The following is a 72,089-nucleotide window of genomic DNA, read 5'->3' on the forward strand; positions in this document are numbered from 1 at the left end:
AAGTCTTCTTGGATAGAGCTGTGTTCCTGAGGCCAAGTGGGTGGACACTGCCTGTCTATCCATAGGCAAATATTTTCATATGGCATGGAATCAATCCACAGCAACCTGGATTTTAATGTGAATGAGGTTTACCTGGACCAATCTTATGCTTTTGGAAAGTGGGCAAGAAGCAGCTGGAGCTCAGGCCTTGACCCAGCGTGCCGTGATTGAAGAGACATCACATTTCATTGATATTAGTACTTGGCCAGGTAGGGCAAGAAATTCCTGTGGTCTCACATAGATGGAGCAAAGTGTAGGGACTGGTGTTCCTCAACGTCTGGCTTTCATTAGTGGTTCTTTTGCTATTTTGGTCTGATTTACAGAAGAGCACAGGTGGCAGATTTGGAAACCCTTTGCACTTTTTCATCATTTTATTGACAAGAGAGGCACTTGGCTTTCGTTTTTAAAGACATCCAGGAACAATGAATGGTGCCACAAGGCAACGAGTCGTAAAGTCACTCGGGTATCCCAACATCTTGATGCCCGTTTTGTTTTCAGAGGGGAATCAAAGGGATGAAGGATAGATGCAAGCCTTACCGAGGGGAAAATGATAATAAAAGTCCACAACTTCCTTTTTTGAAGCATGTTACATTTCTGTAATTCAGCTCTCCCAGCTCCAAATGCAAAGGTTTAAGAGATCTGGTCAACAACTGTAAGTGCTTTCAGCAGACAGATGCACTTTAATGCTGCAGACAGTAATTCACCGAGCTGTTTAAGTGTAAGGTGGTCATTGCTGCCGATAGAACTCATCAATCCTATCATATTGTCACGATTATAATAATGCTTTAATGTAGTAAAGGCTTTGTATTGTCTGAAATGCTAGGTGGATTTATTCACTGCCTAGAACTGATTTATGCTTCTAATAACCGCGCTGGCTTGAGTTTGGGAGTGGGGAATTTCTTGTCACTGAGCATGATGGAATATCTACGCTTAGCTGCCAAAGCAGGGAAGAGGATTTTCTTGCTGTCAGAAACTCTTTGTGCCATTCTCCTCCCTTGCTTATGTATATTATGTCTATTAGTGTATCCTCCAGGAGATCTTATCCTCGCTAGCCTTTTACATTCTACATCACGCTAGCAGTATGCAAAATGCATCTCATGCCTAAGCCACACAACTAAACTGATACTATGTAGATCTGGGCATGTGGCAAAGCGCTCATGGGATAGTTTCACCATCCGTTCACCTTGTGGTGTGAAGCTCCCAGCAGTAGGTCAGCCAGTCTGGACAGCGCAGCTCAGGGGCTGCATTCTGGACCTTTGAAAGTCCTACTTGGAGGGTCATTTCCAGAGGGTGATGTTTGGGGAGTGCTCTTCAACCTTGTGGAGACTTCATTATGGGGTTCCCCAGTGTTCAATATTAACGCCCGCCCCCTTGTTTAACATCTACATGAAACCACTGAGTGGGGTCATCCAGAGCCATTTCCCAACAATCCCACATACAGTTTTCTAAAAGAAAGATACTTAGTCTCCTCTAACCCAACCCATACGACTCTTTTGTGCACCCTCCATGTATGCAAATGAGGCTGAAGATGGACTGCATGCAATAACGTCACTTTCTCCCTAGATGGCGACTACACTGGAGAGCCTGTATAGTGGTTAGTGTTGAAGTAAGACCTGGGTGACTGGGCTTCCAATCCTCACTCAGCCGTCCAGCTCAGTAGGGGACCTTGGGCCAGTCACTGTCTCTCAGCCTAACCTGCCTCACAAGGTTGTTGTGAGAATAAAAGGGGGAGAGGAAGAACCATGGATGCCACTGTGAGCTCCCTGGAGGAAAGGAGGGATAGAAATGTAACCAGTATGAATAAATAAAATACTCAAACTGTTTCTTTCCTCAAAGGGCTTATTACAATAAAAAGAATCTCCATATTGTAGCATTTTGGATAATAAACATGATACAGTCAAAATCTCGGGTTACAGTCACTTCAGGTTGCGTTTTTTTGGGTTGCGGACCGCCGAAACCCAGAAGTACTGGAACAGGTTACTTCTGGATTTCGGTGGTCGCGCATGCGCAGAAGCGCCGAATCGCAACCCGCGTGTGTGCTGATGCGCAGACACGGGTTGCGAACGTGCATCCCACACAGATCACGTTCGCAACCCGAGTGTCCACTGTACTTCTAATATTTCACAGTGCACTAAGAGCCAAAGAGTAAGGCATGAGACTGGAATGTTAGGCCTGTGCACCACACTCAAATCCTAGTCTCTATGATGGTTCCCTTAAATGGAAGCCCAGCACAGCAACTTCCCTGGGAGTTGAGAAAACATTGCACCCTCCACCCAGGAGTTGGCCATGGGCAAGGAAGCTGTATGGTGTGAAAGGGCTTTGCCCACTAGAGAAATGGACCTGTTACAGCTGAACACCATTTGAAGCCTGCTCTGAGTAAAAAGCATTTCCTTGTTAACGCAATGGTGGCATTTCCTACGAACACGCACACTTCATATCCAGCTCAGCTCCGCGGCTCCCTTCCTTTACTCCAGTCAGTCACAACATTCCAAGCGAACTCGGTGGCAGCCAGGTCAGGCCTTAATACTCGAACACTCAAGAGCTCTGTTCTTCAGCACATACTTGTTAAATCATACTGACAGGAAACTGTCAATACATGTACCCTATACATTAAGCTGCAGGGCAAGTACCTAAATGCAGCACCCTCGAGCCACTAGTTCCTGCTCAAGGTTACATTAAAAATAAATAAAACTCCAGTTATAACAGAAGGGAATTAGAAGTGCTTCTGGTCCTGGGAGGCTTCTGATCTTTCTGTGAGCCTTGATAAATTTGCCCAAATCATTTCAAGGGCGCATATTTAAGCAACCTGGCAAATTTTGCCTTACACTTCCTAGTACCTAACTATTTATATGTCTCTCATTCTGGTAGGTGTAATACCACGGCATCTGTACATCTTCCTGACAATACAGGAAAGTGAATGGTTTCACACATGCACATACATATGCCCCCATTGCACGACTCTTTGCTTTCCCTTTTAGAAACTCTCACGCATCGGCCTTCTTAGGCAAAGAGGCATGATGCACACTGCCCAGTACTTCTAATAGAATCATAGACTAAGCAGGACTTAATGGACTAACTGCTTCAAAAGTGATTAAGCTAACAAGCAGCCAATCCTTCTCCTTAACAATGCCTGACAGAGTAAGGTTAAAAAGGTTTGTGGGGATTTTCCCATCCCCTGGCATGCTTTATTTCTACATTTATCTGATTTTGGCATTTCTCTGCGCTCTCAGCTGGGGAGATGGGCCATGAAGGCACACCAATATTTTGGGTGGAAAATTTGACTGACATTGTGCATCACAAAATAATAGTACGTTACCCATCAAAGGTACAAACCATTCCCATCTTTCTTTATTAGGAAAAAATGCCACTTCCATAAGTCATGGCATGAGCCTTGCTGCTATACTACTGATTCTTAATGCTGACCTTTCAATTCAGGACTTGTGATAGATATATATGAAACTAGAGAGACTTGCAGCAAAATGGTGCCATGTATCCTCATCTCCTAACTGGAGTGCAACTGTTCATGGTTCCAGGCAACCAGCCGTGACCTTCTCTGGGTTTCAAGATTTTCCTTTCCAACTAACACTCAACCTTCTGTAGCTACCCTGTTGTTGTTGCTGCTGCTGTTATGCAAAAATGACTATACAGCTAATGGCAAGAGGGGGGAAAGCATTGTTGCAATGAACAGCATAAAATCAACAATAAAATCACATTCCTGAAACAAATACAAAATTCACCATAAATCAGCATAATACATCAACATAGCTGGATCACTCCTCAGAAAACCTGAGTGAGTTTTTGAAGCAGGTGTCTGAATTCCAGTAGTGCAGATGTCTGCCTGATGTTCATTGGGAGTGCATTTCAAAATGCAGGAACCAGCACACTAAATGCCCTGAACTTGGTGGATGTAAGCCAACCCTTGGTTCTTATTGAGCTGTTTTGTGTGTGATGGGGGGATGTGCCGCTTAGATTCTGTTTTTAACGGGTTCTCCTGAGCATGCTTGCACCTTCCTCTTGCAAGGTATTGGCTGAAGGCACATGAGGCTGCCGCCTTGCTGAATTTGGGTCTGGTCTGTGCCTGAGTGGGTGACTCCTAAATCCACCTTTGTGCCTGCTTGGGTTCTATGACAGAAGAGAGATTGGGTATAAATGTAAGCAAAAAGATTTATAAATAAGTTATCAGTTTTGGTCCCAATCCTGTCAGCACTCACTACCTAAGTTCACTATTAGGGGGAGAGGCACATCATTACCATCACCATTAAATTTATCGTCCACCCTTCACCCAGCTGTTCCCAGGACTGGTTACAACAATAAGCACTCGGTTTATCTCTTATATGCATTAACAAGCTAAAGTTAGCTATGGCTCAAAAATAATAGCCTAGAGTTTTTTGTATTTTTTTGTCCAGGCTGCTTTCTGCTTCTACTAACCCTAAGGGGGAAATTACACCAAGTCTGGAAAATGGCATAAAATCCATACTGAAGAGCATTTTGACAAGAGATGCTCTGAACACATTTTAGTCTCCAGTGCATCGCATCTGAATGTTGTTAGCGCATGGCTGAAAGTGGGAAAGATCCATTTATGTTCTGGTCAATCCTGATATTTCAAATCCCAAAGCAAATGGGCCAAATTCGATATACTGGTCCCAGCAATACTTTTGAAAATGTGCCTAAAGAACATTTCAGAAGTTCAAAGATGACCTGGAGGCAAAGCATTTGGATCTGTTTCTAAGAGGATTGTTGCTTGCGCTCTGTTTCAGGAAAGCAGTTGTGCAGCAACAGGAACTCGATATGTGATATATTTTTGTGCATGGGGAAACCACTGCGAGATGACTCTACAGGTGTGGGGCAGGTTCTGCGAAAGTGCCCACAATCTATAAACTTTGAATGAGATGCATATGTCATCAGAGAGGAGGCAGCCTATGCGGAAATGTGTTCGAACACTTGCTAGGCTTGAGAGCCACTTCCATATGCTTTAACCTGGAATCAGTTTGAATGTCTTCCAGCACAAACAGAGCTACAAATTGAACGTACATCAGAACATTCCCAACCTTGTCATAATATAAAAAACAACAACAACAGTCACCTTCATTATTCACAGCTTCACAAAGTCACCAGCATAGAAAACTAGAATGGGAATATACCTTATCTTGAGTTTAGAAGAAGTGTGATAGCTGAATGACTCAATAGACAACTCACTTGTGTAAATGTACAAAGTTTCCTTAATGTGTCCCAAGAAGGGCCATTGTGCAGGTGTGCACATGCACACAGGGAGTAACCATTAGTGAAATGAATAAAAAGGCCATTTAGGAGTGGGACTGACATGCTTATGCCCTCATTGCAGATCATGCACACTGAATAACAAATAGATGACTCAAGGCCTGTGGGAAGTGTTCTATGTCATGCTATTTGGGTGCAGCATTCTAGGGTATTTCCCCCCTCCTTGTGAGTGAAAATGGCCCATCAGAATCCAATGCAGTGCAGCAAACAGGAGACACATGGGTTGAGTTTGGCTGCAAGTAGTCAATGAGTTGCTTGATCCACCTAAAACAGCTATGGTAGCAAAAATATGGGGATGCATGTAGATTTAATCTGCATTTTCTGATCAGTTGTTGCATGGGAAAACACATGCAGGTGAGAAACTTCTCCATGTACCAGTGTATATCTCCACAGCAGAAATAAGGAACCTTTTCACCTCAAGAACCACATTCCCTTTTAGGCAGCCTTTCCTGTGCCAGATGCCGGTGGTAGGCAGAAGGAAAAGTAGGAAGAACAATGAATGTGAATTTCAACTTTGCATAGGTGGCTTGATTCTACATGCACTCTCACAGCCCTCTCTATTCTCCAAACAGGCAAACAAAAGGCATTATCAGAGTTCATTAACAGCTCAGCAAAAACACTCAAGGGGGTTCAAGGGAAGGCTGGTGCATGGCTTGTGGAGAAAAGGTGTGTCCTGGGGAGAATCCTGAGGGCCAGATAGCGAGGCCTGGGGGGCCACATCTGGCCCCTGGTCCTGAGGTCCCCCATCCCTTCTTTATATCACAGGGGAAAGAGAATAAGCACGGTGCTGGAACAGAGCTGGGCAAATCAGCCAACTTTTGATGCATGTCAGTCTTTTCCAGTCCTACCTGGAGAGACCAGGGATTGGGGGGGGGGGCAGAATTGCATGCAGAAGCCTTGCTACACAGAAAAGCGTTTCAGTAGCCTTTCCATACAAAGTTGCAATGATCACTTGCAAAGTAACATGAACATGCTAAGAAGATTCCATTTCCTGGGATATGTGGTGCTAATGGGCCAGGCACCTAAGAAGAATGAGTTCATTTCCAAGTAATCTAATATTCCAGAGGCTGATCAATTCTCATTTATGAATACATGTATAATGCATATATCTCACTCATCAGTTGATGGCCTATTCTCTTGTGGGGGAAAAAATCTATGGGAACTTAAACAAGGACCTGCCATTCCATCAGCACAAAATTGCTGAGACAGCAGAGAGGCACTTTGCTAATGGAGCTCCCTTTCTCTTTCCTTCACCCAACAAATAATTCCCCCTCTGTTCTGCAGCTTCATCAGCGACTTCCTGATTTTAAGAAATGAGGCAGTGGAACAGAATATTGCATTTTATGCTTGCAAGATGCAGTTGAGAACATGATGGATTGACCTTTGTCAAATCCCCATCCCCACCTTAGAGGCTATTGCTTCAGAGGTTTGCCACTCATAACCTTTTCTTTCAATTATTCAACTAAATGAACAAAAGGCATTATTTCTTCTTTAACCCTGCACCTCACCCTTGCGACCAGCAGAGATGAAACAATTATTATTAAATTTCAGTGATGCATCACAAAGGTCACAAATATAGTGATCTGGTTACATCTCTTCCCTATGCAGTTATGTTCATACAACAAACACACACTCCCTTTTACATTGCTAACAATGGCTTGATCTTTGACTCCCTTAGTTCTAGGATATATTTTTAATTGCTGAGGAAACAGAGAGATCTCCTGTTTCCCTTATTTTCTCTTTAGGATAGGATTTCTGCTCCTGCAGAGGGCAACAAAGGGCTTTGCAGCTGGTCAAATGACTTGATTTGTTCCCTAATGAAATACTTGAGCCAATTATAGCATCTTCTTGCTATCAGACCTCAAGTTTTGCACTCTTGACAATGAACCTGAATCTTCTTAGTAACTCCAGCCTGAAGGAGTTCAGCACTGTTTAAACAACCAGCTATAAGCATTTCCATGGCACATTTTACCCCCAGTACATGAATTCATCTTTATGGAGACATGGATGTCTTCAACCCATTTCACATGTGCTAAAGCAGAGGACATAACTTCCTCTCCCCATGCATCTGGGTACATATATTTTCCTAATTCAGGGGCAGAAAGTGCCTTTCACCACAGGGGCCTTTTGACAACACCAGGAAGCCGTGTGAAAGGAAGTACAAATTGCTCACACTGCATTTACAGTATCAGCACTTCTTTGAAACATCTGGAGTGCTTGTGTCTCTTTTGCTGCATACATTATGCACATAAAATAATGTAGTCATACATGTATTAGTTACATCTTGATTAGACTACTGCAACATGCTCATTATTGTGTTTCCGTTGAAGACCACTAAGAAACTTCACCTGTTGTATGAACTGAGGCCCATAAGGACCCAGAAGAAGAAGAAGAAGAAGAAGAAGAAGAAGAAGAAGAAGAAGAGGAGTTTGGATTTGATATCCCGCCTTTCACTCCCTTTAAGGAGTCTCAAAGCGGCCAACATTCTCCTTTCCCTTCCTCGCCCACAGCAAACACTCTGTGAGGTGAGTGGGGCTGAGAGACTTCAAAGAAGTGTGACTAGCCCAAGGTCACCCAGCAGCTGCATGTGGAGGAGCGGAGACGCGAACCCGGTTCCCCAGATTACGAGTCCACCACTCTGAACCACTACACCACACTGGCTCTTAACCACTATACACACTATACCACACTATACAAGGGGATTTGGCTTCTGAAATAGTTATCAGAGTGCCTACCTCTTCAAAATCTACATCATCAGGTGTATACCGTGAGGCCATGCCACTTCCGGCCTGAGGGGGCAGCACTGTTAGCCCATTTTTCCAGCTCTGAATTAACATGTCAAAGTCCCTTCTGGAATGCCAAAGTGAAGAGGTCCTAAAGCAAGCAGGACATCATTAAGGATAGAGGTCTCACTCATTTATAGCCTAAAGAAAAACTTATTTAAGGATCAGTCAGAATTCAAATTCAGCTTGCCTGGCTTCCAGCCCAACTTGGAACTCTCCATGGTACTACCCATTTCCTTGCCTCTGCTTGTTTCATGCATAACCTACACTTGGACTGAACTTGTTTTTGAAACCTCCCCCCGTCGGCCATCTTGGAAGCTGATCTTTTGCAGCATCTGACCACACATATTAGACTCAAGCTCCTGTTTACTGACCTGCCTTTCTAGAATACAACTCCTGATTATTCGACCTGCTGGACATGGACTTGTTTGGTATATTTCTGCTGTGCCCACCCTTTCCCAGTAGAGACTGCTACCTGAAGCGGAACAAATTGGTTGCAGAATGTTGCTGCAAAAATATTGTACAAAAACATTGTACTGGCTGCTCACCTGTTTCTGAGTGCAATTCAAGGCACTGGTTATTAGTATTACCTTTAAAGGCTGGGACCAGGCTGTTTTAAGGCCTGCCTCCTCCCATGCAAACCCTGTTAAGATCTACTGATTGTACATGCCACTGCTTTCTGAGGTATGGTGGTGGCAACATACAAGAGAACTTTCTCTGTGGCAGCTCCCAGCCTGTGGAACTGCTTGTCCCTTGAGATCAAGCCACCTTCCTCTTTGTGTTCTGAAGACTTTTCTTTTCCAACAAGCTTTTGATTTAGTTGATTAGAGTCTTGAACTGTGGTTTATTTGATTTTTTTTATTAGCTCTGTTTTCCCTGATTTGTTTTTATGCTGCTTTTAGCTTTGGTGTGTTGATATTCTGTTGAATTTATTGGGTTGTATCCAGTACTTTTTTCTGGGGGGGGGGGGGGACACAGGGGGACGCATGACCTTAAACATTTTGGGAATCTAATGGAAGAAGAAACTCTTTTTTTATATTTTTTAGCTTCTTCTCTAGCATGGTGAATCATCAGTTCCGTTGCTACCCCCGATGGTGGCTTCATTTCTTGTCATGGTGTTTCCTGAGTCTCAGATGGAAGCGAGTGTTTAATGTGTGAAGTAGGAGTTGGAATCTAGCAAGGTGATTGGTCAGTTTTGTTGTTATCACCTCCAATGGCAGCTTCATTTCCTTTCCCAGTGATTTTCTTGAGTCAAAATGAAAATACCCCTAAACATTTTTTTAGGGGGGGAAAGGACTGGTGGTATCTAATGTTCAGAGTAGACCTATAGATACTAATGGACATAACTCACTTGGGTCCATTAATTTTAATCATTCTATCAGTATCCAATGCAGTGGGAGGTAGAATGTTTCATCAACACAATGCTGTATCACTGTATAATGGAATATTCTCTTCTCCATCCCCAGTGCACCTGCTAAATCTATTCTGGGGTTACCTCAACCCTCCAGAGCAGATTTCGGAACAGTGCACATGGCATGCAGGGGGATGTGGGAGGAAACCACAGTGCATTATCACTAATCCTTGCACTAGCATGAATATTTACTTGAATACCACTGGCCTGATCCTGCAAGCTGTTCTCACATTCTTATTTTTTGCTTTTTACTGTTTTCTTACCCATTTTGAAGTCTGCCATTAGAGAGGAAAACACAGGTTCTGAATGTTATTATCAATAAACAAATTATCATCTTTTACGTGAAAGATTTCCTACCTCTTCCATAATTTGCTACAGCAATCCCTTACTGCATGCTGACATCTTTCTCCTTTATATACAGCTTCCTTGTTGTGAACTCCTAACAGCACAAATAAAAGCTCAGGCAGCAGGAAACACCATAAGAGTTCTTACCCCAATTGCATAATCCATCCTTATTTTATCCACCAACATGCACTGAAAATCTGTACTTAGTGAACTCAAACATGATCTCTCAATTTATCAACTTTAATGCAGGAAGAATAACAATTACACCCTAATTCTAAGCATATTGTTTGGTCTCTGTGAAATGTATTCCCACATGCTATGCCCAGGATAGATTGTCCCCTTCCCTTTACAAATTGTCATGGATTTAGCATAATTGGAACTATTATTTTTGAATTACTTGGCTATATTATTTGTCTCGTCTGCTTCTTATTGATCCAGTATAAACCACTGATTATAAGCTGTTTTAGTGATGACTTTGTTCTAAAAGGGGATGGTGGTGGTCAAAATGATTTGAATAAATAATTGATAACGAAGAATGGAATTTGAGGCAAATAAAGATTCAATCCCAACCCCACCTACCTAGAAGAAAGCCACATTGAATTCAGTTTGGTTGAATTCTGAGTAGACATGTTTAGGATTGCCCTTTAGGTCTATTTAGTGTTCTGATGTGTGTTGCTTTGGATCCAGGCTTACAGTGCAACCCTAAACTCTCTCTGTTCATAAGTCAGTCCTACTGTATTGGACAGGTCCCAGGTCAGTTGGGTTAGTTATGCTTAGAGCAGACCCACTGACATCAATGGGGCTTAACTGTCTTGATCCCGCCAATAGTGTTGGGGGCAGGGGAGGTCCCTGCTGCACTGATCCCTCCCATGTCTACAACCTCAGAGCTGTCATTGGAACCAGCTTTGAACCCCCTTCATGGCTCCAATCACAACATTATTTCTGCATTATCCACAGAGATTGTGCTCCACATCTCTGCATTAATCTGGCAATACTTCCATGAGTGCAAATCTATGCATAAATTTATGGTATTGAAACCACTGTAAAGAGAGAGAGGAGAGGAGAGGTACAAAAAAACCTACTTTCAAATAACAACATAATCCTGGAATCAGGAGTCTTAGGTTAGCAGAGAGGCTAGAAGGCTATATATAGACTGTTGGGATACTGCCAGGGAGACAAAGTCCATCATGGCCCCACAAGTCGCCTCCGGATGGTCCATCGATCTCCCGTAGATACAGTATCAGCAATTAGCAACATGAGCTCCAGAAATAGCCTGCCACATTCCAGAACTCATGCACGCTCTATCAGCAGATAATGCACAGCAAAAGGTGCACGCAGGAGAGCATTATTTACAAGTTTTATTCAGCGTTGATCAGAACAAAGAAAACATGACTGCCAGCTTCAGTGTCTCCAGACACAGAGAGAATGAAACCATAGACACAACAGAAACATCCTGTGAAAACAGGAAATACGCAGGCTGTGTGATTCACAAAGCCTGCTCCCTTTTAAGGTGGAACGGAAATATCCTAACATAGACAACAGTATATTCCTGGGCCTCTCCTTGAAAGAGACAACAGGACAGCATATTGGAAGCCATACTTCTCAGCTCTTTTGATGTCCTATTTAGACATGTCCAAGCATTATTTATTTTATTTATTTGTAAAATATATATATATACCACAGTATCATAACAATATAAAAGTATTGACAACAATATAAAAACACAAAACCAAACAAAAACATCAAAGGAGGCAAATTATAATGTGTGAAAATACTAATACGAGAAAATAGTGCTATGGCTTTCTTGCACTGCAGTAGACCATGTTTCTACACAAGCTTTTTGTGCTGCTATTTAACTGCTAAGGAGCCTAGCCTGTCTTCAAGGAGTCTGGAGCAGCAGCAGTGCACCCACCTTCTCATTTTCCCTTTATGGCAAACTTAAGAGATAGGCTTGGTCAGCCTTTGCCAAACTAATGCTCTTCAGATATTTAGGCCTACAACTCCCATCATCCCCGACCACTGGCCATGCTTGCTGGGGCTGATGGGAATTGTTATCCAAAATATCTGGAGGCACCAGGTTGGGGGAGTCTAGGCTAAACTGAGAGGCCCCCACTGAGCAGGATTTGAGTGCAAATGTTTCCAGACTATGTTCATCACTCTGCACACTGCACTACAATGGCTCTCGGTCACCACCAGTGCTGCACTCAATTTTCAGTGTTGAAAACCTTCCAGGTGAAAGGAGAGCATTCGCAAGGCATGACACCTGTGTGAAATGTGCTGGCTACATGGCAATGTCACTAAGGTCAAAGAAAGCCAATGCTTTGTCCTCAATTGAAACTGATACACAGAGAGAACGTCCTCATTGCTGAGGTGATGCCGCAACACTGTTGAACTGCAGTGCAGCAAAACAGGGAGCACTGACTCAGTTGCCTTGGCAATGAGGTTTCCTTCCTTACCTCTCACCTCACAAGCACTTTCATGTTGTTTTTAAAAAGTATTCAAAAGAAGACTCTTTGGGGGGCATCCATGGGATGTTTGCAGAAGCAATACCCCCACCCACACTTTATTTCTGGCTCTGCTCATGATCTTGGTTTGATGATTAGTGCTAAACTGGAAGTATATAAAGCAGGATCGGGGGAATTGTACTGTTTTTTGGATGGGCAGGTTTTGTGGGCACTAACTACTTTTTGTGAATGACCCTAACCATTCACAGGTCACCGTTTTCAATGTCTGCTGTGAAGAGAAGGGAAAAGATTGGTGTGGCCTTTTGCATAGGTGATGCGTGGCATGCCAAATAACTAAGTGCCCTTAAGAGATATATTAAGATTCTATAAGGTCTGTCCTGGAATCTATGGTTGCATTTCCTTCTTTTAAATATGCAGCCCCTCTATTTTTCAAAAATAGCTTCTTCAAGGTCTTGAATCTGACATTAGTAGTTTCCAAGTAGGTAGGAATAACCTGTTATGAAGAAGCTGGACTTCTGTCAAGCCCTAACCACTTTGAGAAGCCACACCTTTAAATAGACCTGGAGCAATGAACCAGGCACACCCTAAACCCATGCCAAGGCAGTGCCCTCCGGAAATCCTGCAACAGTTTTGCAAGCACACCCTGGAAAATACTTAATGCTAAGAAAGCAGTCCCACCTTTCTTCACCTTTCAGGCTATTGGCTCATGTCGCCATCAGTTCATGTTGACTTCAAGTTTCCATCTCCTTGCTCTAAGCTTATTTTTTCCTGTAGGACAGAAGTAGGATAGAACTAAAGGACTGTGCTGTGTAAGTGGGGAGGTGTATTTGCAAATCATCATCTAAATTGTCAGTTGTACTGAATATATTATCAAATTCATTTCACGGCTATTATATTTTTACCCTGTTTGTTGCTATACCAAGAATTAACAGCTGTCTTTACTCCTTTGTAGATGCTAGCCTACCTTAAGCAGTGACTGGAATGGATTCATTAGAAGTAAGTCCAATGGGGGAAATCACAACCTACTCTACAGTAAAGCGGTACCAGTCATGGAGAGATCCTCCAGATATGTAACAGGCATATACCAAAGTTTAACCATTTGAATGTTCACACATTTCAATGGGAATGGGAAGGAAGGACTCAAATCTCACCCACTGAAATCAGCAAGGTATAAAAACACGTACGTTTGTCTGGATCATGTCCAATGCAATTGATTAAACAGTCAAATTAAATTGGAATGTATGATTTGAAATTTTTTGCTTCGGCATACTGGTAATTTTATTTGTGAATTATTGAGAGATGCAGAAGCCACCAACAAATGGAGCCAGATATAACTGGTATTAAAAATAGGTATTAAAGATTAATCCTTAGAGTTATTCACAGATGGTGAGTGGTCTAGAGGCCAAGTTCTATGGGGAAAGGTTGAAGGAAAGTGGTTGACTCTCCATTAGAGGTTTCTAAGTAGAGTCTGGACAGCTACCCATCAGGGATGCTGTAGAAGTTGGTTTCCTGCATAGACGGCAGGGTTGGACCAAATTATATTTGAGATCACAATTACTTGCCCTTCACTGGCACATTCCAAAGTGGGTTACAATAATTTAACATTCAGAATTAAAAACAGTTTATAAACAGATGACCGCCACAGGAATATATTCGAGTGGGCCCTGGAAACACTCATCTCAGGTGTCAAAGGGCTGGGTAAAGAGTTGCATCACACTTTCCTCTTTGGGAATATCTACACCACAGAAACAAATTTGACACTTACCGTCTCTTTCCACGGAACCCAGAGACCTGTAGGTTTATGAGAGGGGCTAGAGCTCTAACAAAGAACTGTCAACACCCTCAACAAATTACAGGTTCTAGAATTCTTTGTGGAAGCCATGACAGCCATACTGGTATAGGTTTGTGGTATAGATAAGACCTTTCATTTTCACATACACAGAAGGGAAAGTAAGTTTACACCCGAGATCTAGTAACCTCTCTTGTTGTTCCATAAAAATGCAAATCAGTTTAAATATTTTCTGAAGTAGGAGGTGATTCGGTCATCTACTGACTCCTCCCCACTGACTCTATTCTACGTACAGGAGTTTCCTGCTGCCAATGCAACCGTCCATCCCCCCACACCATTGGCAACCCTCCCATGAGTAATTATAGAGGGGGGGCATGTGCCTAATGGCTTGTGTAAGGGACAAAGTGGATCAGCCGCAAATATGCACAGCAAGCAATGTTCTTGCAGACTTGGGTAGCTGGAGTGTTTCTAATATACGCTACAGCCAAGATTTATTGATTACTTAGCATAATTTTGTCAAGATGGAAAAAGAAACACAAACAGACTTATGGAAACATACAAGAAGCCCCTTCCCTCAAAAGGTATCTGGCAGTGAGCTCTGCACGAGTGTATTTTGACAAGCACAGTTGGTACATTTCTATCTAATCTATAGGCTTTGTGAGCTCCCACTGCACTAAATCAAGCATACAGGCACATTTCTGTTCAGAGCAGAATGGTTCTGGTATATTCTATCTTCGGATAGTGAGGTGTTTTGACTACTCTGCCATTAAGTATGACTTTTGCAAGAAGGTTGTAAAACCAGTCTGAGGGTTACTAAAAAACAAAAGAAAACAACCAATTGGACAGATGCCTCAGACTTCCTGGAACTGTGCCATCTAATCTGATATTATCCAAGTGCATTATCCCTGTATGAAGAAGGGCAGAAGAATGTGCTGACTGAAAACAAAACACTGTAATGAAAAGCTTTGTTAGGGGAGCAGTGCTTAGGAACAGAGGAAACTGCCTTGTACTGTAGGTCCATCTGGCCCACCATTATCTGCCCTGATGAGCATAGTTGTTCTACTGGGCTACAAGGCAGGGAAGGGACACTACCAGTTCTACCAGGAGCTGCTGAGGATTCAACCCAGGACCTTCTGTATCCAAAACTCTAGCACTGAACAAGGTCCTTTGACATCCCATTAACGCTGGATAAGACTTTGGAAGCATGTTCCTGGTTCACTGGTGGGACATGGCATCAACCACTATGTCCAGTGCTCAGATGGAACTGGGGGGTGCTTGCCTAGTTACAACAAGATATCCAGATATCCATCCTGTTGGGCGCAGGTGGTTCCCAATTCTGAGCCTGCCCTTGGCTGTGTAGAAACACCCTCTGCTCGTCCTTTTCCAATCCCCTCCTGGTTGTGGGCAACAGTGGTGCAGAAGAGGGGGAGCACCTGGCCCTTCACCTGCCTGACCTACTTTTTCCTCCTCATCTTCTAACCTATCCTGCACTCTACTCTCTAGCTCTGAAGCTTCCCCTGCCGCTGACTCTTGCCGCCTGACCAGTGCAGTTCCCCACAAATTGTTGACCTCCTCTCCCGCTGGTGCACACTCATCAGAGTCCTGCTAGTCCCTTATATCTACTCTGGGTCACTAGAAATTGCTTATTGCCTGTGTCAGAGAAATCAATATAATTGCAGTTCAGTGATTTCTAGGACAAAATTGTCGACTTAAACTGAAGCACCACACAAGAGGCCTTTTATAGAATGAAGCTGAATTAGGGGACAAGCGTCCCAGAACACCTGGGTGGGACAAGGTGAGTCATACCAGTATCATCACCACCCATTCCCCCCCCCCCTTTAGGCCTCTAAATTTAAAATAAGAGAAGAGCCTGAGGAAGAGAGAAATGGGAACAAGGACAAAAAGTGAGGAAGGCAGCAAAAAAGGATATACTAATACATGCCAAAGGAGGTCAGGATCTGAAAAGGTCAAAAACTATCGACCTAGATTCGTGTATGCCCTGGAAACAATCTGAATTATCTGAAGCTTCTAAGGGTTGATAGCTTGATGTAGTTTGGTGGTGCCACAATCGTTTCTCAAGAATACCGTATGACAGTAACTGGCCTGGATTAGAAATCCTTATGTAGACTTCCCTGGTTTGTACAGAGACATGTAAAAGCACACCAAGAATCTGACAAAAAGATCCACTGCTCTGCTGAGATTTATGGTTGCTCTTGATTTAATATAGAGAAGAGGTGGTATCCCCCCATCTGCTGTCAGAAGTGGTTCAATCCATTCTGCCTCCACCTTGGCCATCTAGCACCTCTACACATGTGTAGAACCACCCTTACTCACTCATAACAATTCATGCTACAGAAACAACTGAAACTCATACCTGTTTGCTAGCCGAAGCCATAGAAAATTATTAGAAGCTCACACCAAGCATGATAGGGTTTCTATGTTTTGATGAACAGTGGTACAGTAAGAGATTAATAGCAACCACCATCTCCTTTTGGCACTGAAGCAGCCAACAGATGGTAGCAATTTTCAGCTACTATCAACTTAGGGAGCGTTGGCACAGGTAACTGAGTGAGAAAAGCTGTGTATCCCATTGCCAAATTTCAACATCTGAGATATTCGATTCCCCCTTGTACAGAAACCTCAAGTTGTCATGAAATATACAAAACAAATTCTTCTTGATTCTTCAACTGCATTTTATCAGGAGTGGGTTCTAAGTCTTCTGGCTTCCGTGGAATTTGTTCACACCAGTTCAAAACTGGATCTAGAACACTAGCTAGAACAGTAGTATGTTCGCAGTGTTGTGATCAGGCATTCAAGACCAGTGAGGAATCCTGTCATGTTGAATTGTGTGTTTGGTGGGGAGGGTATTGTAGCTGCTTGCTGCTCCATAATGTGACAGTTCACTCATGAACACTTGTACAGTTCTGACTGTGATGTATGAATGACAGGTGTTTACTTTAAAGTTGTTTGGTGAAACCATTTTCCTGAAAGAGAATCAAGGTGCAGTGTTTGAAGAGAAAAAGAAAACCAAATTATGATTTATATTTTTATTTTAAAAGCCCACAGTTGCTGTATTTGGCAAACTTTAAAAGTAGAGATGAAATGGTCTATGATATGACTTTTAAAAACTATTCACATTACCAAAACACCCACAAGCATCATATGGGCCCTATTTACTGTTAGAACACTAAATTCCCTGTGTCTGCTAACAGAATAAGCTCAGTTTTCTAATAGGGAATAGCCCTTTTATGCTTTATTTTCAGTCACAAACTGTCCCTGCTCCCCGACATTACTCTAGGCTACACTCTAATGAAAGGTCAGAGGTTAGCACTTTATTTTTCTCCAGATCATGAATGCTAAATAGTGTCAGTCCCAGCAGTTCAATGACCCCTGTGTGTTCTGCAGTTGCTGAAAAATGAAAACAAATGTTAATTTGGGTTTCAATGCAGACTCCTTTTTTTTCCCCTTCCTTTGGCTGATCTTTACTTACAGAACATATTAGACCACTTATACAATCAGGCTGAACCGTGGCCTCTGACCCCAGCTCCATTTTGAAATGGCTGCCTTCATTTAGTTGGGAGCTCAGGATTGCCTCTGGGCTTGCTGTCGAGAGATCCTCACATGTAATTCTCACTTGATGCCTACTACTGTTCATGTGCAAGTTACATAAACCAGAGCAATCTCCTGTGCACATCAAGGGCTCCTTTCCAATTCAAAAGTAGATGCCTGGTGTAGGTGTTATTTGTACCGTGTGTCAAGCTGTGATTGTTCACATCTGGTCACAAGCTGAATAGATCTTTTGATTCAAGGTGAAGAAAGAAAAATGGGGGGCAAAAAGAGAGAATGAAGATGGAACAGGCTCACGTGATAGCTTTCTGACTCAAAATGACTTTAAAGAGGCAAAGAAATCCATTTAACTGTGTGTAAGAATGTAGAGTTCTGGGGTAGCCAGAGCACCAGAGTTTAACACAGCCAATAGATTAAAACTTGCAGATTAAAGCGGTTGTCAGCTTCACACGAACAGAAGCCCAAATTCTGTAAGAGGAAAATGTTCTCCACTCTGTTAATGTTTTAGCTATGGAAAGGGGCTTCGTTTTAAGCACATCACACTGTGTTTTCTGCATTTTTTAACCTCTGGATTCTTCTTCCCTCCAAGTCATCATCACCATCAAAACTGCAAAGCCCAAGGCTTACTACCACTCTGCACTCATGTTGCATGTGAATACCAAGATCGAGTTTCTGAAGCATCACTGTCATCGCTTTTTCCTTAAAAAGAACTTCCTGAGGTGAAAAAGAACCTAGAGCATCAATTGCTCTTGAGGCATTTCATCCTGTGCTGTACTGCCAAGCTGCATATAAATATTAATTTTATGTATATGCAACACAGAAAAGAAGGTGAAGGAAGACACCACTGGAATGCTCAAAGGCTGCCATCCATAAATAACACTGCCGAGCAGTCCTGCTGGTGGTGTCTGTAACAAAATTAGACTCTGCAGTAAATAATACAGATCACATTGTATGCTGATTTCCCTTGTACAATCACAGCTTTTAGCAGTTCACCAAAAATCACAAATATGGGAGAGCAAGGGGGAAACCCTAGATATCTTGCAGGAGCCTGGGTGCAACCTCTGTCTGCTTTGCATCAGTAGGGAAAGGCAAGGCCCACTTAGAGCTGAATTTAGAAGGTAAGGAATGTCATACAGGGTTGCTCTTGGGGTATTTTTAAGTTGTGAACCACCCTGTGATCTTCAGGTGAAGGGCAGAAAACAAAGCTAATAAAAAAACCTTGTTCTTCGTTTACACAATTTTGCAGATGCGCATGATAGTCAGGAACGTACTCCAGCATAAGATGAGATTGTGGTGTTAGTTCTGTGAAGCGCGCCATCATAGCTTCAGGTTGTATATGTGTAAATAAACCATATACCATAAAGACACCACAGTCTCCATTGCCCCTCATTTCAAAGGAAACCAAACCCTGGGTAAGAGCTTGGAACCCCAAGAATCTCTCACCACTCGGAGATGGGGGTTGCATGCAATAATAATGTTGTTGTGACAACTGTTTTATACTTGTAAATCATTTTGAGAACCCAAAATGACTTACAAGTTCAAAATACTATTGTAGATCATAGGTAAAGGTAAAGGTACCCCTGACCATTAGGTCCAGTTGTGTCCGACTCTGGGGTTGCGGCACTCATCTCGTTTTATTGGCCGAGGGAGCCGGCGTACAGCTTCCGGGTCATGTGGCCAGCATGACTAAGCCACTTATGGCAAACCAGAGCAGCGCACGGAAATGCCGTTTACCTTCCCGCTGGAGCGGTACCTATTTATCTACTTGCACTTTGACATGCTTTCGAACTGCTAGGTTGGCAGGAGCAGGGACCAAGCAACGGGAGCTCACCCCGTTGCGGGGATTCAAACCGCCGACCTTCTGATCAGCAAGTCCTATGCTCTGTGGTTTAACGCACAGCACCACCCGCGTCCCTATTGTAGATCATAGCCTTCCAATAATGGTACCCTGAAGATCCTGAGCGAGGAATCTGCTCCACATCTGGTAACAATTCTGCAGAGCCTCAGAACTCACATTGGCACAGCAGCTGCTGCTGTCAGTGTTCATAATACTGAGCTAAACAAATCATTGGTCTTGACTCTGTATAAGATATGGTGCTCTCTCACCAGGTACTTTGGAATCACTGGCAGCGTACAGAGTGTACTTTGCAGAGAAGAAATGGAGATATGCAGTGCAATCCCTACACCTATTTACTTGAAGCTGGGGGCTTTATACAATGCTGCAAGTGCAGAGTTCCACTCGCAGGAGAGGACTTCCTCTTCTTCTCCTCTTCCTGCATGCCCTCATCATCTATTCAGGAGCTTGGGGCTGCAAGAAAGGGGAGAGGCAAGGAGGTGAGGGGAAAGTTCTGTTGCACAAGCAGAGGTCTGCTACACTCCAAAAACAGCAGTGTGGGATACTACCCCAAGTCCCACTTAGTTCAAAGAATGCAGCATGAGAATTTCTTACAACAAGCCAGTCTAAGTGAGGTCATGGCAGAATTTCTCACAGGTTTCTTTGTTTCAGGCTGGAAACTCAAAAAAGGGACTTTTTGCTAATACTACAAATCAAATAATTTGTGTGGGTGGGTGTACTAGGTATGGACAAATCTGTTAATTTTGGTTTCTCCCCTTTTCTCAATCTTAAATTCTGTTCTTAACATTTTCACATCAGTTTCTGATGTTTTAAGTCCTTATTAAAAATTGTCAGCATTTTAGTTAGTATATCTCCTAAACCACACATGTTTTATGCAATTTTGCCTAATATGAATATTTTTTACAAGCAATTCCCTAGTATAATAAATTTTCACTAATACACACTTTCCCCTAGTAGGTGCATTATTTGGCTGGAGAACTGCACCACAAAATCAGGAAAGTGTGGATTTCAAAAGATGGATGTGTATCAGTTTGTATATTTTTTTCCAGAAAGTGCAAATGAGGTAAACGTATACATAAATGCAGACTTAAATGAAATTCCTCCCTCATCCTTAGTGTATACAGATACACACACACATTTTGGCTGCTTCAGAAATTTCCTGTTGCTATAGAAGGTTACCAGACATCCCTGTTTCCCAGGGACAGTCCCCAGATTTACAAATCAGTCCCCTGAATTTACCTACCATTCTTCAGATATGAGGAATACTCATTGTCATGTTCACTGAGGAAATGTTTAGTATCTATGAAAAATAGTAGCCTATAGTCACATTTATTTACTGTGTATATGCTTTTCATTGAATTTGTTAAGTCACCCAGAGAACCCAAGTCATACAGAAACGATTCTGAAATTGATACAGGAATCCACTCTGATACGGCAGACTGCGGAGGAAGCTAGGGAAAAGGCTGCAGCTGCTGAATGTAAAGTAACACAATTGGAGAAAGACAGAGTCCCAGGCCTACAGAGGCAACTTGATGAACATAAGCTGACGCTTGCTATGATTGAACTTAAAGAAAAACAGACAAATAAAATTTACCATTTGCCTGAAAATAAATGTTGGAAATGTAATGAGACTGAAGGCACATTCTTTCACCTTTGGTGGACGTGCCCAAGGATTAAGACATTCTGGGAGACGATTTATAATGAAATGAAAAAGGTATTTAAATATACCTTCTTGAAGAAACCAGAGGCCTTTCTCCTGGGCATGGTCGGCCAATTGGTGCCAAAGAAGGATAGAACTTTTTTTATGTACGCAACAACAGCAGCAAGAATACTCATCGCGAAGTATTGGAAGACACAAGATTTGCCCACCCGAGAAGAATGGCAGATGACGTTGATGGACTACATGGAACTGGTGGAAATGACTGGCAGAATCCGAGACCAGGGAGAGGAGTTGGTGGAAGAAGATTGGAAAAAGTTTAAAGACTATCTACAGAAATATTGTAAAATTAATGAATGTTAGAAAAATGTTGAAATGAAGTTATATGGCTTTAGTAGAAATATTATAAGGAATTAAGTACAGATAGGTTAATAGAGTATTAAAGGAAAAAATAAGGTTAGAATGAGTTAAGATAATTATAGGATAGAAAACAGAGGAAGATGGAAAGGAATTGCTGAAATAATCAACAGAAGTGGAATACAAAAAGGGAGGTGTGAGGAGGTCGTGGAAATAAGTGAATGAAAGATGGGATAATGAAATTGTTTGATTTATTTTATTGTCTTTGTCTTGTTTTGTTAATTTGATGTGTTGTATTGTATTGTTCTTTTTTTCTTTTTCTTTTTTTCTTCTTCTTTATTTTAGTGTTTTTGGAAAAATAATAAATATTATTTTTTTTAAAAAGAGAACCCAAGTCATGACAGCTAAAAAGCTGTAACTTCAGTTATGTAACATGACAGAAGTGCTCAAACTTCAAATGAGATAAAACAAAAATACAAACCACTGTACAGTGGTGCCTCACAAGACGAAATTAATCCGTTCCACGAGTCTCTTCGTCTTGCGGTTTTTTCGTCTTGCGAAGCACGGCTATTAGCGGCTTAGCGGCTATTAGCGGCTTAGCGGCTATTAACAGCTTAGTGGCTTTAAGAAAAAGGAAACAAACTCGCAAGAACTCGCAAGACATTTCGTCTTGTGAAGCAATCCCATAGGGAAATTCGTCTTGCGGAACGACTCAAAAAACGGAAAACTATTTCGTCTAGCGAGTTTTTCGTCTTGCGAGGCATTCGTCTTGCGGGGCACCACTGTATAGAGTTTTACAGAATACCACAAAACCTTAGAATTGCCTCCCGCTGCCCACTTTATGTGGTGTGGAAGATGAGAACCTACTCCAGCAATACAAGCTTAACTTTTAATTACTGCAAAGGGTACCGCTTTCCATGAAAGTATGAAAAAATGCATCATAAAGATAGCTAACTGCGATCATCTGAAATAATTAATTCAGTTTTGTCAGGGAACTGCCATCGGAGCTGGAAGCGGAGGGAAGGCTCAAAAGGGATGGTGGAGAGGGTCCCAGTAGGGAGAGAGGGAGCCCGTCTGCTGGGGAAGGAAATCAGCGTAACACCAGTAGAGAAGGGAGGCAGATGGGGGAATCGGAGAGGAGGCTCCAAGACTCCTCACCGGAGACCAGCGGAGAGAGTACGGGTACTCCACTGCCCACACCCTCCCTGCGCAGAAGACTTCCGCGCAGGGAGAGTAGGAGGAGACTTGGCGTCAAGGAACTTTTGTGCTGGAAGAAGTTTAAGAAACGCCCACTGACGGATTCTGCCAGCGACTGAGAAAGTCACGATGCTGGAGGCTGTTCAGTCAGAAAGGGTTAACCAGGTAACCTAGCCAGGAGTGGCGGCAACTTACGCACAAGCAACCCCTAAACCCATTACAAGTTTTTTCTGGCTTGAGCCTTTGCAGGCTGGAAGTTCTTCGTTACCTCGCAGGAGCTGAATTAATAACCCATGATATTGTTCCATTTGCAAAAGGCCTAAAGTAGAACATTTTCTCAGGCAGAATGGAAAGGTTTTGGTTCTCTGTTGTATTCAAAGCAATGCCAGAGCTTATCTACCCATAAAAAAATAATCACATGGAATAGACCTGTTGGGACTACAGCACTTCAGAGTGTAGGCTGGGGACTGCATTTCAGTACCATAAGCGAGTCTTTCTTCAGTGCACATAGCTTGATAAACCATCATGTAAAGAGAGAAAACACAATAAAGATGTAGCTCTAGAGTGGTGCATGTGGGAATCTTGGGGGGGGGGGAGGATAGCATCCAACTTTTCTGGAGCCAAAACCAGGACAAGCATCTTCCAGGATGTGCTCCTGGGTGAGTCATATGACCCGCACTGCACTCTCAACCTGGAAAAGTGTTCTTTCAGGATGAGGTCTTGTGTTTTTGGGTGCCGTGCGAGAATATGGCCCCCAAAAATGTCCACGCAAGATCATGGCACCCAAAATGGCCACCACGATCTCTCACCAAAAAACAGGATGTCCTGTTTTTCCTGAGGTACTTGGGAGATATGGGAAGGCCTGAGAGAAGGTGTGATGGGATTTAGGGCAGACAAAAGGAAGCACTTCTTCACACAGTACATAGATAATCAATGGCATTTGCCCTCGCATGAAGCAGTGATGGCCACCAAGTTGGATGGCCTTTAAAGGGATTAGACAATTCATGGAGGATCAAGACATCAGTGACTTGATGGCTATGTTCCATCATTGGTGTTGAAGGCAGTTTGCTTTGGAATACCAGTTGTTCAGAATGGGCGCCAACCACCAGTATGAAAGACTTGAAGCAGGAACAGATTTTATGTTTTAATGTCGTACACCACCCTGATATTTTGTGATATGGCAGTATATTGATACGTTAATGAACAAGCAAACAAACCTCTCTTTGCCCATGTGTCGGGAGCTGACAGAAATGGGAGGCCAAGCCTGTGCTTATATCCTAGGGCCTAGTCCCTGATGTGGGATGGGAAAACGTCCAAAACACAACTGCTTTCTGGAAAATGTCCCAGTGCTTTATTTTTCTGAGGAAAATGTCCCATTTATTAAGTTTATTAGTAACAATGAATGGATTCCAACTGCAAATACAAATATTAGGCAAGCCTGGCAAAATCCTTAAGTTGCTAAGTTTGACTCGTTTGTTGCAGCGGGCTCAATCCTCCCGTTTCCCCTCCCCCCCCCAAAAAAAGCTGGGATATTTTTTCCCCTGTAGTCAAATGGCAACCATAATTGGAGCAGAAATCCTTTTCAAATTTTATTTATATATTTAAGAAGAGCCATGTGTAACTGAGAAAGGCATCTTAAGCTGCATGAAAAACAGTGGATTTAGTTCCAGTTAAATGTGCTTTGGATCAGGGTTTAAACATCTTTGCCCTCTTCCTGAAAAAGAAAAGAAAACATCATTTAATGGAGTCAGAATGAGAGGTGAAGACAGTGGGAAGGGTTCGTAGAGAAAATTGGCTACATGGCCTTATTACTGGCAAGGACAAATGCAGTGGAACCCATCATGCGATTTCTTTCAGTCAGCCAGATCTGTCCTGTTGAGCTCCAGCACGAGCTCTTAAAGAAATTTTAAACAAAATAAAATCGTATCTGCAAGGAAAGTTTCATTTTTTTCCTGACTTATCCATGGTTCACTAGAAGGAGCAAGTTCTTATAAACAGTATGAATCATCTTCCAGTGTCTTCTCTCTTTCCCTTCTCCAGCTCACAAAGCTGAGCCAAGGAAATTTAAACGAGAAGATTCCTTGTATTTTGTACATCATGTTGGTGTCATACTGTTTTGCTTGGAATTATGTCACAAAGCTCCAGAGAGGAATCAAAAAATACTACAGAAAATTTTATCCCGAGAAAACTTCCTAGTGAAGAACCAGCCTCTACAAGTGTTGCTGGGTTTGTGAGTTTCAGGTCTTTGGGAAAGCGATTGCTTCCTTAGCTATAAAACCTTAGGGCACTTACAGCCTGATCTAGAGATTTATCTGTCTACTCCCTCTCAGAGATTATGGGGGCCTCACTGCATTGAATACACTGATCAAAGATACAGCTCGAAACATGCGTAAGGGATGGCATGCTGCTCAGAAGACAACAGCTACTACTTGAAAAACTACCCTCTGGCTTTTGTGAAGCTGTGCTGAAACCCACCTGTGCTACATCGTCCCCTTGGATAAAGTTTTATAATTTCAGCTCATAATGTACAAACTATCTTACATTTTGATCAGTCAATCCTATTCAGTTTTATGGATGTTACTTCCAATGATAGTTGTTTAGGATGAGAGTGTTGGGCTCACTAAAATCATTAAGACTTTTCTACTTGCCTTGCCCCACCCTTCAGCCCTAGGGAACTTTCGTAAGGGAGCTGATTCCAGAGGAAGAACTGTAAGAGGAGAGAGACTTTGTGCTGACCATCAGGCAATAGTTTTTCCAATTGCTTTACCCCACCCTCAAGTCCTGGGAGCCTTCAGAATGAAATTGCTGCTATGGGCATTACGTGTATGTGTCTTTTGATGAGCTGGGTAGAAGATTAGTGGTCATATGGGTGAGGAGTGTGTGTGTGTGTGTGTGTGTGTGTGTGTGAATTCAACAGTGCCAAGTTTGTTTTTGGTTATTGGCTTTGTGGATTATGAGTGCTCTGTGCATCTTATAATATGACTTTTATGTGCTTGTGCTGTTCAGCTTTTTTTTAAGCTGTCTTGTTAATAGTGTTTTATAGAATGTGGTTGTTTTACTGAGGATTTGTTAATTATTCTATATGACTTATGTTGAATTTCTGAAGTTCTGTTATTGTAATTAATTGTGTTATTGTTATTTATTGTTTGTGAGCCGCTTTGTGATTTGTGTGCGTGGAAAGCAGCACAAAAATATAATAAATGGAATGAAATGAAAGATGGGGTAATCCTAAATGCATTGTTTCAAAGTATTTGCCCTCAGGTTCAACATATTCTACCCCAGAGAGGCTGAATATATTTGATAGCTGTTGCCAGTCAGAATAGGCAATGCTGGTTTAAATGGTCCGACTCAGCATAAAGCAACATCATAAATGGCTGTGTTTCAAATTGCATATTGTTTCAAATTTCTCCCCCACCCCTACTCATAAGTTGGTTTATTTTCACAGGAGCCGGGTATGACAAGGTATACTTAGTGCACTATATCCTGTGCTCCTGTGCTCTGCCTTAACTGATTTATGAACCACAGTGGTAGACTGTAAGGTATCATAGGATTAGTAGAAACATAACACAGAGACTGAGATGGTCTAGCCACTATGTAAACCTCACACATTTTTCACGGGCCAAGGACCAGTGTTGAGAACATCTGCCCAGCTGATTTACACAACGGAAGATCTTGCTTTGTTTTGTTTTGTTTTTTTAAAAATCAAATGATGAAAACAAATACACTTATCAACAGCCAGGGTCTGTGCCTGTACAATGTCTCTTCTTTTTGCCGAGAAACCGTGGAGCATAAACTCTTGGGAAATCTGGCTGCTGTCTGTGAGGAGAAAGTTATAAACTAAAACACCTGCATATGACATGGGCAGTGTTAGTTATATGTACAAGTGGTGTGTGTTCTGGAGTGCATATCACATACTATTTGCATACCCTCTAACATTTCTCTGATGAAAATAGGGATGTCCCATTCCATAATGATAATTTTACTATTTATACCCTACACATCTTAATGGGTTGTCCCAGCCACTCTGGGCAGCTTCCAACATATACAAAAACAAAATGAAACATTAAATATTTTTAAAAACTTCCCTATACAGGATTGCCTTCAGATGGCTCAGGGGTCAGATAACTCCATACATTTCTCCAACAAAAATAGGGACATCCTAAGGAAAAGTGTGACATTCCGGGATTAAATCAGAAACCGGGGCAGCTTCTCTGAATCAGGGACATCCTGGAAAATAGGGACACTTGGAGGGTCTGCATTTGTTTGACAACAGGTAGAAAGGGATTTGCATGTCCCTTCCCTAGTGGGAGGCCCACAACAGTTTTATAAGGTCTCAATTTCTCTCTGCAACTAGTTCTTGTTTTTACTCATGTTAAAGGTAAAGGTACCCCTGCCCGTACGGGCCAGTCGTGTCCAACTCTAGGGTTGTGCGCCCATCTCACTTAAGAGGCCGTGGGCCAGCGCTGTCCGGAGACACTACCAGGTCACGTGGCCAGCATGACGAAGCTGCTCTGGTGAGCCAGCACCAGCGCAGCACACGGAAACACCGTTTACCTTCCCGCTATAAAGCGGTACCTATTTATCTACTTGCACTTAGGGGTGCTTTTGAACTGCTAGGTGGGCAGGAGCTGGGACCGAAAGACGGGAGCTCACCCCACTGCGGGGATTCGAACCGCCGACCATACGATCGGCAAGTCCTAGGCACTGAGGTTTTACCCACAGTGCCACCCGCGTCCCTTACTCATGTTACTAAACCACAAAAAAATTATATCCCTTCCATCACTGGCTAAAGAGCTACATTCCCAAAACACCAAAATAAAGTACCCTGCTCAGGTGGCCGTACTGCCTGTGAACATCAAAGAGCACATAGCACATAATACCCAATTTATTATGATCAGCATAAATGTAATCCAGTGCATAGTTTCCTGGGTGTAAGCTCCGTTGAACTTGGTGGTGGCTACTTCTGACTACACAGATTCAACCTGAGCTTTCACAAAAGATTTTCAGCCAGCTGAAATGCAACATTTAACCAACCTTGCAAAGAAGTGATACCATTTTAATGGTATCATCAAAGAAGGGAAAAGAAGGATCCAGCCTTTGCTTCTTTTTCCCACTCTCTGACTTCCTCTATCCTATCATAATACGTCACAAGCAAACTTGGGAGCCTCACCATCACCTCATCTGCATGCATTGCAAAGAAGGCCTCTCAAGTACTGTGCTCTGGAAAAAGTTGCATTGTGATATGTTTCTTCTTTGCTACACCAGCTTGGTCACAAACAAGGAGGTAGCGGCAAAGTTGTAGGAAAGAATGGATTTAAAATAATCACCTATTGGGATTCTTCTTGCCCTTTCCCAAGAATTATCACTACAGGTGCTCCTCCTTTCATGTCAAACCTTTTCACAATTTCTATATTTAATTCATCTATGATTAGACTTCATTGTGGTGTGTCGAGTTCCCAGGTGATTGCCCAACCAAGCACTGAACAGACCCAGACCTTGTTAGGTTTAACCAGGTTACAGCACCATGTTGCCCTCAATGCTATCTCAGTTCCTACCTCCTTTAGGAAGCTTCACTTCCTCCAAATAGTGCATCAGGTACATCTCTATTTTACCCTTCTTGTCTCCTAGGTAGGATATGTACCTTTCTGTTTGATGCCCTTCGAGAAGACTGGATCTAAAAAGGGGATTTCTTCAAAGACTGGTGATTGCTGTGCACTATTTGGAAGCTGCAGCTGGAACAGAACCCTGCACCATAGCTCCTTACACATTTTGAGATGAGGGGTATCTTAGCAACACAGGAAGCTGTCTCGAACTGAGTTAGAACATTAGCCTCTCTAGCTCAGTATGTGTCTTCACTGGCAGGCAGAGGTTGCTTCTCAGCTCCAACTGGAGATGCTGGGGATTGAACCCAGGGCAAAAGGCCCAAACAAAGCAAATGCTCTGCCACTTAGCCATAGCTCTTTCCTCTTCAGCGTATGCTGCAGCAATGGCATCAACTATCTCTAAGCATATTTTAAGTCAAAATAAAAAAATCCTTCCAGTAGCACCTTTAAGACCAACTAAGTTAGTTCTTGGTATGAGCTTTCGTGTGCAAGCACACTTCTTCAGATACACTGAAACAGAAGTTGCCAGATCCTTCTATATAGTGAGAAGGTGGGGAGGGGTATTACTCAGAAGGGTGGTGGGAATGGGAGATTGGCAGATAGCTGAGATGAGCCTGCTGACGACTCTTAACGACTGTAATAGGTCTTACAGGAAAAGGCAAGGGGTGAGAAGGTGAGAAATGGCTTAGTCATGTATAATGGGATAAGAATCCAATGTCTTTGTTCAAACCAGGTCTCTCCATGGTTTTAAGTTTGGTAATGAGTTGCAATTCAGCAGCTTCTCTTTCCAGTCTATTTCTGAAATTCCTTTGTAGTAAAACAGCTACTTTGAGATCTTGTATAGAATGTCCTGGGAGATTGAAGTGTTCTCCTACTGGTTTCTCTGTTTTGTGATTCTTGATGTCAGATTTATGTCCATTTATTCTTTGGCGTAAGGTTTGGCCTGTTTGTCCAATATAGAGAGCTGAAGGACACTGTTGGCATTTGATGCCATACACAATGTTAGATGATGAGCAATTGAATAGTCCCGAGATGGTATGTGTGATGTTGTTGGGGCCAGTAATGGTGTTGTCCGGGTGTATGTGGCAGCAAAGTTGGCATCTGGGTTTATTGCAGGCTCTGGTGCCAGTGTCCGTGTTAAGTCTGGTTGTAGTATTATTGTGGGTTAGGAGTTGTTTAAGATTGGGTGGCTGTCTGTAGGCAATGAAAGGTCTTCCTCCCAGAGCTTGAGAAAGAGAACTGTCATTGTCCAGGAGAGGTTGTAGATCTCTGATGATGCGTTGTACTGTTTTAACTTGGGAGCTGTATGTGATGACTAGAGGTGTTCTGTTATTTTCTTTTTTGGGTCTGTCTTGCAGCAAGTTCTCTCTGGGTATACATATTTTAAGTGTTAGTTTTAATAAACACACCACGGGTCTTGCATAACCCAGAAAAACCTCTTCCCTGCTCCCTGCCCTATTTCTGAAAATATCTGTGAGTTGTCAGAGCATAGCCTTTTCAACACTGGCCCCAGTGCTTTAGATGGGCTCCCTGGCTATATTTATACTTAATAATGTTTGACCCTATGGACATCTTATAAAGCCTCACTAGTCCAACAGGCTTTTCCAGACTGAATTATTATTTTTTCATCTATCTATCTATCTATCTATCTATCTATCTATCTATCTATCATCTATCTCTATCTATCATCTATCTATATCTATCTATGTTATTTGAAAAGCTGAAGGGTCACAATAATCATGTTATTAATGTATAAAAATTGCTACACATAGCACCTAATATATTTCTCGGAGAAGCATAATGAATATGAAATGCAGTTGCTTTACTTATGGACTGCTAAAATGTCTAACAATTTGCTGGCATATATAAATAATAATAAGAAACAGTTAAATAAGTGTTTTCAGAGCGAAACCTGATTGCTTGTGGGGTTGGTTTGTTCATTTGGGAGACAATTTGCTGTACACTTAGAAGGTTTGTGAAGGAATGAAAATTGCATCAGTTGCTTTTTTAAAAAAAATATGAAATAGCTAGTGTATTACACTATTACATGTGTCTGAAGCGCCTCGGGTCATGACCACTTTCTGAACACTTAAAACAAGAACTTGAAATATTTAGTATCAGGAAAATAAATTTCATATTTTTATGCTTCTGTCGTGCAACAGCTTGAGCCACTCCAATTATGAACAGTGCTAAATTGTGTCGACTTGATGAGGAGCGTATAAAGGTTCTCTTCCTATGTGGGATCTAATCTGCTGAGAGCAGTTTCTGCAAAGGCTACTGTAATTAATATGACTTTCTGCCAGTCTAGTGCCTGAGGAATTGTGACCATGGACCCCTGAACAAGTGCTTTTATCTGTTTAGTGTGTAACAGAGATTCACATCAAAGCAGCAAGGATGGAAGATTGGCCGTGGATAGGGGAGTGTTCCTAAAATACAGAGAAGTCTCTATAGCAGTGAAGATGGAGGAAACAGAGGTGATTTGTACTCAGACTGCCCAGTGGGAAGAGCAATGATGAACAGCAGAAATGAAAACAGAAAAGGGAGCTTGAGCGTGAGAGATGAGTAAGCCAGGAGAAAAGACACTGCAATAGCTCAGATATTAAACAAGTGGTGAAACAACTGATCATTTCTGTTTCTTCTTGGTAGGCATTTCCAATGCTCAATCTTTATTCAGTATGCCTGTGAACACCAGTTGCTGTGGGAAGAGTACTCAGATCTTACTTGTGGGCTTCCCAAGAGCATCTGTGAGCAGTGGCATAGCATGGCTTGTCAGCGTCCAGGGCAAGTATCGTACCTCCTAAAGTAAGTATTGCACTCCCTAACTGCAGCCTCTGCTGCTGAACAAAGCTGCAGAGCAGTGGCAGGACATGCATGCGCCTCCTTGGGCTAGGGTGCCACGCCACCATGAGTCTTGCTGTCCGCCTGTCTTTCCCACCAGCACAGGATGCCACGCGACCAAGGGATGAAAGGGCCTGTCCTCCTCCTGTTCTCTCCCAGCTCCTGCTCAGCATGCTGCTGCTCAAGTTAGGTGGGCAGGAGGGGCAGGGAGTGCCTCCAGTCAGGGCAGCAACTGTAGAGGCGTACCCCTAAATAAAAATTGCACCCAGGGCAATTGCCCCAGGAGCCCCTGCCATGCTACGCCACTGTCTGTAAGAACAGGATGCTGGAATGGATAGGTCTTTGGCCTGATCCTGCAGCCTCTTCTTATGTTCATTTTCTACTGCCAGGAAAGAAGGTGCCCTGTGACAATATTTGTCAATGCCTATTCAAGTCACATTTTATACGGCAGTCCTGAGAAGTGACTGCATAACTATAAGGCGTGAGTGGCTGACAAATGTACTCCGGTGAACAGTAGTATAGCACTTCTTCATATTTTGCACCTGACTTATGACACCCTTGCAGAAAGAAAAAGGCTAGCAACTACTTCTAAAGGACATGTCTGATTCAGTGCATTTATCAGCTCCATCCAAAGAGCTATCGTAAGAATCTTATCACGGGCATGGGGTTTTTTTTTAGGAGGGGAGTTATGAATAAGGTGATTCTGCCACAATGCATCAACGCTGATGGAAGTGAAGATTCACTGGAGCATAGGCAGCGACTGGAGCAGCTGGAAGAAAGATGATGGAAACAAATCCAGAGCAAGGCAATTTATCATTGACCTTGTTACCATTGTTTTTATGATATGAGAAATAGAAGCTTGTGAGAACAAGCCCTTGGAAAATACGAGCAAACTAGAACCACATGTGCCCGCTAAGAAAAATCTGATCGCTTGACCTTTATAAATGGATCTCCATACCTCTTTCTCCCTGCTTTGTGTGTTCCTTGCTGCATCACATCTGACCTCCCATTACAAGAATTCCAAACAGACTGCTATGACTACAGAGTCTCCATTCAACCCCATCTTTAAATAACTCATAAACAACTTTATACATGTCTTCAGGCCATTGAAAACAAAATAAAGTATTCATTATTTTAATAAAATGATCAGCGGCAGACATACTAATTCTTGCTAGGGACTTTCCTCTTCCACCACTTAACCCTATTCACAGTTAACTCTCCTCTTCTGTTGCAGACATTCCCCACCCCCAATTTGCTGGGGTTTGAGACACATCAACCCCCTACCCCTAGAGTTGATGTGCTTAACCTGGGTTTTGTAAGCATAAGAGAAGCAGGTTTTTGCCACACCTACTCAGCTTTTTATCTCTGCTCTAGAGCCTCTGTCCTCTATTATCTAGTTAGGCAGAACATTCCAATCCTTGTACTTACTGAAGTCACATCTGATATAATATGCATCTCCATTCAAAGAGGAGGTTTCTTACTTGTGGCTTATTCTCATTTATTCTTTAGGCTGCTGTTCCAAAACACACACACACACACACACACACACAGAGAGAGAGAGAGAGAGAGAGAGAGAGAGAGAGAGTTGTGTTCAGTAAGTTTCACAGCTTCCTTTCCATTGCTGCTACTATTTTTGTGTTCTAAACAAAATATAGTCACCTTCTTCAACTCCCATTTACTTTTAAGGCTACGTCCAAACCATATATTTCAGGCACCCCTTAAACCTTCCTCCTCAGCCATCTCCACAGCCTACACTGCCAGTGCCAAAGCTCCATCATCCATGATGAAATCAGAAGACAACTCACATGCCCTCCAACATTTTTCTGATAAAAATAGGGACATCCTATTCTGTTGTTGGGACGCGGGTGGCACTGTGGGTTAAACCACAGAGCCTAAGACTTGCCGATCAGAAGGTCAGCAGTTCGAATCCCCACAACAGAGTGAGCTCCCGTTGCTCAGTCCCTGCTCCTGCCAACCTAGCAGTTCGAAAGCACATCAAAGTGCAAGTAGATAAATAGGTACCGCTCCGGCAGGAAGGTAAACGGCATTTCCGTGCGCTGCTCTGGTTCACCAGAAGCGGCTTAGTCATGCTGGCCACATGACCCGGAAGCTGTACGCTGGCTCCCTCGGCCAGTAAAGCGAAATGAGCGCCACAACCCCAGAGTTGGCCACGACTGGACCTAACGGTCAGGGGTCCCTTTACCTTTATTTTGTTGTTGTTGTTGTTGTTGTTGTTGTTGTTGTTGTTGTTGTTGTTCCCCGCCCATCTGACTGGGTTGCACCATCCACTCTGGGCAGCTTCCAGCATAAATAAAAACATAATAAAATATGAAACATTTAAAAAAAAACTTCCCTGCCTTCAGGTGTCTTCTAAAGGTTGTAACTTACTCATCTGCTTGGCTCAGGGGTGGCATAACTCCATATCCTCCAACATTTCTCCAATGAAAATAGGGACATCGTATCATACCCTTCAACATTACTCTGGTGAAAATACAGACGTCTTAAGGAAAAGCGGGACATTCTGGGATCAAATAAGAAACTGAGACGGCTTCTGTAAATCCAGGCCTGTACCTGGAAAACAGGGACACTTGGAGGGACTGAACTCAGACTTCCCTGGGTCTTGCATTCCCATCTTCCATCTTCATCAGGGTGTACACCTACATGGGCTCTGGATCTGGCAACCAATCATCATCACACGGGTCTTAAGGTGTGTGCCGGGGGGGGGGGGGCAACAGACAAGAAGCAATTTGCACTATTGTCCTGAAATATTCACTGAACCAAAATACACACAGAGCTATGTTCACATTAAATACCCCAGTATGTAGGATATAGTAAGCCTAAAGCCAATGCAATGGTAAGCATAGTCAGATCACTGCTCCCTACATAGGTAAAACTAAAAAAAATAATGATGATGTTGATTTAATGTTGGGAAAACACAAAACAGCTGGCAATGGGGTGCCCATGCCATCCTGTTTAGAGGACCACAAAATGCTCCTACCCCAAGCAACCCCCTGGTTAAGGTAGCATATCATATGGAAACAGCCTCAATTTTTAAGAAAGAGGCTTTTCAACATTTTAGTTGCTTGTAAGTAGAGACCCGCATTGATAGTGCCTCAGATGTCAGATTATGAGCACTAACATGTCCCAGATAAGCTTGCTTTAAAGAAAAGAAACAGCTATCACATTACTTGGGACTGAAGTTGCATTGTGCATCCATCTTTCGTCTCTTTTCCTGCTGGTTTAGAATGATGAATGTACCATTCTCTTTGCATTCAAACTTTGGGAGTAAAATGCGCAGCCCGGCCTTTCCACAGTTCTTGTTATTCTGTTTTTAAAAAACACTGACATTTTCTTAAACAGACATAATTTACAATGTTAAAGTCACACAACAGTGCCTTGGTGTGCGAAAGCCAGCAAGAAAACAAGACTCCTTTGAGACAGGCTTGGGTTTGAAAAGGGCCGGGCAGGAGGACTAGTCTTGTGCTCTCTGAGGTCACCCCAGCTTAAAACAGACGAAGGGTGCAAGACCAGGGCAGTCTTGTGATAGATCTCTTTTCTTTCAGTCTATTAAAAGCTCCCGCTGCAGAATGGCTCAATCCAATGGAGAAAGAAAGAAAACATCGCAGCATAGTACGTGAGGGATGTGCCAATGTACTTGCTCACACTTTCCAGTGCGGTTTGCAAGATCAGATGTTTGGGTTGCATTATGTGTACAGCCTGGGTGGTGTCATAGCAGGTCAAGTGAGGGGGGGTCAGACTGGTGCCTGGATAGCCATGTCTTGCAGCAGGTGGCTGGATTTCATTTCTTATTTCTTTCTACAAAGACCACTTGTGCAAAAGAATCTTGCCAGGCTTTCCCTCCCTTCTCCCTAATAACCCCTTTCAGGTTCTAATATTGGATTTCATCCATATTACAAGGTCACTGGGAATATCAGCTGCTGTACAAACTCCCCACATTGCTGCAACATCACACTGATATGTATTACTCATATGTTAATAAGTTTATGTTCTTTATCAGGGAAATATATTGACCCACCACTGTGGGCTGATTTCAGGAGAAAGAGCAGAACGCTCCATTCTGCTGAGCTAAAGACAGAGTTTGGTAACCAAAAGTGTGCATTTTAAAAATCATATTCGGTCACAAGAAAAGGAAATTTGCATCAGTAGATTGTTTAGATTTGGTGGTCATAATTTTGGTAAGGCATGTCCTTATGTAGGCAAGCAGTGCTTTGGGGCCTGATCTTCTGTTCACCTGTTTCACTGATGCTCACTAACTGCAAACTGTCCAATCAGCATGATTTCCTTTGAAATCTAAGAGGCTCACCATTTAGAACCAGTGTTTAAAAGTTTGTTAGAACCACTACCACCCTCTGATTGTAGGACAATTGTTCAGACTTAAAATTAGTTTTGTCGGTTCCCACTCCAACACCAGGGTTCATGTTAGACCATCAGCAAGATCAAGTGCTATCCAGCGTACTTCAACTTGCCATCAAAATATCTTCTCACTGCAGTCTTCTCACCACTCGCCCAAGCTACAAGGATAGCAGAGCTGTGCAGTTTAAATTCACATTCTGAATGATAAAACCTCTGACAAAGGTATGGAAAGGTAAGGAACCCATACCCACTATAGGCCAGTAAGTATTTACTTTGGAAAAGATTGCTAAATATATTGAATAGCACAGCCTTTGAGGAGGAACTGCTGTCCCAAATTAGAATATTTTAATTTTTTTCATTACCACCTTTCCTCCTAGGAGCTCAGGGCAATGTGCCTGTTTCTCCCCACAACAGTCCTGTAAGGTTGGTTCGGCTGAGAGATATCAACTGGCCCATGCTCAGTCGGTAAGGAGTTGAAGTCATGATGGGCAAGTTCTTCCAGCAAAGTGACCTTCTTTTTCTCACCATGGAGGAAAGGGGAGTGGGCATCCTCAGGAACCTTATTTATTTATTTATTTATTTAACCCAGGGGACTCAGGACGGTTCACAGAATAAAATCAAGATATAAAACCACAAAATACATAATAAAAATAAAAACAACAATCCAATGCCCCCGCCCCACAAAAAAAACCCACATTTTAAGAGGGCATAGGATGTAAATCAGATCAACCAAAGGCCTGATTAAAAAGGAATGTTTTGCCTGGCACCTAAAGGTGTATAATGAAGGCACCAGGTGAACTTCCCTGGGGAGATGCGGAGCCACTGCAGAGAAGGCCTGTTCTCGTGTTGTCACCCTCCGAACCTCTCGAGGAGGAGGGACACAAAGGAGAGCCTGAGAAGATGATCTCAGGGTCCGGTTAGGAACTACTATTGCTTATGGAGTACATGGGGAATTGAGGGTCAGGCTCTGACAACTACATGAATACCAGTGGTTTAACTATAACACTCACATTTTGGTGTTCTGATCTGAAATTAACAGACTGTGGGCGACAGCACAGTGCTCACATCGAGGGGGGGGAATGCTCTAACTTAAAACTAATTTACCTTTAGCCAGTAGTGGCTGGTGCCCATTGGCACAGGAAAGCAGGAAGGTCAAGCAGTAGGTGGATCCAGAACCAATGGCAGGCAGAGCCAAATGATTCTAGTTTGTCTCCATCTTCTTCCTAAGAAGGAGGAAGTTGGCAGACAGTGTTACCCCCTCTGAACTAGTTGTAAGTAAGAAGGAAGGCAGGTGGGAACTGGCTGAGGTTGGTGGGACACTGCCCCATTTGCCCAGGTAAGGTAGTCTCCACTCCATTTATCAGAGGGTTCATCCTACCCATCTGCAGCCCAAATTCCCATCTATCCTTTCATAAATTCAGTGGTTTGGGTGGAGGCTGAGAGCACCTTGTGCCTGAGAGTAATAATTAGAAACTTGAATGTGGATAGGAAATGAGTTGAGCATCATCCGAGGTAGGTGTAAGCCTCTGTGGTGAATATGCTTGAAGGATCAAAGTGGTTCTCTGTAGGCCACTGAAGCTTTTGAAGAATATTTAGAAGTAAAACAAGTGGGAAAAGTCCTCTGACTGCCAGATCCAAAGCTGTTCTTTAAACCCTCATCAAGGGAAGCGTCGAAAAGAAGCCAAGGCCATTTCTGCCAATATCAGCAGATTCTGTGCTGTCCCTTCCCCACGAATAAGGCTTAATCGAAAGAAGTGCTGCCACTCCCTTGAAGTGCTTCTTAAATAGGCAGAAATGACTTTTACAAGACGGAACTCTTTTTTTCCTCTTCCCAAGTCAACCACAGTCGCTCTTCTGAACCTGAACTCAAAACCTTTCCCATCTCAGCCGTTGAGTCCTTGGGTGGCCTTCCTGAAGTCACTGTTCTTGTACAAGAAGTAAGAGCAGACCCACAGCAATAGTGAACAGAGAGCAAATGAGTTATGGAATGTTTACCTTCCCTGAGGCTTGGGTGACCCATAAATCTAAAGAAATACATATTTGCAGGTATCTTCAAGTGGGAAAACAGCTCTATAATCATGGCCTTCATACAGATTAATGACCAATTCACTGAATCCACGAAGGAGGGGGAGGGCTGCACCCGCTTTTCACATTACAGTAATTGAAGATCTAAAAGGGACACAGGTGGCACTGTGGTCTAAACCACTGAGCCTCTTGGGCTTGCCAATCAGAAGGTCGGCAGTTCAAATACACATGACGAGGTGAGCTCCCGTTGCTCTGTCCCAGCTCCTGCCAACCTAGCAGTTTGAAAGCACACCAGTGCAAGTAGATAAATAGGTACCTCTGCGGCGGGAAGGTAAATAGCATTTCCATACTAGCTCTGGTACTCTTCATGCCAGAAGCAGTTTAGTCATGCTGGCCACATGACCCAGAAACTGCCTGTGGACAAACGCCAGCTCCCTTGACCTCAAAGTGAGATGAGCGCCACACCCCATGAGTGCCTTAGACTGGACTTAACCTTCCAGGGGTCCTTTACTTTTTACCTTTTAATTGAAGGTCTGGACACATACATGAAGACACATACTGTAGGCTTCATATGAATGAGTTGGGGAACTTCTTTTTGCAGGGTTGCCAACTGTGTGAACAGAAAACGCATAATAATACAGCGTACCTTGTGTTCCAATGTTCAGCTGAACATACTGAGGTCTGAAGCAAGGGCAGAGCTGGCATGTTCCTGCTCCTCACCACACTTACGTATGGATCCATCCAGTGAATGTGTGAAAAAAAGATAACAGTCACCGACAACGTATGGCGCAGGCAGTATTCCATTGTCTAATGACGGACTGATGGTGTCATATGGCAGGTCTTCAGAACTATGTAAGTTTGCAGAGGAGCAAGACACAAGAAACTGCCAAAACCTGGGGGGTGGAGAATGTCAGTCAGGAAGGTAAGGGCAGGGTGTTGGCAAAGCAACCATGTGGATGATACAGACTGGAGGGCATGCCCCACAGAGTCCCGCTGGTGACACAACTCAGCTGGTGCAGCTGCTTTGCACAGTAATTTATACTGAAATTAAGATTGGGAGGGAAATTAGAAACTGAAGAAAAACTTAAATTGACAGCTATACCCATCAGCCCCAGGCAGCATGATGCTGGGAGTTTAGACCCAAACATCTGGATGGCACCAGGCTGCTGAATGTTATCGTAAGGCTGCAGACTTTGGCAACAGAATTCTGAAGTCCTTCACTGTATCTTTTTAAACTTGGAAAGATGAGAGAAAGTAAGTATGAGGCGAAGCGAGGAGTGTTCTTACATGCGATTCATTCAGGAGGGAACTGATGATAAGTTGGAGTTTCAAGCTGATAGAAATGTTGATTCACATTCTCTATGTCCCACTGTTCCCAATCTTATCAAAATCTAGCTTTCCATTTTTCTGCTTCTTGGTAATATCACATTAAACCTCACTTGTGTTGTAATGTGTACAGGAATCCACTGCCTTGCATGTTTTCTTCCACTCCCTCATTTTATGCATCCCCTCTTGATGCATCAACTGTTGAAGTGTGATATACACACACACAGTGGTACCTCGGGTTACATACGCTTCAGGTTACACACTCCGCTAACCTAGAAATAGTGCTTTAGGTTAAGAACTTTGCTTCAGGATAAGAACAGAAATCGGGCTCCGGCGACACAGCAGCAGCAGGAGGCCCCATTAGCTAAAGTGGTGCTTCAGGTTAAGAACAGTTTCAGGTTAAGTATGGACCTCTGGAACGAATTAAGTACTTAACCCGAGGTACCACTGTATATATATAGAGAGAGAGAGAGAGAGAAAATTTGCCACAGGCTCAGAACTGTGGCACAAACAACATGTAACTCACCACAGGGTCTCAGTGTGTGCTGAAATGTTTAAGTAAACACTGATATCATGGGTTTGACTGAGGCAGAACAATGTGGCCTCAGTAGAATAACTAAGTAAGGCTCCAGCTGCAATCCTATAACCATTTACATGGGAGTAAGCCCCATTGAATTCAATGGGATTCATACCTGAGTAAACATGTATAGTACTGAGCTCTAATTTTCTTCTGCTGTCACAGGAATACTTCTGAATACTTGAGCAGGCTTAGGCCTTCGCTCATTTGCATTATCCCACAGCTTGGTCTTCGAGTCAGGAAAAAGCTATCTGTAAGGAAAATGCCCCGAAGCTGTTGCCACCAAGTAGCTTTCACTCTGCTCAAGGACTGACAACCTGGTTTATTCAAAACCAAGGGCACACAATGGATCCATTCACCAACTGAGCTACTTAAACCCAGCCAATTCCTGTAGGCTCCAGGCACAAAACAGCGTTTAGAGCCATAATATGGCATTTAAAAATATGCAAATTATAATAAAAACAAATATACTCTGCTGCATCTAAAAATAGGCATTTGTGCAATTAGAAAATATTTACAACACCCTCATATTTTCAGATCTCTAAGAACAGGCCAGAGCACTGGGCTGGTAGTCAGTAAAAATGATTCAGTTCTATAATAATAATAATTGGCTTAGAGTTGACTCAGGTGTGTGTGAGAGAGAAAGTAAGATTTAATCCTGGGATTCTCTTTATATCTGTTCTGAAAAATAACTTTTAGTTCATGCTTAACACCTACTGATCTCAATTGCACTGCATTCAACAGTATTTGCAGAACCAGTCTTTTGTTTCATTATTAAATTTTACAGTTCACTTACACTGAATCTTTGAGAAATGAAGAAAAGAGGCGGTTGCTCTTTTGCAGTAGGGAAAAAAAATCAAAGGGAGAAGAAAGTTATTTGGAAAGGTAGATATAAGACAAGATTCCCCAAGGCACTCGTAGTATAATTGTGATAATATACTGCCGTCTGCAGAATGCCAGGCAGCAGCAACTTACCTATCTTTAATTAGCTGCATTTAGTGGGGGTTTTATGGACACTGAACATGGTGGGCTAATCTGCATACATTAGCATGTCATTTGCATGTTTACCCCAAGGTACTCAGGGTTTTATTGCCATTACCTTTAGCAGCTCTGTTTTGCTAATGAAATAATACAAAAACAGACTTTTCAGGATGCTGGCTTTATCACATCTCTTTTGTAAAGATTTTTTATTTTATATTTAATGCACTTTGTTGAGATAGGAGTCTTTCCGTGCATAAATGGAAAGGGGGGGAAAGCAATTTCATCAGAACCATTTTTATGTGTATTCTCCCCTCCCAAGTTTCTGTTTTTCTTTCTGCGATTAGAAGTCTCAGGGGGGTGATTAAGTCAGGTAGGGTGTAAAAATGCTTCAGTGCCCGTTTTGGGAAGAGAAAGCTGGGCAGCAGAAGGAATGGATTTGACTCCATCCATCCCCTACCTCAAGGCATAAAGAGAAGACAAATCACAGCTGCAGCTGAAGAAAGCTGCGCAGGGTCAGAGGGCAGTGTCTGCATTTGCATTCAGTGAGAGACAGCAGGGAGGAAATAAAGGGGTCTCTCTCTCTTTGTTGCAATTCAGCACTATTTTAGAAAGTGCAGATACTAACTTAATTACCACAGTTCCCTTTTTGCACTGAAGCGCTGCAGCAGGTTCTAAATCAATACCTAAGGTCACATTGCTAAAAGCATTAAAAAACAGTCTTTTCTCTCACTCCGGCATGCAGCTCCCTCCTGCAACAGTGTCTCCGGAGGTCAGGATCAAATGAGAAATAGAAGGGGAGTTGGATAATGATCTTAGGAAGAACTTGGGGAGGGGAGGGGGAAGAAACTTGATTGCAGCCAAATCAAGTCAGAAAGGGCAACTATGCCAGAGAGCCAGTGCGGTGCAGTGGTTAGAGTGTAAGCCCAGTACTATTTTTCCAGAAAATGAGCTCCCTCATTTTAGTAGAATGGAAATGGCGCCCACCTAAGAGCTGCCAGAACTGAGTTCCAGCGAGTTCTGGCTGAAAAAAAGCCCTGTGTGAGACTATACATTCACACCATCTATTTAAAACACATTTATACCACTTTAACTGGTTTCCTCCTAAGAATCCTGGGAACTGTAGTATACCCCCTCACAATAGTACATTTCCCAGCACTCTGAACAAATTATGGTTCCCAGGATTCCTTGATTCCTTGACGAAAGCCACGACGGTGGAAATCATATGAATGTGCTTTCAATGTATGGCGGTGTTGTGGCCTGGGAAACCCTGGATTCAAATGGTCATGCGTCTACAAAGCCTACTGGGTGATTTAGGGATGGTCAGGGGCACTGACGTGTCACATGATGTGCCACATGATGCCACCCAGCAGAAAGCACAGAGAGAGATATTCGCCCTCGCCCGTCCCAGTCCCTGTCCAGCTCCTGCGCTCCCGGTCTGGGTCTGGGGCTGGGTCATGCGGAGGGTGCCCTGCAGTGGAGGTGGATGTTGGCCCCCTCAATATTGGGAGGGCTCAGCCTGCTGCCCACCAATATGGAGGGGGGCCGAAGCCCCTTCTAACCCCAGTGTTGGCTCCCCTGTCTCTCAGCCTATCCTACCTCAGAGAATTCTGATGAGGATAATATTGAGAGAGGAGGAGCCATGTGTGGTGCCTTGAGCCCTTTGGAGAAAATGACAGGCTATACATGTAGTAAAAGAGATAAAATACGTTACGTGTTTGCTCTTCCTGTCTGTTCAGCAGGTACCTTTCCCTTGAATTAGCTCTGACTACACCTTGGCTTGCTGGGTGGGAACGCTGTGTGTTTGTGTTCCACAGAGTTATTGCACTCTGCAGTTGGCTTCTGCAAAACATCCCTGAAGTAAACCATACATGGCATCTGATTTCAATAAAATGCTGGGAGCTCGTTTTTAGCAAAAGAATAAATGTCTTTCATTTGAGGGTGGTTCTCCCTCCCTCCCTCCCTCCGTTTTATCTGCTGACCCAGAGAATTTACAACCTCCTGGAAGAGAAAACAATTCATATGAACTCCATAAGATATGGAAAAAGGCTGTTTCCAGCTGAGACAAGCTTGGCACAGCTTCTAATAGCTTTGCCAGAGGGAGGTTTTTAATTTTGGTTCACCTGGCTGAGCTGCCGCCTGCAAGTGTGTATTGCTTCAAGTAACGTGCGTGCAATCTGCAAACCCAGGCATCTGGGTATTATGGGGGATGAGGGCTGCGAGCTTTCAGAGCTCAGGGGATGGAAAGTCTGAGTGCTTTACTTCCAGCGCTGCGCTTTGCACGAGTACCACGCTGCTCTCGGGTGCATGCATGCTAAGTCTGCACAGTCATGTGGAGAGGATTCATCATATACCAGAGAAGGCATGGATTCCCACCCCCACCCCCCAGCATATAACTTTTAAAGTCATAGGCACAATGCATCTGTGTTCAGTAGGGAATTAAGAAAGATGGTTTCATTGCTGGAAATGAAAGACCCACAGCATTGGAAATGAAATTTCCCTAAAATTAGAGGTGTTTCAACATTCTCATCAGTCATAAGCAAAGTTTATCACCACCAATTATAATAATAAGAGTTAACAATATATTTACACCTCAGTTTTATTCGTGTTTATAGTGATTATTGCTCTCACCAGACAGAGGGCCTTCTCGGTAGCCCGCCCTGTGGAATGCCCTCCCATCAGATGTCAAGGAAATAAGCAGCTATCCTATTTTTAGAAGACATCTGAAGGCAGCTCTGTTTAGGGAAGTTTTTAATATTTAATGCTGTATTGTTTTTAACACTCGATTGGGAGCCGCCCAGATGGGTGGGGTATAAATAATATATTATTATTATTATTATTATTATTATTATTATTATTATTATATAATGAGATATATTCTCATTATAATATATATATATTATATAATGAGATATATTCCCAAGTAAACACGTAGCCAAATGAATAATAATAATATGCATTTCTTATACTACACCAACTTTCCCCAAACTTCCCCAAACTTCCAGATGTTTGGGACTACAACTCCCATCATCTCTGATCATTTGCCATGCTGGGTGGTTAGGAATTATAGTCTAAAACATCTGGAGGACACCAAGTTTTGTAAGTCTGTAATGTGCCATTCTTGCTCTGGGGATTTATTCAGACATATTCTGAATGACATATTCAGACAACAGACACATTCAGACATATTCTTCCAACCATGATTCCATTATCAGGGTTCTTCAACAGGCTTCCTTAGGGACACCTTAGGTGTCTCGGGGTTTTTGTCTGTTTTATGATGGTCATAGAGTATGTGCCTCATGTCCCACTTATATTTCCCATTGATACAGTTAGACTGCAATCCTTTGCACTTTTATAAGGGAATTAGCCCAGACGAATACAATGGGACATCCTTTCCAGTAAACATGCATAGCATAGGATTTCACTGCACATCAGATCTGCAGCATTCACTTTTGAGAGTTTGGTGGAAAGCTTGTGAATAACTTTTGTGAGTTTTATGCCTATGCATGTAGTGATGTTGCTTTCCTAGAGTGATAATGCAATCAGAGCTTGAACCTGCAAATGCCCAGTGCACAGAGCATCATCATCATCATCATGACTTGATTTGCATGCACCTTTACACACACACACACCAATTGTGCTCAAAGTTCAAGAAAGAGAACATAAACACATCTCAAAATGATGGTGATGATTCAGCTGCTACCACCAATATCCTTGTTCTATAGTAGTGGGGAGTAGTGACTATTGCTGTTGTTGTTAACATGTATTTATATAACTCCCTGAATGTACTTGGTGCTGTGCACAGTAAAAAAAAAATAAGAATTCCTCCACAAAGAAAATCCAATCCAAAACAACAAATATAAACAATGCAATAAAAATCAATAGTTTAAAATATACAATTTGATTTATTATCCATCCTCCACCCTAAGGTGGAGGCATGACAGGCTTCTGACTGAGCATAGGAGGGAAGTAACCCAGCCATATGGGTGGGGTATAATAAATAAAAACTTATTATTATTATTATTATTATTATTATTATTAAACTTGGTTAAAATTGGTTTATTCTTCCAAACATCCAAAAATGATGAAAGAAAGAAAGAAAGAAAGAAAGAAAGAAAGAAAGAAAGAAAGACTGGGGTTCACTATCTCTAGTTATTTTAATTGCATTTACTCATTTATTTAACAAAGTTGTTTTCTACACTTCGAAACAAAGTATGCCTATGACAGCTGACATTGCTAAATCATGCTCATACATAGGGGCTCTTCAGTCATCCATACTGAAAATGGAACAGGCAATTCACTTCTCACACTTTGAGCCGAATATATTCACATTTGGGAGGAAGGTAACAGTAAGTAATGATTTCACAGGCGCAGCACACGATTGGTCACACTGTAGTTTATGATCCTTTCTTGTTCAATAACTAGAGTTTTAACAAGCCACAGTTTGTCAAATCCGAATGCAACAGGGAGCTATGTTTAAAACCAGAACTGGGTGCTTCTGAACTCCTCTTCTGGTGCATGCCAAAGGAGCAGAGGAAACCAATTCACAATTCAATTACATCGATTATGGGCTGTGTTCCCACATTTTAAGGAACTGGCTTTTCATATCAGGAACTGCCTGAGTTGTGTGCTTTTTGTTTCAGTTCTGCATTACAAGCAGAAGCCTGCTGCATGTTTTTTCTCTCAGCAAACTGTTTTGCATTAATGTTGTTTTTGTTATGCCTCCTCTGCTCTTCATGATACGTTTCAGAAACCATTACTGAATTCACACTGAAGAAACTGCTAAGATCCCAAAATTTCTACTAACATCACTATTGCTGACAACTCAGAATGAAGGACGAAGTTCCTGTCCGAGGAATCTTAGCTGTCCTTTAGTTTTTACAAGGTCTTCTAATTGCAGATATATTTTACACTCTGCCCTACAATGCAAGTAAGCATTAGGTTTGGGGGGCATCCAATCTACTCCACTGACTGGCCAAGATAGAATTCATTCCCTATTTCATGTGGACCTTTTCTGATTATGTCAGTGGCAAGGGCTGAACAGAGCCAAGGCAAGCAGGCTAAATTAAAAACAGCATCACCCAACTGCAGAAAGCTTGTTGGCAGCAAATTAAAATGTGTTGTAATTCAGGACTCAGCTTAGCTCCAGGTCAGGCGTGTAAAAATGAGGGTGTCACGTTAACCAACCTGCTATTACTTTGTGTGCAAAGAATAATGTGTGTTATGTTTTAAAATACAATTACTCCAGCATTCAGCAAGGGGTCACCTTCATATATTTTATAAGTGATCAAATGTAACAAGGGGGGGGGGGGGGATGACAGATATGAGAAATGGACCATAGCTCAATGGAGGAACATCTGCTTTGCATGCAGGAGGTCCAGTTAAAAGGGTCAGGCAACTGGTGATATGAATAGGTCTATTTCTGCCTGCAATCCTGGACAGCCATTGGCAGACAATATTGAACTAGATGGACTAAGAGTCTGGCCTGATTTCAGAAGCAGAAGACCAGGTAGAGTGGCTTCTCAGCTGTCTGAGAGGGGCAAGGTGAAGGCAAGGTCAGTGTGGTGCAAACAAATTGGCAGGAATGCCACATTGGCTCTGCCGCAGCTTCCCTGCCACCCTACCCCTCCTAGCTAACGTAGCAGCTCCACCCCACTGGCAAGTTGCTTCTACTTGGTATAAGGCATTTCACTATATTCTTAGATAAAGACAGCAACTGGTTTTTTTTTAAAAAAGGCAGTGGAAGGAAATATGGAAGGAACAGGGTACATATTCCTTGCTAACATATCTCAACTTTTATTTGGCTTCTGCTCCAAACAGCCATAATTCTGCTATCCGCTTCTGCATATCAAATGCTACTCTTGAAAAGAAGTGTTTTCAATGAGGGTTTTCCTGAAATCTTTCCATTTCTTTCTGCAAAATTTGTGAGCCACTAAGGGCAGCCTACCAAGGATTCAATAAACCTCCTGCTTTTTTGCCAGGGGTTGCAAAAGCAAGTACCCAGCAGCTAGGTTGAGCTTCTGACCTGGAGGGTAACACGTTATCCTGTGGTTGTGTCCTCCCATCAAAAACGTAACCAGCTGTCTTTTGCTATTTCCAGAAGAAATTCTGCAGCTTGCATTGAATGCACCCTTCAGTTCCACAAGTAACGGTGCAGTTTATTACAAGCAAAACAAGGAACTTGCCTGAAAGCAGCATTTTTGTTTTGAAGGCACAAAACAGGACCGGGCCTTGCATGGGTACCCCATTTCCCACTGACTGGGCAATTAGAGAGGCCCATGCTATCTATCAAAGACAAGCTTTAAATAGATCCTTGTGTTAATTGCAGATAGCAGCAAAACGCAGTGCCAAATCTTTCAGGCTGGCATCGATGGGAAAAGGGAATAAACAAGCTATGGTAGATTAAACACTGCCGAGTGGTGTTTTTCTGTCACTGTCAGAATGTGTAATAGAGTCCCATGCTATTTGACTGTTCCTCTCCTTGTGATGCATGCTGGATACCTATAATTTATGACAGCAAGACACTGCGTGGTGAGCTGCCTTTCCTTTTCGACTGATGCTAACCTCGTTAGTGGGGAATATGTGACAGGCTGATTGTGGTTTCTTATCTGCAAGTTAAACATTGTCAGAATAATTCATGGCTGGGCAACTGTTACAACTGTAATGTTTTTTATAATTAGAGATGTTAGTGGAGGGTTCACCAAGGATTCAGGCTCCCGTGAGCCTGCCCTCCTGTTTGAGTCCACACGTCCTGCCCCCATCCATCAGCTTTCAAAAAACAGAAGCGTTCTTGGGGAAGGAGAAGGTAACATCGTTCCACAGAGTCCCCAGGAAATATTGCCTCGCTCTTCCCAGAGGCACCATGAGAGCTCCTGGAAAGGGAAGGTCACATTCAGGATTCAGCTTCTACATCATCCTGAATATGATAGATCAGGTTCTCAAGTTGGTGTAAATAAACCTATTGAAGACAAAAAAACCAACTTCAAAGATCTCAGTATTGATCTATAGTGGCTGTGTAAAGAGAGATTGACTTTTTTTTATCAATTAGATTTACAATAAATATTTTTATCCCACCTTTTCAAAAAATTACACCCGCAAGGCAAACAGCAGCAATAAGTTTTATAAAGTAATGAATTAAAAACAGCAAACTATCAAATGAAAAGTTTAAAAAGCAAAGGAAGGTAGGCTTAAAATGCAAGAAAAAGAGCAGGCAAAATATTTACAATATGAGCAGCAGTAAAAGCAGCAAACAGATAAGCAGATCTGGCCAGCTACCAACAGGCATGGGTCAACTCACTAGCAATAAAGTCAGGCTCTGAAGCTTAATAAGGCAGTTCAGGACTAGGGCAATGTGGGGCACCTTTGTTGGTCCCATGCACCCCATCTGGATTTGGCCACAAAAGACCAAGGAAAAGTGCAGGTACCCAAGCACAATTTGTGTCATTGTACAACATCATAAGTGATCAAGAGGCATCTTTTGCACATTAAATAAATGGCTCTTGTTATAAGTCTGGGGTATGGGAGATTTTTACTGCTGAGGACAGAGAGCAGTAGCCAAAAGGGGCCAGAAATTTCAGGATTGCATACCTCTCTCTCTCTGCCTCCAGTCAGGCCATTCATTCTCCATCACAGTTGTGTTTGTGTACATGGCAAAGGCACAAATTCTCTTTGCTGAAAAAAAGGAATGGCTATTTGTTGAGCATTCATAACATTACAGTAACAATTACAGAAAGAAAGAAAGAAAGAAAGAAAGAAAGAAAGAAAGAAAACAATTCTGCATGTGAATTCCCCCCCCCCCAATTTAATCTTCAGTCTTGCTCAGTTTTGTATTTGGCAGTTATGAAAATTTGGAAAGGTGCCCCTGGCCAATTTGACTTTGGATGTTCTGGGGCCAGCTCTGATTACAAAAACATTATTAGCAGTTGTATGAGTAGTAGCAGTTAAAAAGGCACATTGAAGTTTGCACTCACTTTCTTACATCACTCTTAAAGCCCTGCAATTTACTGTCCATAATTCTTCACTGCTTGAGCATTAAGCATCTCAAAAACAGAATTTCGCCACTGTGGATTCCAAAAGGAATAGGTTTATTATTAACACTGATCCTTTACGTCCATTGCACAGTTGCAATACAAGTGGGTTGTTTCTCTTTCTTTATTTTTATGCTAAGGCAGGGGGAACTGAGGGACCCACACATTGCTCTGGTACCATGACCTTGAAAAATGACATCAACCTCCAACTCCTGTATGATGGGATGCAGGGCAAAGCAAACAACCCAAGCTAGCCTGCAGCCAAACTCCTGTTTTGTGTCTTTCTGGAACTGACAAGGAAAATGAGTGCATGTCCTTTAAAGTGCAAATAGCCCACACATGATCATTCCCAAAAGAGAACAAGCAATTCTGGGATGTATTAATAAAATGGATTGTCTTTCCTATCACTAATTATTTCATCCATTTGCACATTGCAATCTTTAAAGGCAAGAGAATTCAAGTGTGCCTAAGTGACACAGGTGCAGGATTATAGCCACTGCATTATTTTGTTTCCCAGCAACCATGTCAGTCACAATATGTCCAACATTACTAGACCAAGAATGGGTGTCATGGCTTGGAAGATAACATTTAAAGACTAGAAAAGGGGGGTGTCTTGAGGTTGATTTGAAAGCTGCAGCTGATACAAAACACAGCAGCTGGGATGCTCTGTTGAGTATCCTACTTTGCACCAGCGCTGAAGGAATTGCACTGTCCATTCACTATTGTGCCAACTCTGATGTTGCTATTGACTTACAAGTTCTGAGCAGCTTTAGAACCAGGCTATCTGAGAGACTAGCCCACTCACTGGGCTCATCAGAAGAGGCCTTTCCAGTACTGCTGCACCCAGGAGAAGTACAATTTGTGGTGATCCAAAGGAGAGCCTTCTCTGTGGTGGCCCCTTCATTGTGGAACAACCTCCCAGGTGTTCCGCTGCCTGTTAAAAACTTGCCTGTTGATGTAAACGTCACCAGGCACCCATCCTTAGCACCGGTTCTATTGCACTTGTATATTTTATTATTTATTTGGAGTGGTTTTACTTTGTAAACTGCAATGAAAGACAATCCGTAAATCATTTTGGATAAATGAATGAATTCGAGGAAGAGAGATATGTAGAGTGTTTATTTAGGACATCCATCCTAATTTGGAAGGCTTTTTAATGCCTTGAGTTGCCAAAGGATGGCAAGGAATGAACTTTTTGAGTTATTCCCATGCTATAAATTTCCAGAAACATCTAAATGTGCCAACTGTCAAAAATCACAACACTGAGTGGAAAGGACTCAAATGGATGTTCTTATTCTTATGGCCTTTTAGAAAACATAATTAACAGCAAAACTGCTGCTTTTGCTAAATACTTACTATTACTAAACAGCATAGCTATGTGCTTATCAGAATTGCTGCTGTAATTACATTGACTGCTGCTCTTCATGCATATATGGATATCTTGCTAAGTTCACAGAGATGGAAACATAAATTAGAAAACACTGGTTTGTAGAAATGTGGCCACATAGAAGACGGCAGGGGAGTACATTTTGTAGTAATTAAATTCCATCGCTTATATTCTTCCTACAGATTAGGAGGGGGACGTTCCAGTTTCCTGAAAAGTCGAAACACTTGAACCATGCCAAATTTGTAACTAATGAAGTGTGAGCAGAGAAAGCTTAGTGAACCAGGGTCCCATTTATTATGGCCAGAATGTGAAAACTTGCTGAAGACAGTCAACATAATCTTGAGAAAAGGAAAGATAAGGGAATAGGAGGCCTCTTCTATTTTCTGGGTAAACAATGCAAAAGCATTTAAAGACATAACTGCTAATTTCAGGAATTAATGGTTTGACGGGATGCAGAGGGGAACATATGTGATTTTCCAGAAAAGATCTGGAAAACAAATCCCCTCAATCTAAACACAGGAAAGGAAGAAAGACACTAGGAAGTGACTGTATGGATACCCCCCCCCCCATCAGAAGAACAGTGCTAAATGGGCTACAGTATTCAAGAGCTAAATAGGCTGTTTGCCAATCTTATTTAAGGTGAACAATATGTACTAGCGGGGTAGGGCTGGGGAAACAACAACAAGAAACTATGAAGCAGAGGATGGGAGGACTTGCTTCCAAAAATCTTGAAACAGGAATGAAAGGATGGGAGAGGAGAGAACTCTCCAACGGAAATGGCACAGAGAACAGTGCAGGCCACTGGAATAACAAGCATGCTGTCAAAACACAGCCAAAGGATTCCACTTTGCAGAGAATTACAGTATCATTATCGGTGACATGGAGGAAAAAAGATAAGAGCAGCTTAACTACTGCCTGTCAGTGTCTGCGGCTAGTTCAGCACCCAGCTTAAATAGCACTCAGCCAGCTGCCTGTGGATATACCCAATATTACATGTTAATGTAAAAGTTGCACTGCCAAAAGAGATCCCCCCCCCCTTCATCTGAACAAACAGAGGAAAGTCGAAACCTTCCACAAAGGTGACCGGGGTGATTACAAAACACAGAGAGTTGGGCTCATTTTGGCTTTGACCATGACTGCAATCCTTTGCTAATTCATGCTCCATAAGAAATGGGAACCCTACGGAATGGGATTCAGAGTGCTGGAAGTTTCCTATTTCCTTTTTTATTATTATTATTATTATTATTATTTTTCGCCTTTTGCAAGGCTGCTTGCAAAAATCTATTATGGCATGTTACACATTGGTGTTATTTCTTTACAAAATGACTTTCTGTGGATGGGAAATCGTAGCAAGTCAGGATCCTAAATGGTTTGCAACTGGGTATTAAATAAGTGGAGGCCAATCTATTTGTAGCAAGAACATGGGGACGTCTCAGCTACAAAAAAGATCGTTCCTACAAATTATGTACAATATGCCTTTCTCTAAAAGCCATAAACCACAACTCCCCATCATTCTTTTCTGTAGTCCTTATTATTAGATACACAGTGGATTGCTTTTGAACAAGTGTACATGGGATTGTGCTATTTACTCAAGAAAGATAACCAAAGCCCAGCTAAAAGTCTTGCCCATTCTATTCAACAGCAAATATTTAACTAGACAATGTTTGTCCTAAAAGGAAATTCACACAACCACTTTTGGAGGGGTGGAAAGTCACGAGGAGGTGACCTTAATGCTCTGTTTTCCTACAACAAATGGTTTGTGAAAGCATTTCTAGAACGTCCATGACATTCATGCCCAGGGCAATCCATTTCTGTACAAGGGTTATTTTCTGAAAGGCAGAGGGAGATACTTTCATGAATGCCAAAGGCGTTGCCCCCTGATGTCTTAGCTGAAGCGTGCCCTACACTCTTCTAAAATTGGATGGGTTAACAGAAAAAGGAAGAGGGGTAAGCCCAGTGCTTTTTTTCTAAAAAATGCTTAGTGGTACTCTCATTTTCCTACTCATATTGAAATACTGCCCCTCAATGAGGCCAAACTTAGATTCACAAAATGTTTAGGGGTATGCGTACCCCTGCGTCTCCCCAGAAAAAAAAGCACAGGGTAGGCCCCACTGATTCCCATATTACTTCAGCATTGCAAAAAGTACATCCTGCCATCCCCTACCACGCCAAAGCAAATTCTGTCATGAGCAAGAGAAAATGGGGAGGAAGAGCCTACTGACCTGTAAATCTACATAAATTGGAGGTCAATGTGCCAGTGTAGAAGCTACTCTTGAATCAGGCACACAGGGGATTTTAGCTATAGCCAAGAACATACACTGTAGATCTTTCAAGACACTGCCTTAGGTTTAGGTAAAGTGAGGTGGCCACCTCAGCTGGAAGATTTTGCATATAGCAAAAGAGCAGCAGGTATATTTAATTTATTATTGTTGTGTTTTTACTGACAGGTGACTGGTGACAGGAAAACATAGATGTACTTTGGGGGTTTCCTGCCTCAGGTGCCAAGGTATCTTGCACCTTGATTTGTGGGGGAAAGGGATGCCATTGGCTGTTCTGTCTCAGGTAGGAAAATGTTTTTGACTGGCCCAGTTTACCATTGTATGCAGAACAGAAATATGGTGGTGGTGAAGAGCCTAAATTCCAGTAGCGTTATTCAACAAAACTAATGTATACATTCTTCCTGAATAGTGGAATTTTAATTCAACATAGCTATATTATTATTATTATTATTATTATTATACACCGCCCTATACCCAGAAGTCTCAGGAAGGCAACCCCCAAGCTTTCAGAGCATTGTTGTTCCTCAGAATATTTTCATGAACACCTTGCTTCAGGGTGTTTTCACCTTCTGTGAGTAATAATTCAGAGGAAGAGTTTGGATTTTTCCGAAAACTAAGGATGTGATTCTCAGGATTTGAGGAAATTGTTGGAATTTTTTTCTAAACAGATGTTTGGATGGGAGATTTCTATCAGCGTCACTGATCATGAAATTAGAATATGATATTAAGTTTTTAGAAAACTGAGGATTAGCTGCAGAAATTGCAAACATTAGAGGAATACCTTTCTCCAAAGGAAGAACAGAAGACTAAGTGCAGTATACAAAGGGCTCTTGTGTGCAATGCTTGTACATATGTGTATATCTCTATGTACAACCTAGTTCTCACACAAATGGAAATGCAAAGTCACCTCAATTATATTGTCCCAGTGTATAATGAATGCCATCAGCTTCTTAAACTTAGCCAGATTTTAATTCCTTCTCCTCAAATATCTCTATCATTATGTCTCCCTGTACACTTGAGATGTGACTGTATCCATTATAGCAGTCAGTCAGCCATGGCCTATTGCTTAATTTAATAACAGATTATGCTGGCCAGCATTTAATAGTCATTAATATCCTAATAACATTAAAGTATTCAGTATTGAACTTAATTGTAATGCTGATGAGAGCTGAAGTAATTGCAGTGGAATTTCAATAATAAATCACAGCCCTCTCTTGGATCTTTAATAAACTGACAACCGGTGCTAAATAAACTAGATGTAATAAAAGGCGACGCTGAAAATTTAAGACATGCAGGCACAATTTGAAAGGTACAGATCGAGGCCTGCAAACCTGATGCACATGGGAAGTCAATTGGAAGCCAGTAGGTGTCACATGCCATGTGGGGTTCTGCAAGTCAGGCACAGATTCCCAGCACCTTTTGCAATATTTGGAATGGCATCTCCAAACCAGAATAACATCATTGGTCAGAAGATAATTTCGGAGATGAATGGCTGATGAAGATGATGGACTATGCCGAAATGGCAAAATTGACTGGGAAAATCAGAAACCAGGAAGAGAAGAATTTCAAGAAAGAATGGGAGGAAATCATAAGGTACTTAAGAGAACACTGTAAACAACTAAAAACGTTGGCAGGATTTGAGTAATGCTTGTAATGTACAAAAAACTATGGTAAAAATGGGTTATTCTTTTTTTTTAAAAAATGGAGAAAATAAGGGAAGCAGTTGGAAAAAAGGATTGATAATGGTAACCATGGAAGGGTGGAGGGAATCCTAAATGATGATCTTGATGTTTAAAGTTTGAAATTAAATTTGTTATGTAAACCCCAATAAAAATATTTTTAACACAGAAGATGATTTCAGAAACAGATGACCATAGAAATGCCAATCTATTTTAAAAATTATATTATTACATTTATAGCCCATCTTTCTTCCGAGGCGTTCAAGGTGGTGCATGTGGTTACCCTCCCGTTTTTATCCCGTTTTTATAACCCTGTGAAGTAGGTTAGACTGAGAGATTGTGACTAGCCCCAGGTCACCTACTAATCTTTATGGCTGAGTGAGGATTTGAATCCTGGTCTCCTAGGCCATAGTCCTACACTCTAACCACTAAGCCACTTTCTGCCATAGTGCATCCAAATCTACTGCAGCCCTTTGTCACTGAGGATGCCACACAGGGTTTTCCCTCTGGACTGTCCCATTTTCCTGCCAACTTCTTGCCTTCTTCACTCCAGGCATTTTCTGCTTCTCCAAACAGTGTGTGTCTCTACTAGCCATTGCCAGAACATGGACCAGGTTGCTCAGTATAGAACAGTTTCATGAATGAAGTATGTATTTGAGGGAGAGGAAGAACTATTTCACATCCATTCTCCTCTATGCAGCACCAGTTGTGGGTTGAGTGCACCCGTCTCCAGTTTCACCCAAAACAATTGTATTGGCAGTAGGTCCGGAACAGGCAAGTGGGGGTCGTCTTTCACACAATGTGTGATTAACTTAGGAATCCTCTGCCTCAGGATGTGGTAATGACCACTAGCCATCTAGGGGGCTTTTTTAAAGGGTTGGACAAAATCCATGATTACAATAGATTCATAAAGACAAAGGTGTTGGACTTTCGGAGGAAGAGAGGAGAACTAGCCCCGCTGCATATCAGGGAGGGCTGTGTGGAGAGAGTCTCTTCCTTTAAATTCCTAGGAGTTTATCTCAGTGAAGACCTTACTTGGAAAATCAATACAACCCAGGTGGTTAAGAAAGCCCAACAGAGACTCCATCTCCTCAGAGTATTGTGAAAGAACGATGTCAAACAACATTTGATGATCTCCTTCTACCGGTCCACAATAGAAAGTGTCCTTTCATACTGCATCACAGTGTGGTACGCTGGTTTGACATCAACAGATAGGAAGTGCCTACAGAGGTTGGTGAATACAGCACAAGATATTATGGGCTGTCCCGTGAATCCGCTGGATGACATCACGGAAGAACGTTGCCTCAGGAGAGTAAGGAAAATTCTCAGGGACGATTCTCACCCTGGCCAGCACTTTCTTGATCTCCTGCCCTCAGGCAGAACATATAGAAACATGATTAGTCGCACCAACAGGGTAAAGAACAGCTTCTATCCGTGGGCTGTTAGGCTGCTGAATGAAAAGATAATAACAGGGCAACTGACTTTCGGGTTTGGTGGGTGTGCATCTGTAAATGAGGGGAATTAAGACTAAAAGAGATGAGTGGGGGGTGCTGGTGTAATCTCACTGTATACAAGTTGTACAAGTGACAATAAAGTATTTCAGTAATGGAGCCTCTACATTCAGAAGCAGAGGTTGGTGACATAAAATGGGAAAGGGCTACTGTCTTCAGGTTTTGCTTGTCTGCTTCCCAGAGGCATCCATCTAGCCACTACTTACTTACTTACTTACTTACTTACTTACTTACTATTTCCCATTTCCCCAGCCACTTTGGGTGGCTCCCAACAGAATATTAAAAATAGAATCAAACATTAAAAACTTCCCTAAACAGGGAAGGGTTCTAGACTAGCGGTTGCTTCTGATTTAGGAAGGCTTGCAATAAGCTGTTTTCTGGTGGCAGTCTTTGCAGATCTCACCCATCCGCCTGTAATGAAAGGGATTTTTTAAAATGCATAAATATCAATTTGCACCAACAGGCAGCTATGCAATGGTTTTACAACTGGCTGCAATTAGGAGTGGAGAAGAAATTCAACTTTGTTCACATTTAAATTTGCACTTTCTGAAACAGTGTCTGAACCGGAACCTAGCTCTCTTTCAAGATTTGAAGTTTTCTGGATTTTGCAGTGTAGTTCTCCAACTAAGTAATGTGTACAAAATTGCATGTATTAGGGTATGCCTATAAATGCACAATTTAGTAAAATAATAATAATAATGTGCAGAAATGTTTCCTCTGTAGAGGGAAATTATTTGCAAGAACTGTGTATATTTGTCTAAATCGCACACAAAAATGTGTGTTAAAAATGTGTTAAGAGAACTTTGCACTAAAACGCTGAAGAATTTTCATGAGGTTGGTGTTTTTTTAATTGAATAGCTGCAGAGATGTGGAGAAGTGATTTTAAAAATGGAGAAAGGGTCTGTCTGTCCCTAGTTGCAAGGCATTCAGTGTGGACTAGAATGGAAGGAGATTTTACTCAGTGAAAATTCCCAGGTAAATGGGTACAGGGAAGAACGGCAGAGAATTGAACTTTTGCTGACTTCATTAGAGAAAGCCAAGAATGTGCCCTGCAGCTTACAGCCAGGTACTTAGCTGAAACAGAAAAATGGCATCTGCCCGTTTCAGAGAAGATCCTGAATCCATAGGCAACAAATACAAGGCTCCCACTATTGCACCTCATGCTTTCAGCTCAAATGTTTATAAAAGGAAACACTCTGGCTTAGCCAGGAATACTGTGAATAACATCTTTTCTTTCAATACTGAAGTTTTTCCAGGCTGATCCAGGCAGATCTGTCAAGGGCAGAGACATGCGGCAAGGAACGGGAAGAAGGAAAGATTGCCATACTTTTCTAAAACTTGAAGATATGGCTGAGGGTTCATGAGACGGTCAGACTTACTCCTCATACCCAAAATGTCAGCTAAAGGAAGCATGACCAGTTAATGGGGATTATTGTTTTGCTTTGCTTTTGTTTTATTATGCAGTTTGTGTTTTCATTTTGTATTTTTGTGTTGTGGACTGCTCTGTGATCTTCGGATGAAGGGCGGCCTACAAATTTAATAGACAAACAAACAAAACATCTGGAAGGCACTATGTTGGCTGCCCCTCATGTAACGCATGATATGCTTATTATGGCCAAAAAGTAAGATCTGCAGCCAGGATTGTTTAAAGGGGAGTGACTTGAACAGAACCAGAGCCTGTGAATGGAACTGAAACAAAAGGAGTCCAACTGCATCAAATTATTCAGGGTTGTAAGACAAACTGGAGGTTATTTACTCTTTACCCGAGTAAATAACAATCATTAAAAATGGTGAATAGAGTCAAGTGTAAGCAATGATTCAATGATGCATATCGGAGCAAAAAATTCTAAGTTCATATAAACACATAGGAACTTGACTGACCAGGCAATGAGAACTTGGAGTCATAGTAGGTAGGATGATGAAGATGTTGACCCAGGGTGTGACAGCTGTGAAAAAGGCAAATTCCATGCCAGAGATCATTAGGAAAGAGATTGAAAATAAAGCTGCCAATATCATAAAGCCATAAACAAACCTCTGGTGCGCCCGCACTGCATTGTGTGATTGCAACATCTCAAAAAAAAAAGAATATTGTAGAACTGGAAGAGTGTCAGAAAACGTCAGTCAAAATGAGCATGGGGCTGGAAGTGAGAAGTTACAACATTTCAGCTTTTTAGTTTAGAAAAAAAAGGCAAGCAAGGGATGACATAAAACTATGTACAAAAATTATGCACAGTATATAGAAAGTAGGGGGTGCGGGTGGCGCCGTAGGTTAAACCACAGAGCCTAGGACTTGCCAATCAGAAGGTCAATGGTTCGAATCCCCATGACGGGGTGAGCTCCCGTTGCTTGGTCCCTGCTCCTGCCAACCTAGCAGTTTGAAAGCACGTCAAAGTGCAAGTAGATAAATAGGTACCGCTCTGGTGGGAAAGTAAACGGCATTTCCGTGCACTGCTCTGGTTCGCCAGAAGCGGCTTAGTCATGCTGGCCACATGACCCGGAAGCTGTACTTGGCCGATAAAACGAGATGAGGGCCGCAACCCCAGAGTCAGCCACGACTGGACCTAATGGTCAGGGGTCCCTTTACCTTTTATATAGAAAGTAGATAGAGAAATTTCTCGTTCTCATAATACTAGGGCCTGGGGGGTCATCCAACGAAGCTGAATGTTGGAAGATTAAGGACATACAACGAGATGTACCTCTTCAGACAGGACTTAGGGCTCATCCATACTGTCATTGGATGTGGATAGTAAGCTTCCGGCACCTCCATTAAATTCTTCATTGTCTATATCATGTTCTCCACCAAACCACTTCCTTCCCTTCTTTCAATCTGGATTTTCTCACACCAGGAATGCTCCAAAAAGGAGTGAATGATTCACTGCTAAAGAGTGCTATGCATAACCCACTGCTATGGGTTGCCTTGCCCCACTGCTTCCTATGTGGGTGGCCCAGTGCTACCTTCTTCCATGCCTCCTGCTTCTCTTGGGTTCCCCAGCAGTGGCCCAGTTTATTTCCAGCTGGCTGGTGATGGTTGTGGGCTAATTTATTAACTTACTTCTACTGGAGCTTCCAGGCACCATTTTACACTCAAGTAAATCATTTGCTTTTATCGTGTTTGTGTGTTATTTATTTTGCGGAATCATTGGGGGAGAGGAGTAGTGGTTTTCTGCTTATTTAAAAAAGGCCAAAAAAAATCAAAAAATGCAGTGTATTTTGGACACCAAGTAAATACATAAAATTTTATTTCATTTAATAAATAAATTTAATACATTTTATTTTATTAAATAAAATTAAAATTTTATTTCCCTCACCCATGCGGAAATAATTTAAACAGCAGTTATTGTATATTTGACTTGAAAACAAATTCATTTTAAGTAAGCCTATAGAGGGTGGAAGGAAATAGAAATATCTATGCTATGCATTTGTGGCCTAAAAGCCACTGGAATAATTAGATGGTTTCCACTGATGTCAGTGGGGTTTGGATCAGACACATTATACAATGTCTATAATCTCCAGTACCCCCTGCGCTGCCTAAAAACGATCACAACATTTACAGTTACTGGTAGAATTATGCTTGAGTTATGAATCACCTTCTGCGTATGTCTGGCCTCCTATCTTGAGTCATTTTATTATTACTATTGTAATCAGACTTGTCTTGTACAGCACATTGTTGTCAGCTACGTGTTGTTGCCTAGATAGTTAAAGAGACTGTGGACCACCGTAGCAGCACAAGGAGTAATAAATATTTTGATTAAGATACCATTGTCTGCAGTTCCTAACACTGCTTACCAGCAATAGACAGATTCCTTTCCATGGTGTCAGTGTCTGTGGCGCTCAAAGTCTAAAAATCTACACTTCTGCATGTTTTAATTCAGACATTTGCTTCATTTGTGCTTCAAAAGAAAAAAAGAAAAATCATTCGAAACAAAAGTATGTTATATTTCCTGCAAGGAAAGCACTTCCTCTGCTGAGCCATACTCAAGAGAGTGGGGAGCAGCCTCTGTTTTAGCCAGGGGTAGTTGGAATTCCAGAAGTTGTTGGAATACAACGCCCATCATCCCTATTGGCCAACAACATCTGGAAGGCACCATATTGGCTACCCTAGCTTGGGGTCCTTATTTATTTATTTCATAATTATGCAGAGTGGGGCTTTCCCACCTAATGCAGCCAATGCAATAATCAGTTGCAAGTGTTGACTTGGGAAAGTTTCTGCTCATGAATCTGAACTGCAAGGGGACCAGAAGAGGTGTTCTACAGGGGTGGCCCCATGTACAAGGTGAGGTGAAGCCATTTGCTTCAGATGGTGGCTCCAACACCCACCCTACCTTGGCTATGGTGCTGCTGCCAGGCCTCCTGTAGGATTTTCCTTTCCCCTCCATAAACTGTATTGTATTACAGTTGTTGTTTTCTGTGCATTCTCTGGGTGGGCTCATCTTCAATAAATCCCTTTCCATTTGAAAGGAAGAAGGAAAGCTATTGCAACTTCCCCTTGCAATAGCTTCTTGTTTCACTTTGAAAACTGGGAGGAGTGTTCAGAAATACAGAACACGGAAGTGATTTTAAGTGTCGTTGAATAACTCTCGCCATTCCTTCAGTATCTGCAGTGATGACGCCATAGCAGAATTCCAGTTGCTGAGACTATGTTCTATATGTCATAATATTGGAAGTTTTCATCCAATTTAAAAAATCCATACACTACATCTAGATCTTTTTTTTAATGGAAAAAAATCTGCCATACTTTCCCAGCTTGAGTTATTAATTACACATTCTACTCTCCCACAGAAGCTCTTAACTTTAAAAGATTAAATGGCTTGATTAGCAGTGTTTAGCTTCTCCTAGGTGGTTTATTGAATGTCACATTTAACATTCTGGCACCTCACAGAAGAAACTTAAAATCCTTGCAGGTTGGAAGAAATATGACTATTTTTTCCCAGGGAGCAACAGAAGGGCAATTTGTTACATATTCATTAACTCATCATATTGGACATTTCTATTTATACTCCAGGAAATTGACATGTTATGTGCTGCAATGCATATCATTTATAATATTGATGTAGAGCTGCTTTTTCAAGTATTTCTCGAAAACCCTTTCTAGGAAGCATGAATTAGACTGGTGTCCAAATTGCTGTTGCATAATCTGTTAACCATTTCATAATGTTACTTTTCCAGGACTATCCAAATTTTCAAAAGTAGAAATAATTATATTTTCAGGTTACAGTAGGAATGTGCCATTTCCAGTCTAATCACATTTCCCAAAGCAATATATGAACTGAACTGCAGTTACCCTTCAAAATTCACATTTCTCTGACCAAACACTGTGTACAATAGGGTTATTGAGTTTTTTTTGCAAAATCATCTGCCAAATTCTGTTCTGAGAGCACCACTGTTAGCAAAAGCATGATCAAAAGTAAAGTGCACTAGATCTGGCCAGGTATCAGACCCTAAACTAAATCAGACTGCTTCAGGCTAATTTGGCTAGATCACCTTGAGGCAGCCCCAAATTGCCATGGATCAGATTTGATCCACCTGGAGCGATCCAGGACTATCAAAAGGGGTAGTGGTCTGGTGACAAGGAAGGCACATGATACTTAATTGACAAAAGCATCCACTTACAGCAATTTCCACAGTGCCCTGGACACACAATCACATATGCTTCTAGCCTCTAGGCAGCTGTTCCCAGGTCTCCCATCAGCCCCCAGCCAGCATGGCCAGTGATCAGAGATAGTGGGCATTAGTGCCAAATTTCCAGAGCACAGCAGGCTGGGAATGACTGGAGTACACTCATGTGCACATATTTGAAGGAAGGGATAAATGGAATGCGTAATGCATGTGTGAACTTCAGCTAGCTAGAATATACTCACCAATGCCAAAAAAAAGTAGCATTGAATAAAACTCTGTGAACGCGGCAGATCATATAAGCCCCCCTCCTCCGTTTGTTTTCTAGCTTATCACCAAGCAGTTTTTAAATAGCTATCAGTTCTAACATTTGCATTCCTCTTACCCCTTAGTGGGGGAGGGATGGTGCTGTCATAATTAGACTACATTCTTCTGGGTTCCATAACGAGCTATTATTTTGCTAATGGAATATTCAAGTAGTCTGCAGTAATTTATCAAATAGTCCCAAATCCCATTTTCTCTGTGTGAATCTTTTTGTTCGCAGGTAAATTGATGTGTGGAGGGTTATCAGGACTTTTTTGTAATTCAAATTAACCGTTCCACCTCCTTTTCTGAAAAAAAAAAGCCCACCCCCCCCCCAAATATATTGAAGCAAAGAGTGCTATTTAGAATGTCTAGCACTGGAATCATTCAGGCTTTCTGTAAGTAGTAATTTCTGCGTTTTTAATTTCTTCTCTTCTTTTTGTCTTCATTGCTGAGTTTTTAAAATCTTGCCTGAAGGGAAGCAGAATTCAGCATGCTTTCAAAGTGTTGTCCTTTGAATGATGGGACTTATTTGCTAGCTGGGCATGAGCAGAAGAACCTATCTACTGGAAGAGAGGGCAACCCACTCCCAGCATTCTGTAACCAAGATCAGTCAACCACACAAAGAAGAACTCTTGCCTTCATTGTGCTAAAAGGGGTTGCTAATGAAAGCCACAAAGATAGCACAATTTAAACACATACGGATTAACTGACAAATGACCACTTGCTTATCTGATTTAAAAACTCAGCTCGTATGCATATAAGAGCCTTCTGGATAAGGAAAATGCCTCATCTAGTACAGCATTTTCATTGTGGCCACCCAGCTGCCTGTGGGAACCCCTCAAGCAGAACCTCACCACAAAAACACTCTTCCTTCCTGTGGTTTCCAGCAACTGGTATTCAGAAGCATTACTGCCTCTGATCATGGAGGCTGGGCATGGCCCACACTGCTAGAAGCTATCAAGAGTCCTACACCACATGAATGTGTAGGCATTGCCAGCAGCTGTTCAACAGTAGCGTTGAAGGTGATGGACCCCCTTCACTGGAGGTTGTTAAACAGAGGTTGGATGTCAGGGATTCTTTCGTTGTTGATTCCTGCATTGCAGGCGGTTGGACTAGATGGCCCTTGGGGCCCCTTTCCAACTCGTTCTATGAATTTGTGACTCCAGACAGATACTCAGCATGCTTCAGTCTCTGAAGCCAGTGTGGTGTAGTGGTTAAGAGTGGTGGACTCGTAATCTGGTGAACCGGGTTTGATTCCCCGCTCCTCCACATGCAGCTGCTGGGTGACCTTGGGCCAGTCACACTTCTCTGAAGTCTCTCAGCCTCACTCCCCTCACAGAGTGTCTGTTGTGGGGGAGGAAGGGAAAGGAGATTGTTAGCCGCTTTGAGACTCCTCAGGGTAGTGATAAAGCAGGATATCAAATCCAAACTCTTCTTCTTCTCTCACTGATTCCAAGTGGACTTTATAAAGTTCTTCCCTTAGTGCCCAGAGAGTGCAACTAGATACAAGATGAAAAAGCTTACTTTCTCTTTCCTTGCACTAATCCCAAAACAATGACATCTCAGTCTGATGTAAAAAAGATAAGTACACACACAGAGAGAGACACAGAGAGAGAGAGAGAGAGAGAGAGAGAGAGAGAGAGAGAGATATGCTGGCAAGTTCAGGAAAGAAGAGAAAAAGCTTTCAATTATACTCTTGTCAGAAAGACCTTATAAGGAAGTCAGAGGTACCAGGCTGCTGATGCAGCTGTTTCAAATGAGAAACTTTCAATTTTGTTGCAAATCCACTTCTGCCCTCTTGCTTTCAATGTCCATATGTCATAAAGAATTATTTCATTAAGTGTTTCTTGTCCTCTAGGCCTTGTTTTGTCTTTGAAGATAAACTCTGGACCTCTGGTATATGGGATCCTCAAAGGACACCTGCTATCTCCCTCAGAAGGGGCCAGAGTGTGAGCTCTGTCCTTGTTCCCTGTTCTCTCCATATATTATTGCTACTTTTTATTAAAAAGGAAATTATCCTTTGGTCCTCGCCCCAGAGCAGACTGGCCTGCCTCTTTCATTCGCAAATTGACTTTCTTCCTCCAGACAGATGGGAAGACAACCTTAAGTGACAATGAGACAAATTTCATTTTCCTGTGAATTGCCTTTTCAATTATTTGCCTCTACTCTATTTCTCTTTTCTGACCTGGGCCAAGCTGTTACACTGACAGAGGTGCCTCACCTCCAGATTAAAATATGCAAATTGTTATCCTTGCTGCACTTGGAGCAGTGTAATTACAAAGGAGTGTTTGATTCAGTGTTTTATACATGAACAATGCACATGTCAACTTCTGACATCACTCCCACCAATATAAACAAAAAAGTGGCATGGTGTAATCTATTATATAATGACATAAGTATACCATGTGATGCTGTTACTGGGAAATTTAATGCTATATTCTAGGATTTGGCTGTCTTGCTTTTCTAACTTATTAATAAAACAGTCATTTCAGTACCACCCTTTCTCTTTCCAGACTCCTTTATAAAGTCAGTGTACAACAGTTTTACACCACCAGATCATCTTCACAATTTTTTCACATCAAATGCCAGTTTCAGAATTTAATTGCAGTGCGGCCTCTGAAATACATGAAAAAACATACACACATAAATGTGTGTGTGACACCTCTCGAAACAGAGATGTTAGTGGACACATGATTATTGTCTTTCTTTCAACCAGTATGTAGCATTTTAGCAATCTATTTCTCCTCATTTTGAGTGGGGTGCAGAATAAAATATATCCCCACAAGGGGCTCTCCGATTCTTTTCCTTGACTATGTCCTTCTTTGAGTACAGTAGGGTGGGTTTCCTAAATAATAAATAATATCCTTTGAACAGGAGGCTTGGGTTGTAATTTTGAGAAGTACATTCACTATGGAAGGATCATGTAAAATGCTTTAGACTAAACATTTTAAAAGCAAGACAACACAACAGCTCACAACCACTGGCCTGCAGATTTATCCATTTCACTTTCAAAGCTGAATGCACTAATGCATACTGCTAAAGCATCTTGGTCATGCATTTTTAATACTGTCAACTGTCCCACTATTGTAAACTCCATACACTGGCTCCAAATTTCCATCTAGACCCTCAACCCTGGACAGCTGCTTTTGAAACCATACCCAAGGAGATATGAAATTTGAGTAAAATAGAGACTCACCACCATCCGGTAGCTATTTCCACTATGAGCATGGCTTTCCCTTCAGGTGAAAGGTAAAGAAGCAACCAACCTGAAGCACCCAAAGGTCTCTAAACATGTCATCCCACTCTGTGCCTTTCAAATAAAAATGAGGGGTGAATTAGGCACAATTTATTGTGAAGCCACTTCTCAAGGAGCAGCAATTGCAAATTCTTGCTCAGTATATCCCCAAACAGACTCTACTAACAACATCTCTTCCTTTTGTAAACATGATTGATAAAGAGGCATATGGTACCCAAACTGTTGTTTTTATTTCAAGCTATGTCATTACAGATAGCCAGGGCTGACCCTGCCATTACATTTGGGGGAGGGAGATGTCTGAGGTGAAATTGCCTCATGGGACAATTTAGGACCTACCTGCTGGGCTTCATTTGGACCACAGGTCACAAATTCCTCATGCATGCACTAGACAGAGTAAGGCAGCAGCCTCAGGTGGATTGTCGTTGCTAGAATAATTTATATACTTCCTTTTATTTCAAGAAGAAATACCAAGGTGGTTCACAAACAAATAAAAGCCAACAGCACAGTAACAAGTATAAAACCAATTGTAAAAATGCAGCTAACCACAACTAAAACATATAGCAAAACAATTATGTTTAGACGTTCATTAATAAGCAAGCCCATTAAAACAGCATAATAGTGGTAAACAGTTAAAGCAATAACCAAAGCAGGAAATTCAAGTCAGGAGATGAAGGAAGTGCTTGTTTTTAAAGGTGCATCTTCAAGAGCTGGTGGAATGCTAATACTGATGGGGCCTCCTGTGTTTCAGCAAGAATATGCTGCAAGCCAGTGGCTGTTCTTGATGAGTTCCATGGCCCTTTGTCTGTGTTGTAAGGCATGGTCTGCCCTGGTGCCCCTAAATTAGCCCGCCTCCTCTGGTGGAGTGGAGACTGCTATCCCACTGTCAGATTCAAGAGCCAATGTGTTTTGTGCATGGGACTGAGGTGTGGGAGTAGCCTCTTGTTATTTGCCTCAGGCAACAAAATACCTTGGGGGAAAGTTGTACTAACGTCCTTTAGTAGAGATAGAAAGAAACAAAGGGTCTCAATGAGGACATTGTTAAAAAGGGGAGAGAGTCTTGGTCTTTTCAAATTTGTGCTGTTATTACTGTGCAACTCAGCTTGTAGCTGTGGTGGAATGAATAAAAAGGAAGAGAAAGCAACATGACTTTATCAGGATGGAGCAGAAAGGCATTTCAAGAGCTTAAAGGTCAACCTGTATAGTGGTAACATCAAAATTGAAAACTCAGAACAAATTTCAGGGTAAATTGAGCCCCAAAAGGTCTCAACTCCTGAATCCTTTTCTGGGAGAGATTATTAGAGCCAAGTTGGGAAGGCTTTCGGTGGGCAGCCTGAAATGCCTCGTGTAATATAAAGAAGCAACATCTTATGAGAAAATCATTGGGGGAGAGTCATCATGTGGTCTCACAATTTCATCTTGCTCAGTGGAGGCAATCAGACTGTTCATTCCTTCCTTCCTTCATTCATTCATGTAAAATGAATGCAATGGGGGAACAGACTTGGGTCTCTGCCCCAAATATCCACATAGCCATTAAACCTGAAAACATGGCTTCTGCGCATACTAGTTGTATGGCTTGCAGCAATTGAACTTCATGTGTGTGAATGCTGGAAAGGGGAGATTTGGAGTGAGGAAACAGAGGGTAGAGAAAGGATTAAGTACACTATCATCATCATCGTTGTTGCCCTTCCCTTTTTTGATCCCAACTCCCTTGTCCAGTGTCAAACAGATATTTGCATTACCATTACACATCTGTAAGCAGCATGGAATTTTGGCATCCCCAAACAGACTTCCAAGCATCAAGGCTGAGAAAAGGGTACAACCTCAACCTTGTGATATTGAGATGTTTTGGACTACAGCGCTGAGGATGATGGGAATTGTACTCTGTATCACCTGTAGGGCACCAGGTTGCCCAAAGGCTGGGGCACACTGTACCAGTGTAAACACAGAGACCTCTTCATATCTCCCAGCTATTTCTTAATTATTTTGACCTTGAGACTGAAACTCATTTCCCCATGGATGTGCATTTGTGATATTAAATATAAGTGCATTCCAGGATTATTCAGAGCATGCATACCAGGCAAATAGTTGACATGCGTTTGCTTGAAGCTCTGCAGCAGATAAGAGAGAAGCCAGAACTGCTTTCATAATCCTGACCTTGTAAAATGAGTTCTTTATTAACAAACATGGGGAGGGAGGAATACCCTGCAGCTTAGGAACATAAGGAAATTTTTTAATTAAACTGCTTTGGTGTTGGGCGCAGCCTTTACAAATGCTATTGCTGCACAAGAAAGTTGAAGAGAAACAAACCAAACTCTCCAGTCTAGTCTCCCCCACTCTAATCTTCAAGACGTTGCCGTGTCAGTCCTATATACACCTACATGAACTCAGTGGGCATTATTTCTGAGTAGACATGTACAGGATTGCACCGTTAGTCAAAAATAAGTCTAAGTGGAATTGGTTTTGCTTTTTTTTTTTTTTTTTTTTTTGCTTTTTTTACTATTTGCCATTTCTATAGAATTACAACAACTGTGTAATTCTTATTTCACTCACCTCTGCTATTATCTTAAAAAGCAGATAAAACTGACGGCTGATGACTTGCCCAAGTACACAGTTTGACTAGTCCACTCTTACATCTGAAAGAGCTTTGCACCAGATTTGTTTCCATGCCTTTCCCTTTAAAAATGTGCCAAAAGTTGCTGTCATTGCTGGAAGTCCAAATTAGGGTGGTATGCCAGAAATGACATCCTTGAGCATCCTTATGATCATGTCCTTTCATTATGTAAAAGAAAGAACCTAGATATTTATGGGGTAAATTATTTTCTCTTAATAGTATGACCCTAGTAGCCAAGTTTACGCTCTTAAATACCAAAGTCAAAAGACTTTATCACTGGCATCCAACTGTATATACAATTTTTATTAGAAGTTCCCATTTGATGACCTGAGCATAATTATGTGATTCTTATGCATTATGTAAGAATGCATTATTCAAAAACCTCAACAAACAATCACTGAAATATCTTATTTCAATATTGCAAATCAGCATGTAGTCCAACTAGCTAGCTGTAGTTGCCTATAGTTTATTCTCAGAATCATTGGAAACCCTATACTGGGTACATATGTATTTCTCCCCTGTGGGGCACTAGCTATTCCTTAAAATTGATTGTGTAAAACATATCAAATACACACTATCAGTGCTAGTAACAGCATAAAACAGAGTGAAGCAGAGGCAGAATCTAAAAAGAAGGTGAATACCTTTTCTCATTCAATAGTAATAGTGAGAAATAACACATTGGTTGCAGCAACAGGTTCTCTCATGTTGTGTGTTCTACCACTTTTTAAAATACAAATGAATCAGTCAACTATTTCCATACCATGCAACACAGAGCTGGAGTTTTGGCAAACTAAACAAGTCTAGTCATGTGACTATTCCAGAATCCCCACTCATTCCAACCACGACACTTTTCCAGGATGTGGTGAGTTGTGTTCTGAAGGCATATCACGTTGCTGAAGGTGATGTAACCACCTTGCTGAAGCCGAAAAGGTTTCCATCCGGTCAATATGGTCAGCTTTGCCAGTCTGCAGAGGAAAAATCCAAGCAGCACCTGCAGTCAGACAAAGCAAGGCTCAGACCGAGCTGCTTTGAAGGTGTGCTGTCATTGCCAATCAGCTGGCTGGTGCTGAAAGCATGTCTTCAAAGAGACTCACTTACGTTGCCAAACAGCTGGTTGGCATTGATAGTAATCCCCTTTGAACTGGTCACCAGACGTCATAGTGATGTTAGGTGACTGACAGGCGGGGGACCTGTGTACCCATCAAAGTGACCCATTGGGGAGCTCAGGATCCAACAGGTTGGCCAGAAAAGATCTCCAGTCCCTAGCCTACAGCAACAAAATGTAGAGGAAGTGACAAGGTAGGGGACAGGACAGCCTTTTGGCATGCAAATGAAACCCCTCCTACCCACTTTGCCTTGGGGGTGAATGGGGCAAACACATAAACAACCAGTGTGTCTGGTTTTCCTCTCACTTCTAGTTTGATCCATGTCAAAATGGATTTGAAGTGGATCAAGTGGTTTGGATTGTACTGCTTTAGAATGTGAGCAGAGGCTGTCTTTAGTCTCCTAAAACCACAACAACCCATATCTGCGCACAGAAAATAAATAATATATCAGGCCTATCCTAGGCAGTTTATTCAGATCTGTTTTGTGTTACAGGTTGATGGATGGGTGCACGTCCTTATCTATGACTGTGGTATGATCCTTTGAGCAAGGATATGCTTTGGGACCCAGTTGGGTCTTAGCCAGTGGGCTACAACGCAGTTGCTGGGTCAATGGGAAATACAGTGCAATTGGCTCCCACCTGGCTTCTTTCAGTAAGATGTGGTGCAGCATGTTCTGCACATGTTGGTCATTCCCCCTGGAGGTAATGATACTGGGCTTCTAAAGAGAAAACTCCTTAATTTGCAGGCCTGCAGGGATTTTGAGGTTATCCAATAGCATTGGCCTGACACCCCTATTGTTTGTTATGACATTTTGCCTCACATGATTTGGTATTTGGACTCTGTGTATTAATAGGGTTACTTGGGAAATTCAGCTGGTGCTGCTCAATTCCGAAGGGGGGGGGGGGTGACCAACCACGCAGATATTTGCCACACAAGAGTTGAACTGTATTGGCATACTGAGATAGACCTCTACAGTGTTGGTAATTGTATACAGTGGTACCTCGGGTTAAGTACTTAATTCGTTCCAGAGGTCCGTTCTTAACCTGAAACTGTTCTTAACCTGAAGTACCACTTTAGCTAATGGGGCCTCCTGCTGCCGCAGCGCTGCCGGAGCACGATTTCTGTTCTTATCCTGAAGCAAAGTTCTTAACCTGAAGCACTATTTCTGGGTTAGTGGAGTGTGTAACCTGAAGCGTATGTAACCTGAGGTACCACTGTATTTCATTTGGACCTACCAAAGGCCCTGCAAGACTTGGTTCTGTGTCATGGGGACAAGACTAGCGTTTGGGTTTGCCTTCCTTCTGTTATGTGCAGGACAGGTAGGTGACCCTCTAATCCACCTTTGAAGGTGATGAATGCAGCCCAAAGCCTCTGTCGCAAGGGCCAGGGAAAGGGAAAGCCAGAGGTGCTTCCCCCTTTTCCCAGGAAGAGGCTTGCTCATCCTAATGGCTCTAAGCTTCATCTAAGTTTTGACAGTTTTCACATTAATGGTTTTCCTCTGCCGGTAATTTTGGGTTAAACAATAAATTCTCCCAGTGGTCAACCCGACATACATGTCTGACTTTTTATTTCAGCCCTTTGGCCAAGGAACAGCATGCAATAAACAAAGTTGCCTCCCAATCCTTGGAGCTTACTATGGAGGAGCTCAACTATCAGTTCATCTGATTACTAAAACAGTGGAGAGGGGGAGAGACTCTGTATTCAGAAAATAGCATCAGAAACTTGTGACCAGCTACCCTCGCTTAACCACACGCTTAGGATTTCAGACCTAAGTGCTGTGTTGTTTTCCAAGCCTGCTTAAAAAAAAAAATCTTATCTGAAGCACACATAAAATCATACAATAAAAACAAGGACAACTGAAGGTCAAATCTATATCTCAGTGAGAAGGAACAGGCTCATAGACTCTTCCCTTAATCCATTTGCCACAGCTCACAATCCAGAAGACTATAAAGGATGAATAGTGAGGTTCTCAGCACAAAGCCCATGGAACTGACCTCAGCTGCCCTCCCATGAATAATGGGTGCCATTAATCGGAGATGGTGGCAACAGCAACACTTTGTAGCTTCCACTTTCAAGCAAGATAGTGAAAGGGATAGAAAGCACAGTCCCGTAGACGTTTGCTATGCTAATGTTTTTCCTTTTCATTATCCTCTTGCTGTGATACAGGCCTAGGAGTGAGCTGCTTATTCTGGCATAATTAATGATGCAGAAACTATAGCAATCAGACACTCTGAATGCAATTCTTTCACCTTTCTTTTTTCTTTTTTAAAAAGCTAACCATTGAGCAATAACCAATTCCATTTGGAAGTTACCGCAAAGATTAACTATGGGCAGTTTTCTTTGAAGATTCACTGCTAACATGCACAGGTAGGCCCAGTTTAAGCAGCGATGGATAAAGTCCAGACGTTATACTTGACCAAGTCCATTCGTTCTCTTTCTAAGTATTCAACTTATAATATGGGAGCAGGAGTGTTTAAAGTATTTCAGCAGGGTGGAAGTGCAGTGTAAAGGGCCTGCAATCACACTGTAAACTTTGTAGCAGAAAGTGTACCCTCTTCCCTTCGTACAGACAAGAGCATGAAAAGTTGTCTTCTACTGAGTCGCATTACTGGTCCATCTAACTCAGTCACTAACTATAGTGGCTGGGAATGGTTCTCCAGGATGTCAGGGTACCAGCATCTCTCATAGCCCTACCTGGAGATGCTGGGTTTGAACCTGGGACTTTCTACATGCAAAGTGGATGATCTACCACTGAGCTATAACCCTTCCCCTGAGGCGCCTTGTGGGATTCAAATTTGACCCATGAACAGAATAAGGTTCCATGTGAAAAAGGGGTTTAGTGCATGCATTTTATAGCAGGCCAAATTGTCATGCAGCTATTGTTGTTTAACACTGTTTGGGAATCTGTGGTAGGTACCAAACTTGCAAAGAATGGGATAACATGCTTCCGGGCCCATTTTATGCAGCAGAGCTAAACGGGTCGTCTGATAGTTGTTGCAGCTATCAGTTCTGGCAGGTGCCACAGTCAAGTGACGTTTACAATTCCAGTCTTCGCTCACTTATTCCTCCATTACAGCCTGGATTCATCTTGCAGGCCCTCACCAGTACACCTTGTAGCAAGTAGCATCATTTTTCCATGGGATTACTGGGTCTCAACGCTTCCTTGCATGGGAAATTGATATTTGAAGAACCCAGGCTAATGTTTGTGGGTCCAGGAAAGGCAGTGGGTGTTGGGAGATGGAAACTGACTGACAGGCAAACGTTCCTACAGAGAGAAGTGAACTTAGCTTGTGCAGATTTAAAAATGCTTGGGAATATGTTTAAGATCCTTCCATTACAAAGAAGCTCAAATGTATTTATTGCAAAGAAAGGCCTCAGCATAATTCAGACTGCCTGAATAACACTCTTACTCTTCCCAAGTCTAACCGTTAATAGAAATGTTCCTTCAACAGGAATAAGAACACAGAGCGAAATCTTGCAGAGGAGATTGTTAATGACAACAGGGTAAGGAAATCATGCCTGATAATACACCTGATGATTGACAAATATTAGGCTGCTAAGAGCCGCATGTGCAAAGGGGGTAGGAAGAGCGGCTAGGGCAGAAAATGACTTGTTGACATGTGAAGAACAGAGAGAGAAGAGATCATCCAGGCATATTTTTAATGAGGTGTTAAGTAGACCACCTCAAGAGACTCACTAATGAGTGTGAGATGGCTAAAGGTGCAAAGAACACAGAGAGAGAGCAAATGGCACAATGCACTTCCTGTCACTGTGGCAGCTATGCATGAGAAGAGCAGCAAAAAAATGCTGGTTATCTTATCAATTTGACTTTTTAAAAAAATCTACGCAGC

At 42.2% G+C, this 72,089-nt stretch overlaps 1 long non-coding RNA gene across 2 annotated transcripts; it reads right to left on the reverse strand.

Moving 5' to 3' along the window:
- Positions 1 to 25,188: 25,188 nt before the first annotated feature.
- LOC308481706 lies at positions 25,189 to 42,323 on the reverse strand. 2 transcript variants are annotated; one of them, XR_013988830.1, is made up of 4 exons: positions 42,178 to 42,323; positions 38,101 to 38,192; positions 36,662 to 36,780; positions 25,189 to 25,449 (listed from the first exon to the last, which is right to left on the reverse strand). It is a non-coding gene; the product is annotated as an uncharacterized lncRNA (long non-coding RNA). The 2 variants fall into 2 exon arrangements; XR_013988831.1 differs by lacking the exon at positions 42,178 to 42,323 and having other exon boundaries at positions 38,101 to 38,199.
- Between the last annotated feature and the right edge of the window lie 29,766 nt (positions 42,324 to 72,089).

The sequence above is a fragment of the Podarcis pityusensis genome (assembly GCF_964106645.2).
Source record: "Podarcis pityusensis genome assembly, chromosome: 7".
Taxonomy (NCBI): Eukaryota; Metazoa; Chordata; class Lepidosauria; order Squamata; family Lacertidae; genus Podarcis; species Podarcis pityusensis.